At 34.8% G+C, this 72089-nt stretch overlaps 2 protein-coding genes across 4 annotated transcripts; one reads left to right on the top strand and one right to left on the bottom strand.

The window, feature by feature from the left end:
* Window positions 1-17251: 17251 nt before the first annotated feature.
* LOC109058061 (F-box only protein 15-like) lies at window positions 17252-54897 on the bottom strand. 3 transcript variants are annotated; one of them, XM_042714239.1, is made up of 11 exons: window positions 54762-54897; window positions 54580-54657; window positions 54197-54301; window positions 53851-54084; window positions 51474-51674; window positions 51265-51388; window positions 50545-50624; window positions 50022-50167; window positions 48440-48564; window positions 48133-48339; window positions 17252-17894 (listed from the first exon to the last, which is right to left on the bottom strand). In XM_042714239.1, the coding sequence occupies exons 1-11, from the start codon at window positions 54836-54838 to the stop codon at window positions 17877-17879; spliced, it is 1395 nt and encodes a 464-aa protein (XP_042570173.1). In that variant the 5' UTR covers window positions 54839-54897; the 3' UTR covers window positions 17252-17876. The 3 variants fall into 3 exon arrangements, with proteins under 3 accessions (XP_042570173.1, XP_018930827.2, XP_042570174.1); XM_019075282.2 differs by lacking the exon at window positions 17252-17894 and having other exon boundaries at window positions 47684-48339; XM_042714240.1 differs by lacking the exons at window positions 17252-17894; window positions 54762-54897 and having other exon boundaries at window positions 47684-48339; window positions 54567-54596.
* A 2883-nt stretch (window positions 54898-57780) lies between these two features.
* LOC109058093 (cerebellin-2-like) lies at window positions 57781-60964 on the top strand. The gene is made up of 4 exons (XM_042714238.1): window positions 57781-57929; window positions 58328-58808; window positions 59805-59924; window positions 60062-60964. The coding sequence occupies exons 2-4, from the start codon at window positions 58521-58523 to the stop codon at window positions 60257-60259; spliced, it is 606 nt and encodes a 201-aa protein (XP_042570172.1). The 5' UTR covers window positions 57781-57929; window positions 58328-58520; the 3' UTR covers window positions 60260-60964.
* The last annotated feature ends 11125 nt before the right edge of the window (window positions 60965-72089 follow it).

The following is a 72089-nucleotide window of genomic DNA, read 5'->3' as shown; positions in this document are numbered from 1 at the left end:
GCTGTCAAAGCATGGGTGACCACCAAATGTAATTGGTGGTTAAAACAGTGGACATAGGAAATATCTCGGTGCAATTTTTGTTAGAGACGTTTTTGCACCCCTCCATGTTTACCTGACATCAGGGAAGGCACCGTCATACACCTGACTGACGATTTTCCCAGAACTCAGTCCTGCTTTTGTTAATTCTTTAATGATCATGTCAGTCAGTGTTTCTGCATCTCCCTGGTCAGCGGTGGCAATTGTCAGAAGACATTCAGTTGGCTCATTCAGTTCATTCACAAAACGCTCAACTATCGAAAAATTCTCTCTTCCTGTCGGGTCTTGAGCTCCATCCACTTTTATTGTACAAAATGACTCGGCAACCTCTTTCACTATGTGCTCCATGACCAAAGTACTCATAATCTCTATCAAACTGTTTTGAATGTCATGGCTAGTATACCTAGCATTGTGTGGGACAGTCTGCGCTATATTGGCCAACACAGCATCTTTCCTCAAAGTATATTCAAATAAGGACAAAAATAATCCGCATCCATCTTCAGCCATACAATCAAAAGCATCATGGTCACCTCTAAAAGGTAGCTGAGTTGTGATTTCTTTACCGGTCTGAATCCGTCTCTCCTTGTCCCTCCACATAGCTTCACAAGTCTGGTGTTCTTTTGATGCTGAATGTTTATTAAGTCCTTTCCCAGTTTCCACTTCATGCTTCCAGTCACTAATTCCAATAACCGTAAATGTGGTGTCTGTGGTAGAGGAGGGCGCTTGAAACGTTCTGCATGGGTAGCAGAATGCAACATCTGCATGAATAGAGTATTCCAGCCAGTCTCTGCTTCTATACCAGGAACTGTTGAATGATCTTTTTTGCAGGAAAGTGTTTTAAGATTACTTGGTTGGGTTTCTCAACTCCGAAACCCCCTTGACAACCCACCTGTGACGATTCTTGCTTGAGGCCTTGGCAACTGGAACGGCTGGCCTCTGCACCTTCGGGAGTTTAATCAACATCTTGCGAACTGTGACACCCAGGGCTTTCGCATAATGTTACATCGCTGCTTCACTATCCTGCCAACTTTGGTGGTTTTTGATTAAAGAAATTTGATTATATCCATAGCTCTGCCACATGAGATCGCTCAGAATTTTTTTTTTTTTAATTACAACTAACATTAAGTGGTAGCGCTATGCTTAGCAAACAACCAAACATTTATGCTCTCACTATTGACAAACCAATCAAATACGTTTGAAATTATTTTTTTAAAAATCAGACCAAAAACATTTTTATTTTTATACAGTTTTTTTTATTCAATTATATATATACAAAACAATAACTTTTGATTGATCAGTGGCCTTTTGATAAATATATATATATATATATATATATATATATATATATATATATATATATATATATATATATATATATATATATATATATTGTGCAAACAAGCAAGGGCTGGTGGTTGGTGGGACGTTGAGCTGGTGAACAGGTGAAGGGAGACAGCAGGCTCATCCAGGATGGGCACTAGTGACTCACAGGGCAGGCCAGGCCCCCCAATGCCCGCTCATGGCGCCGGGACTGGCTGCACCACTGATCTCATATTCAGATATGATTTATTTATTGGAAACATCACTTTACATGTTTTACAAGCCCTTTTGCAGTTTCACTAAATTAAAGCATTAGAAGAGGAAAAGTGTTGGCTGTGCTGTGTGAATATGCTGTATTAGGCTACATTAAGCTGCTCCATTCAAAGCTCCAATCCACTTTAATTGTGCTTTGAAGAAAATAATACGATCCCCATAAAAGTATTCACTCCTAGTGTGCTTTTTCTCATTTTAACTAATCAACACAAAGCACTCTACGTTTCTTAAGTACTTATAATGGTAACAAATCCAGACATTTTTTTTTTTTTTTTTTTTTTTTTTTTAAAGCATTGCTCTGAGAAGCTTGTCACAAATCCAGTCTGAATGTTTCCTGGTCTATGCTGGAGCTGTGTTTCCATGGAGATTCACTAAGCAGTGGTATTTCAAGATTCAGAAATGTATGTTTTAATTATTACATGAATTATATGTGACAGCTGGTTACTTATTAAGTAATTTAAATGGGCAAAGCAATGGCAGGAATACTAATTCATTATTTTTTGTTAATTAACTTACAGCTAAATGTTTAAATGTATTTTACTCATGACAATAATCAGTACTGTTGTAATGACGAGTGGCAAAAGCTTTCATAAAGTGTAGTTCTATTGTGTAAATTAAGATTTTGTGGTGAACAGAACATTTCAGAGCCCATTTTATGGCGGGGCCCCTATCTGACCACAACAGTTGACTAAGGTTTGCAACATTTTGATTGGATCTTGGTGGGCTAACATACTGTAAGTCAACTGTCCAATGCCATCAGACAGAGATGCTAGGACAATGGCCAGACACCTATTAGAGGGCAAGAAGAAGACCTCTGGTACCTAGCCCGGGAAGGACAGGAGTTCTCATTGGTCCACATGCAGTTTCTGCCATTCATTCACCTAGACACTGATTCCTAAGGTTCTGGCCTGTGACTGCCATCAAAATTCCTTAGGACCTCTGGACAGCAGCAGTGGATGAAACAAAGAGAGATCACAAAGATCCGTCCAAATCCATTCATAACTACAGTATTTTTTCAAACTTTAAACTGATGCAAACTACACAGCTCATTACTTAATCAGAGAAATAAGTATTCTCAACAACAGCTATTTGTAGTACAACATCTTGCATGAACTCAGCTGTTAATGGACAAATGAATGCCTGCATAACAGTTCAATCCTTTTCCATCATGTTTGGACTTAATGCCTTCGGAATATTGCCAAAGGTATTGTGGTTGTGGTTTGGTTAGTGAATAATGCTTTGGTAAAACATTAGTGACACTTCTCTAACTGTGTGTTTGGACTATGCAAATACGTTCCACAGGAGGAAAGAAGGGTGGGTCACGCTGTGTCCCCTCGCTCTGATGGAAACAGCCAATCACAGCACTGGAACAGAGAAGCATCAAATTGCAATCTCCTCCTCATCGGAAAAGGATAAAGGTACCCTTTCAATAGACACTCTTTATTCTGAGTCCAGAGAAACAGCAACAGATACATTCAAGTTCTGAGTCTCAGTCCTATAAAGGACTTTTTTGTTTGTTTGTTAATAAAAATAATTGTTTTACACTTGTGTCTTCCTTGTAAGAGGTTCTACAAATTAGATATCCCACCAATCTTTCTTACCTGATGTACTCATAACCGCACCTTGATCCAAAAATCCTTAAAAAAAAAAAAAAAAAAAAAAATCATTGAATCCAAAAAAAAAAAGCTTTCATGAAACGCAATGACATTCCAGCAAACGTCTTCCTCCCTCTACTTTTCCTCAATGTCCCTATGATGTGAAAAATAACAAAGTCAGTCTGGAAGTCTGTCAGTCAATTTAATTTTATCCCTTTGATTTTTGATTTTATGGAGTGACTCACTCGCAGACTGAGAAAAGATTCATTCAGGCACACAAAACAGGGTCAGCTCCTAGAGCAGTTTTATTATAATTTTTTCACTGTTGTTGTTTCACTGAATCACAAAGTAATAAGCTGTCCCTTCTTTTGTGTTTGTTTATCCACTACTCTGCCATTTTCAGGTGGAGATGAAAAATAACAGGCAAAATGGGTTGGGGGCGGTGTTGAATAAATCACTGTTATGGAATTTCCTTCAAGGAATAAGAAATAAAGAAAGCCTTTTACACATCTCCTCAGTGTTCTTTCTAACTCATCCACTGGCATTTCAAATGTCAAGACGTCTGGATCTCCACCAATCACACACAGTAGGGTGCCAGACTAGGCTGTCTTTAAAACACTGAATAATAATCAATAAAAATAAGGGCCATCTAGGGTTATGCTCTGTGCCCTTCTAGAGACTGAAGGCTTGATGAGCCTGCATAGGACTGAATGTTAGATAGCAATACAGTGACTTTATGATGCTGTCATCCTATGGATGACACCATTAATCTTTCATAAGCACATTCTAATGGTAATTCTCACCCGAAATACTAAGAGAGATGTGGTCAGTAAATGAAAGAGAGGCATATAATGGCTCAAAGTCACTTAAAGATGGTTTTATGTGTAAAATATTGCTTGATGTCCATAGCACAATGAAAAATATAATTATTTCTTCCTTTCAGTACACGTCACCTTCAGCCAGAAAGCCATCTGCTGAGATTTTTTAAATAATTTCTCTTTTTTTTTCTAGGTGATGCACCACAGACACTACACCTATCAAATTATACTATACTTTTATCATAAATGATCTCTAGGTTCTTTCTTTTCATGCTAATTATCTGCTTTTCATATTTCCGCTACTTATGTTTCACATGACACTGCTTCATTTTAACAAAGCTTGTTAAGTTTTACACAGAATAACTAAATATGTGAAGACAAACCTCAACTTATGTCAGTTGAGTTTGGTCTCTAAGCAACAAGATATGTAACAGCATAAAGACTTACAGTAAAGGTCATCTTTATTTGAACTGAAAAGAGCCCTATCATCAAATAAGACGTCCCTCGAAAAGCATTAAATTTGTTTGTTCATTCATTTGAGGATTTGATATTATACAGTGCCAAATGATGTAACAATTTTCTATTACATTATTGAACTCACCCGTGCAAATGTGGTGGAAACATTTCTGAAGGTAGTACAATGGTACAAGGGCGATCACACAGAAAGATGAGACCACAGTGAATTGGACATTATACATGCTACATTAAATACATTCTTCTTTGAATTTACTGATGGTGTCCACTTAAAATGATTTACTGCCTCATTATGAGGACAGGTAATACTACAGTTTCACACTTCACCAAGACCTATTTCACTGTGTGTAGTTTAATATATTGTATATTATGCATAACCGATTTTTTAATTGTGCATGATAAGCAATGCCACCTCATACAGTGTTATAAACCACAAATCACATTTTTTCTTTTTTTTTTTAATTAAATGGTTTTGGCTCACATATAAATATATTGATTTATTTTTACATTTTTTATATGCAATAAATTTTTCTTTAATACTTTCTTGAAAATATATTTAGTGAAAGAAGACATAAAACGTGTGCAATTCTTAACACTGGCCCAAACAAAAAAAATGACCTTATAAGAGCAAGGAAACACAACAGAAAGCAGCCAACAAAAGGAGAAAGAGCTGAAAAGACAGAGAGAACTCTTTAAGTTATCTGCATCTCCTGCGCTGTATCCAACCACCTGCTGAGAAGCAAAGGCCAAAACAGACTGTTTGCTCCCATGAATTGTATAACTAATGTAATGCTTCAATAAATGAGTAAAAGTGGTTATGTTACTTGCATAACCATTTTTCTCTAAAGTGCTTGTGCTTTTGTGTCCAGCTGCATGCTGGGACCAGTTGCATAAACATAGCCACTATGTGAAGATTGTGTCTTAAAGGGATATTTCATCAAAAAATGAAAATTTTCTGTTTATTTACTCACCCTCAGGCCATCCAAGAAGTAGGTGACTTTTTTCTTGAGTATAACAGTAAAGAAGATTTTTAGCTGAAACTGTCATCCTTTGTGATTCATAAAAAGCAAATCCTTCTCCTGGTTCTTTCGAACAGTTGGTTCAAATAACCAGTTCACCAGTTTGTTTATGTAATCATGCAATGACGCTGTGTATACTCAATTATATTATTAAGGCACCCAATAATGATGTGAAACATGGTTGTTTTACATAAAGAATATACGTGAAAAAGTCTTAATCAACTCTCCTTTTTACATAGACCATGAGAAACCATAAAAACATTAATTTCGCGTTCCCCTACATTCAAGTGCTTGGTTCACACATGCTCGTATCAGCAGCTCATCAGTTCTTCAGTTCAAGTTGGAACTGTATCTTTAGTTCAGTGACTGGTGCTGAACAAGTTAGCATAAACCAGCATCATAGGATCATATTCCAGGGAAATTGATTCATTTCAAGTCGGAGTGACTGTCAGGTGCACGTTCAAAAGTGAGTTCGATTGAGTAACTTGTAGATCTGTGCTGCTAGAGCTGCGAACTGTTTCAGACAGTTCAGTCTGAATTTATTTGCAAACCGGACATCACTCTGGACTGCTTGCCTGGGGCTATAGATTACAGGTACAGTAATAATAATGCTGTAAATAATGTTTGCAGACTTTGCACAGACTGATCGTTTTACTTCATAAGACCTTGATATATCATCAGGAGCCATTCATTTCAGGAGGTATTAATTTTTTGTCTTAACTGTAAATACTTTGTTTGACTCTCAAGTGACTGTAGCAGCTGTCCAAGGATCACAATTTCAGCTTAAAATCTTTACTGTTCTACCGAAAAAGAAAATCACCTACAGTGGGTATAGAAAAAAATCATCCCTCTATGAAATAATCACATTTTGTTGCTTTGCAGCCTGAAATGAAGAGTTTTTGCTTTATCCAGCTATATTTACTCACTGCAGCTTATAACATCCAAGTGAAAGATATAACACCAACATATCAGAGAAAAAAAAAAAAAAACCTTAATCAAAGAGTTGAAGAACGGATCACCTGATCCAAACTAGATGAAAGAGCAAAGAGGCGTAATGCGTAGGCTACCAAGAGGCCTACAGCAACTCTGAAGTAGTTGAAGGAATTTATGACAAAGAGTGGTCATTGTTAGCATGAAGGAAGGAAAAATGGATGGGGCAAAATACCATCAAATTCTTGAGGAAAATCTGCTGCTCTCTGCTAGAAAGTTGTCAATGGGAAGAAGGTTTACCTTTCAACATGACAATGACCCAAAGCACACAGCAAAACTGACCACACAGTGGTTGAAAGAGAAAAAGTTGAATACTCTTGCATGGCCTAGTCAGAGCCCAGACTTAAACCCCATTGAAAATCTTTGGAATGATTTGAAGACCGCAGTCCACAAACGATAACCATCAAATTTAACTGAACTTGAGCAGTTCTGCAAAGAAGAGTGGGCAAATATTGCAAAGTTTAGAAATTAAAAGCAAATACAGACAAACCAAAACATACAAAAAACTCAAAATAACGCAAAACAAAATACCAACAAAATACTAAAAAAATTTTAAAAACCCTATAACAACTCTTTAACAACTTTTTTTTGTTTGTTTTTTACTTTTTAAACTGTGTCTGTGTTCATTTCAGGTTGCGAAGCAACAAAATGTTATTATTTTAAAGGGGACTGATTCTTGAACTTCTTGGATGGCCTGAGAGTGAGTAAATTGATGGGACGGGACGGGACGGGACGGGACGGGAAGGGACGGGAAGGGACGGGAAGGGAAGGGACGGGAAGGGAAGGGAAGGGAAGGGGGAAGGGAAGGGAAGGGAAGGGAAGGGAAGGGAAGGGAAGGGAGTAAATTGACAAGACGGGACTGCACGGGAAGGGAAGGGAAGGGAAGGGATATCCAAAAATTCTTAAATCAAGATTAAATTCTAAGATTAATTCTAAAATTAATTCTTTAACCACATATCTAAGCTGTCAAATGACAGAAATCACAACAAAAGAACACACATTGACTTGTACCGTCCTCTGTCTCCCATCTTTTTCTTATTTACGACCATCAAATGCATCACCTAGATTAAGAGCCAGTGAAACAGCTCATTTAGAGTCATTTTCAGCAGAATGCAACTGAGTTCTGCCATGTAAAAATGGCTTTTTGTCATAATTCTTCCACAATGGCTCAGTTATTGTAGTCATAAATGTTCTATGCATTAAAAAGAGAGAAATATGAAGATCTGAAGATTTGTAAAGTACTCTACACTTTTTCAATCAGAAAAGGTACACCTTCAAATTGCACCTTTGAGTACTAAATCTGAAATTAAATGAACTGTAAAAATACTCTACAGACATTGCCAGGAAATCATGTCCCTACACTACCTTATTCTCAAGAGATCTCACTCAAATCACACTAGATTTACAAATACATGCAAAACATATGTGACCTAAAAAAAACTGTCTTTCTCTAAACAGGTCGGCATCATGAATCATGGTATATTTCTAAAAACAGAAGATGCAGTGAGACTAGTGAGAGGACTTCAGTGCACACCAGCCATTTTTCCATTATGCTTACACTGTAGATATGCTGCTGTCCTTAACTGACATTGAATGGACTAAATATAGTCATCACCGGCATCCAAATTATAGTGGGCCATGAGAGTGGAGGTTTGTGATAGATACAACACGTCAGGAAGGGTGTCAGTATCTTTTGTAATAAGTCATAAGGGTGGCTGAGCAGGGGGAATAGATGACAGAAACTCCTTATCACACATCTACCTCTCTCTCCTTGTCTCAGTCCCCACAAACCGAGGTGCTCCGAGGTTATCTGTGTGACACTCGGGGAAAATTAATCCACTTTCAAAACTAAAAAGACGACAAACTTTTCCATCCCAAACAAACCAAAGAGAAGTTTATATAAGGAAAGTACACTATACATAGTGATTCAGCCAGAGCTGGATTTTGAACCTGATGCCCCAGGTGTTCACTGTCAGGGGCCCCTGAGGTCAGGCTTGAGAGTGCTATAAAACACGAGGGCCCTCAGCACATGCAGAGTCATGAATGGTTAATACAAATCACAAAAACTATACATTTAATAGAGATTTCATGAATGGTTTATGCATTTCATGAAATGTTTTTTTGTACTCTATCATTCAAAAGTTTTTTTTTTTTTTTTTTTAAGAAATGACAACTTTTCATTAGCAAGCAGACATTAAACTGATTAAAGTGACAGTAAATGTTTATATTTTAACAATATTACTATTTTTTACTGCATTTTATCAAATAAATGCAGCCTTGGTGAGCATAAGATACTTGTGTGTGTGTGTTGTGTGTGTGTGTGTGTGTGTGTGTGTGTGTGTTTGTGTGTGTGTGTGTGTGTGTGTGTGTGTGTGTATTTTCTATTTTGTATTTGTGTGTGTGTGTGTGTGTGTGTGTGTGTGTGTTCAAAAACAATAATACTGACCCCAAACTTCAATGCAGTGTATATTTTGTAGTTCGGCATGTCACAAAATGTACAAAATGCTTTTGCAAAAAGCCTTTAAGTTTATTGGCTGTAGCCTGTCTGCCTTGAAGCCAGAAAGACAGACAGAAAAAAAAAAAAACAACAAAACCAAATCAATTCCAAAAACATCACACAAGTCTGGCAGTGTATATACGGATGAGAAAAGGAATCAGTAATATCTTGGCACTTCATATGAGGATGAGATGATTAAGGCTTATTACTTAGCAAATTCTTGATAGTAGATTGCACACAACACGTCGTCTCAACAAATCACATATTTTGTCCACCAGCACACCATTGTGAATCACAAAACAGCTTCTAAAAAGTTTCAAATTCAACTCACCACTTAACACCAAATTCGATTCTGTCCCAACCACTTTATGAAACAGCTCACAGCAGGCACGTACCTCCAATTTCCGGGCAGGTGTTTTCATTTCGGTTGTGTGTTTCATATTGAGTGCCACTAGAATTTGTTATTTTGAATGTTCGAGTCATCAGAGGTGGAAAGTGACAATGCAATCTGCTCTCATGCACAGACTATCTCTCAATCTGTTGCTTTCTGCCATTTCAGTGGAATCACAAAACAAAATGCAAATTAATGTGACATACAGCAGCATTATTGTTTGTTTATTAAAAATGTTTAAGTTAAAAATTATTTATAAGTTATTCCAGTTATTTATAAGTTATTACAGGGTCTGATCAAGCATTCGCAAAGCGAAAACATAAGCCTATCACTAGACCAACAAATCATAACTGAGGCTTTATACTGATCCGAACATTCAGCCACTGACTACAAAAAAACATCCCGGGACCAAGAGTACCAGACGTAGGAACTGAAGTTATCCCGACACAAGTTAATTTGCACATTTTAGTACTTTTAAACAAAATGTAGCAGATGATTTCTGTTGTTTCCCAAAACAAATCCATCTCCTGAACCGCTTTACATAGAAAATTGCCAGCACTCAGCGACAACAGCTGGTGCGTGACTGAGATTGATTGGAGTGCGGTCATATATGTCAACGTCAGCATGTTTTCATTCTCTAGCATCTAGACCTTTTTTTTTTTTCTTTTCAATCACATTGTGATTTTACGTTTGCATACCAAGGACGTTCTGGAAATAGACCATCAGTGTCTGCGCTGACCCATTTGTGGAAAACCACAGTATTACACATTACACTTTCAAAGCAGAGGGACCTTTCAGGTTTTCTGCAGTTAAATATTTCAAAAGCTCATCTGGTTGTGCGGACATGGGTTAGGTGGACAGATAATTTCTTATCCTCTTTGTGACACTCCATATCGCTGCTCCTAACAAAAGGATGAAAGCGATGTGGTCCCCTGCAAATTAGATTAGACAAGACACATGGGAGCACCACAATATATATTGAGCTAATTTTCAGGTTACTTCCAGATGTATAATAATATAATATAATATAATATAATATAATATAATATAATATAAAATTTTCTTTATCTGAAAAATTTTATATTAATCACTTTATTTATTTCATAGGATTAATGAGGCAAAATGTTACATTACTGTATTGCCTGGTCAGTTACTGCAATAAAATGCAAAAGCAGACAGTTTTAGCCCTGTAATGCATTTATTATAAAGATAAACTTATTTGTGGCAGTTTTTGAACACTATCAGTTGACTTCAGGGACATTATGAGTCAGTTGATTTATTATGAGTCAGTTTTGCTAATGAGCACTTGCTCTTGCAGCATGAAATGAATTCTTATGGGTCAATGTAGGAATAGCAAACATGGGGGACCCTTTTCAGTCTGATCTAGGTATCCCCAGACCACGATTTCTACCAAGGGAGAGGGACCGCAATTTCTACCGAGGAGGACAACATACCCCACCCACCCCAATATCTCAAATGAAAGAGGAAAAAAAGATAAGAAAAAAAATGAAATAAAATAATTAGATAATAAAATACATAAAGAATGGACAAACAAACTGCCAATCATTTCACTTCTGAAATCAAAGATAAAAATAAAATGAAATAAATAATGGGATTCACTAGATATTTGATCTTTTTGGACCAGTAACTGTATATAATTGACTGTGTGTAGCTGTAGTCTGTATATATAGCTATAGTCTGTTTCGACTTCTGTAAAAATGGAGAGAAAACACAATCACAGATTTTAACCGGCTAACTGCTGAGGTAATCAAACATTTTTATGGGGGGCTGAGATGAAAGACTAGACCTGAAACCACCTGATAAAAGGGTGTGCAAGTTAAGAGAGGGAATGAGGGGACGAGTGAGAGGAAAAATACAAAGCAAAAGGCCTGAAAGAGTGAGCGGCCAAATGTCTCTGTGGCTAGCACAACTGACAGCGCTCAGGCAGTTGAGCAGCACAGATAAGCTCTGCAGCATATGCTGGCGTTCCTTTCAGCTGAGTCACCAATATGATTGACAGCTCAGGAAACTGATGTAAGAATGGGCCTTGTGTTGGGCTGAATTTTACATAATTGAGCACAGACCCTTTCCCTAACCTTTTACCATAGGAGATGAGGTATATACCTATATCAATCATGTGTGGACCCTCAGCATCCTCAGGGGAGAAATGAAGGTGATGAATGTGTTGTCTAAGGGTGACTTACATTATGTGCGGCTCTCCAAAACAACCAGAGAGTGGAGATTGAATACTCTGAAACAGGATGGTGTCACGACCTATGTGTGAAATGGCATTTCAGAGTGCAGAATGCTCATCATAGTGCATGATCTTGCATTGAGGTTTGCAATTGCTGGCTGAATGATCACCAGATTCAGAGAGTTTTCATTCTAAGGTCTGTTTTACATCTTATGTGAAAATGGCACATGTATTTCAGCACTCAAATTAACAGGTACTGTTCTGTAATAGCAATGTTTTGCAATATAGGCTTTTAACAAAATAAAGAGTGAACTAAAGTTCTTCTATTCAGCAAATCTGACTGAATTCAAATGATTATGTAGTTTTGAATTATACTTTAGAGTTTGGGTTGTATTTCATTGTAGATTAATTACCATTTTTATGTAAATGTGATCTACCTGCTTATGTAAATTACATTTTGATGGTGATCAAGTTCTCTGTTGTTGAGATTGATCAGTCATAAATCTTTATGAATCTTTGGAATTTTTTTTTTTTTTTTTACCTGGTTAAATAAAGGTTTGCTCATTCAAATTAAACATGAAATGAACTTTCTTAATTAAAATATTATACTATACTCCACACTGAGGTCCACTTATGACATTCACATGGTTTTTTTCATTCAAAAACCTCAAAATCAATAAATAATAGGCTATTTTCAACCCTGGTTTTGAGGCAGGCTGGAGTAATGCTCAGTTTTTTAGAAATCTGGTTTTTGCTGGGCCTGGTGTCTATAAAAGCTTTTTTTTTTCAGTAAAAGGAAACGTTTTCAGTTTTGAAACTTAATAATCTTTCTTTTCTTTTTTTTTTTTTCAACAGGATAATATTTTAGTATGATGATCTCTTACAAATCAAAAGCTCAAGTAAAAGTTGATTTCTCAATTAATGACCCCTTTAAGTAAATTTACAACTAGAAAAACTAATTAAGGAGAGGAGTGTATTACTAAAATTATACATACAAGACCAAAGAGCTGTCAAAGGATGTCAGAGTCAAGACTGTAGATCTGCACAAGGCTTGAATGGGCTACAAGACCATCAGCAAGAAGCTTGGTGTTTAGGTCACAACTGTTGGTGCGATTATTCGGAAATGGAAGAAATACAAAACAACCATCAATTGGCCTCAGTCTGGAGCTCCGTGCAAGATCTTGTCTGATGGGGTAAGGATGATCATGAGAAAGGTGAGGGATCAGCCCAGAACTACACGGGAGGAGCTTGCTGATGATCTTAAGGCCGTTGGGACCACAGTCACCAAGCAAAACATTGGTAACACACTACACCGCAGTGAACTGAAATCCTGCAGCACCTGCAAGGTCCCCCTGCTCAAGAAGGCTCATGTACAGACCCGTTTAAAGTTTGCCAAAGAACATCTAAATGATTCAGAGAAGGCTTGGGAGAAAGTGCTGTGGTCAGATGAGACCAAAATTGAGCTCTTTTGCATTAACTCGACTTGCCGTGTTTGGAGGGAGAGAAATGCTGACTATGACCCCAAGAAGACCATCCCTACAGTCAAGCACAGAGGTGGAAACATTATGCTTTGGGGCTGTTTTTCTGCTAAGGGTACAGGACGACTTCACCGCATTGAGGGACAAATGGACAGGGCCATGTACTGTAAAATCTTGGATGAGAACCTCAGCCAGAAAAGTGAAGATGGATGGGTCTTCCAGCATTACAATGAACTGAAACATACTGCCATGGCAACAAAGGAGTGGCTCAAGAAGAAGAACATAAAGGTCATGGATTGACCTCAATCACAGTGACCAGACCTCAATCCTATAGAAAATCTGTGGAGGGAGCTGAAACTTCAAGTTGCCAAACGACAGCCAAGAAACCTTAAGGATTTAGAGAGGATCTAGAGAGAAGAGAAGTGGATCAAAATCCCTCCTGAGATGTGTGCAAACCTGGTGACCAACTACAAAAAAAGTCTTACCTCTGTGCATTTTACCTCTTGCCAACAAGGGTTTCTGCGCCAAGTACTAAGTCATGTTTTGCTTGGGGATCAAATGCTTATTTTACATTTACTCAAATGCAAATAAATATCTAGCCTTTATATAATGTTTTTTTTTTTGGTTGATATTCTGTCTCTGTCTGATAAAAGAAACATACCATAAAAATGACAGACCCTTCATTTCATTGTAAGTGTAAGTTCAAAGACATTTAAAAGACTCCAAACTTTTGACCAATTGTCTACATACTGTATTTTTTTCAGTAATATATTTTCTAGAGCAATTTTTTTTCTAGCTAACTAAAGTAGTATGCTCTGTCATTCTAGCAGTCTGAAAACAACATTTATTGTTTGAATTTTGCAATAAAAACTGATAAAAGGTGATACTGTGTTAAACAGGCTTTAGGATTCCTGATGATTTTATACGAAATTAATTATTGACTATTATTGAGTGAACTGAATAACTAAATGCACAATCCATAGATTGATTCATCAATCACAATCAATGCATTTCACAGTCATATAGGCAGTAGAACTGAGACTTCAATATTAGTGTCTAAAATTGGTCTGTAAACTCTAAAACAAATAAAAGCGAAACAACCAAGAAAACTAGATAAGACTTCTGTAATATATCACTCTCAGGCTTAGATGCGACTTGTTTCCACCAAACAAAATCCAATATTTCAGTCATGTTTTTTTCTACTATCAGATAGATTTGTGATTTCATCATGGATGCAATTTTTCTTCACCACTATCAAATGATGACACTTCCAGTCATGCTTCAGTGCATGTACTAGTTTATTCTGCAGTCTTGAGGAGGCGGTTACCCAGGGTGATGCTTTCCATTAAACTGCCATGTGAAGGGTTGGGGCAATCTTCAGAGAAGCCATGCAGCATGGAAGACAAATTCAGCTTTAACATCACCTTTTCATGTTCCTTTGAAGAGCTGCCCTTTGCTTGCATGTGAATCTCTTCAATACAATATTACATTTTGCATGCAGTAGGGAAAAAGTATTGAGAGAAAAAGAGAAAAAAAAAATGGAAAAAAAGAAAAGAAAGTGTTACACATGGTTTAATATGGTGGAATGCCGCATAAAAATCATTTGAAAGAGGTGATATAATTTCTGAGCAGATTTCACAGCTACAACAAAGCAATTATAAGAAGGGATCTCACCATCAGGAAGAACCTCAGGGGGTGAGCCTGCCTTATTAACAATGTGAAAATGGAAACACAGACTCACAGTTTTTACCGCCTGTTTACCAAACAAAACTGCATCTGAATCTGTCCGCTGTTATATTTAAATAACCTTGGTTATTGATTTTTTAATTTCATTTTATGTTTTATAATCCATGCTGACCACAAAACAAAAATTTTGATCAATTAATGGTATTTTTTTCCAATATTAAAGTACTTTTTCTTATCCCAGCTTAATGTACAGAGACAACAAATGCACTGCATGGCCAAAAAACAAAACAACAAAGAAACATCCATAAATAAATGCTTTACTGAGTCTGGTGAAGAAGAGCTTGACTGACCTGCACAAAGTCCAGACCTGAATCCCATTGAACACCTTTGGAATGAACAGGGATAGATAGGGAAACCTGTTTGAAATCAGCCATTACTTAATTCTGTTTGATAACACTACTGTAGCTACATAACAATGACAAAGTTCACCTTTAAGATCTAGTTTGCAGGTCGCTTTTGTAAATAATAGCCTACTGCTCGACATGCCAATAAAGTTTTGATTATGCTGACTGGAATTTTTGATGGAATGCAGTTTAAATGTAACATATTTCATTTTATTTGGCTAATTAATAGACCGTAATTATAAATACTAAACCGTTTCATTGAGGAATTAATCATTCACGTAGTTTAATTTGTAAATGAAACCACAACACATCATTTATAATCACACATGGGTATAAATACGATCAAGTCAAAACGTTATTTCTATAACTGTCAGGCATTTATTTGCAAAATATATGGTATTGTTAATGACTAAAGGAATGAATGAATGAATAGGCAGCGGTAAAATATTCACTATAATATAAGGATATATTTGTTTTATTTCTTGTTGAATGAATGTATGAATTAATGAATGAATGGGCAGCAGTAAATTACCCACTATAATATATTTGTTTTATTTCATGTTGAATGAATGGGAAGTGATAAAATATTCAATATAATATAATTAAATATTTGTGTTTTACATCTTGCTTGCGTAAATAAAAACCATGCTGCTTTTACTTTAATCCATAAAAATGGCAGAAGAATGGTGTAGTAATAGCTTCTACTAACATCTACCAACCTTGACACTCATATGTGCCCATGTGCTCCTTTTTTTTTTTTTTTTTTTTGCATTAGCGAGGAAAATTTCATAGCCTCTGAGTATTTTCACTGGTCAAAGATCTCAGCAAAAGCAACAGGTATAAAGATGTCATGTAAACACGTCATAGGAGAAGAGGGAAATTGAATAGAATGTAACGGATGACAGTAGGCAAAGAGATTGAACACATTGACAGGAAATGAATAAATGATCCCTGAGGACTATGTAATGTGAGGAGGAAAAGTTTTACTGATTTCAACAGTGATAGTGAGGGTTTAGATGAATTTATCTATGGTTGTAGTTCCATTAGAGGTCACTTTAAAATCAAATTAGCAGTGTATGATATGGACAGAACAATAAAATAACAATAGAATTAATAATGGCTTAGTTAGCATTCAAAAAGCCACAGCTCACAAACCAACATCTCAACAACTACAAGATAAGAGCAGATACAGGCGGGGTGGTGGGGCAATGATCAGTTTCACTACTGCTGATGAGGCAAATGCAAACAAGAGGATGAATGTGGTGTGAAAGAGGTTATTGATTTTGCCCATCTTAAGAGACCTTTCTTCACAGAAATATTGACCAGTTCTGCCAGACTCAGAGAGGGGAGAAGGAGGTCTTTAAAGAGCAAGAGCCACTTTTTTGAAAAATCCACTTTGATTCTGATAAAGTCTCAAGAAAATGACTTAATGGTAAGTTTTCCCCTATTCTGAAGCAGGAAGTTGGAACAGCCTCTTCCAGTTTAGAATAGTTCACCCAAAATGATTCTGTCATCATTCACTCAAGTTTTAAGATATTTTGAGAAATGTCTCAGTGTTTTATTTTTAATACAATGGAAGTCAATGGTAACCAAAATGTCTTTTGTGTTCAGCAGAAGAACAAAAGTCATACAGATTTAGAAGAACACGAGGGTGTAGGGATCTTATGTCCGCAATGGAATAACATGTTTTTTTTTTGACGTTTTTTCCCACAGTTCTGACTTTTTATCTTTAATCTTTTTTAATCTCACACTAAGCCTTTTCTTTTATATCTTGCAATTCTGAGTTTATATCTCACAGTTCTGACTTTTCGGGAATTGAGTTTAAACCTCACAATTATGAGTTTTTTTCTTTTTTCTCACAAAAAAAATATGAATTAAAAAATATTGAATAACAAAAAATAACAAAATACAAACAAAAAATAAAAACAAAAAAAAAATAAAAAAAAAAAGAAAAAAAATTGTTAAAAAAAAAGTCACAATTCTAAGAAGAAAATTGTAAGATTATTTTTCGCAGTTAGGACTTCTCAGAACTGCACATTTATATCACAATTCTGAGTTTATGTCTTGCAATTCTGAGATTATATTCATGCAATTCTGAGTTTATACCTATTCTCAGAATTGCAAAAAAAAGTTGGAGTTTGTCTGTAGGGAAGGAAATCTGTGTCCTGAGGGATTTAAATGATTGTGGGTTGGTGAGTTGTCGACTGGACTGACAGAGTGTTGTAATTTATATCCCTTAACAGCCATGCAGAAAGAAGCATTAGAGTTCATTTCTATTCAACAGGTCTTATCTCGGAGTCTGATTAAAAGCTGAAATAAGGGAAGGGAGGGTAAGAGAGAGGAACAGGGCTGTATTACCATGAACAGATGAATAATGCAGAGCGGCCCTGTCAGCAGCACTGAACATGACAATACGTTTGTTTCCTCCACACTAAAAGGATCTGACAAGTAAATAAGAGCTGTCATTAGGAGGTATGGCCAGGTTAATAGAATATATCTGACCTCAGAAGCTTCATATCCTCCTGTTTAAGTGCTCTCAGAGACTCGGACTGTAATTCACATTACAAAAGTTGCCCGGACACGCCACTCCTTCTGCCATTCTGGAACACGCACTGATGAGCCGCCCATGGATGGATTGATGTTTTTAGCACAGGCTGACTGAGGACTGGCTCATGTATTTTCCTGGTTCTGTTTTGCCTTTTTATCCATTATTTCTTGTCTGTGAAAAAAATTAAATTAAATATCTAATGAAAATGTTACAATCAATATATTTTGCTAGAATATAGTATGCTCATATGCTATATCATGTTTTTGCCATTTATGCTAAAGTTAAAAAACTGTATTTATTTCAATAGAAAAGAGCATTAAATCTGTATAGGCTATATTAGACTGATTCTCTTTATATTTTTCTCTTTAGTCCTTGATTAATAAATTTACCCAATTTACTGAAGTGGGTTTGAAGTAGTGTTTTCTACTGTCCCCATGAAAAAATAGTCACAGAAAAGCCTTACATGAGGAAAGCAGAACATCTGCATCAGCTGTCGTAAATGGGAGCTAATTAGCTCCCTCAACCTTTCATTTCCGAATAGCAGAAGCCCCATCATTAAGTCTATTTAACCAAGTCACAGAACCATAAAATGAGAAGGAAAATGAACATCAGAATGATTCAAATGCTTTTCTGCCTGTAAAAGAAAATGACTACCTTTATTTCACCTACGTGTATGTGTTTGAGTAACTCTTAACACAAAACAATACGCACACAAATTTACAGTAACATTCTGCCTTAGTGTGCATCAGACCGGAAATCATGTATAAGAAACACTGGAGATGAAACACAGGAGTGTTGCTGAATATCCATTACAGACACCAGCCCCACCATAAAAACAAAATAAATGTGTAAATTACTAAATCCTTCCTCTGCTGCCCTATTACTTATAAAAAAAGACATGAGTCAAAATATAAAACTTCCATATTTAAAACTAAAGGGATGAATCAGCCAACCCTGAAGTGACTTCTTCATTATCCCTCCACGTCTTAATTGAATCATTGTGGCAAACAGAATGAAAAGCTCAGACACCTCATTTAATTTACACTGCTCTGAGAATAGGCCAAATTATCAGAGAGGTCTAACGCTTCACTGGACCATCTTTGTTTGTTTCTATTTTTAGGTGGCCTAATAAAAGAACTTTAATGGTTTGAATATTAAAATGAATGGCACAATTCTGTGTGGCAGCTTAGAGTGTTGGATAAAGGGGCCACCAAAAAAATGAATCCAAATGTGCCTCTATAAAAGCTGCTCTCTATAAAACACATCGGCCAAAGAAACTAATAAAACCTCCAAATGTAAACAAAACAATCATTTTGAGCAGATGACATCTGGGCAGGTTGGCTGAATGGATGGTGTTTTATTATATGTGGTAATAAAAGATCAAATTACAGTGGACACAGTTTGTGTATGTTCCACACAAAGTAGTTTCAGTGAAGTCTTGTGTGGCTGGATGCTGCAGGCCTCTGACAGGGACAAACAAATGAAGTGGCTAATGATGTGTCAGAGAGAAAAATGCTGAGTCATTTAACGCCTGGCACAATGAGATCCCAGAGAGATTACAGTGATTAAGAAACTCAGCCGGACTAAAAGGCTCATTACCGGAAGTATGGCAAGTTTATCTGGCCATGGCATAATACTGAATTTACTTATCAAGTGCTTGGTAAAAATTGTTTCTTAATAGGAACTAAACAACGTCATTCCTCTCATGAATCTTATGTCATAGACAAGTTAACATATAAATAATACATAATAATACATATATTTTTATATAATATTTTATTTATTGTATTTTAAATTTTAAAATATTGTAATAAGTTTATTTATATAGTTGTCTCTGACTGTGCAAGCACATCTTGTATAAGGATCTGCTATTGTTTTTTGTTTGTTTGTTTTTTATTAGCTGTGCAATAAAATAAAGATTTGGGAAGCTGTATCCAAACAGAAAAGCTCTATGATAATAATAATAATAATAATAATAATAATAATAATAATAATAATATATTTAAAAATTATTATTATTATTATTATTATTATTATTATTATTATTATATAACTGCTAACACACACTACTACTATTGTTTTTTTGTTTTTTTTTGGTTGTGCAACATAATTGCTAAAGACACACACACACACACACACACACACACACACACACACACACATATATATTTGTGCATTCTCCTTCAGTTTAAATGTGCTTGATGTTTTCACAAATTGACATATCTCTACAGTATGGTTATTGATTTATCAACCAAGGAATAAACAGAAATTATCTTCATAATATAGAATATTGTACTGAGTCTCAGTTTTTTATATGTTCAGTGTTTTATCTTTAATAAGGCAAACATATAAGGAAAATAACCAAAGTTTTGCAGTTTATTGAGGTAAAGATATAAGGAAAATAACCATTGTTTTGTTGTGTGATCTATCATCCCCCAAATTTTAATTCTCATTTAAAAAAAAAAAATGAATTTTCTGAAATGCTTTCTGAATTAATTTGAAGTTATGTTAAGATGATTATTGTTGGAGATTTTAATATTCATGCTGACAGGGTGAATGACTATGCAGCTGAAGAATTTTTAAATATATTCAGTTTAGTACAACTTGTGTCAAGTTCTACGCATAGTCATGGTCATACATAGGATTTGGTTTTTAGTCTTGGATTGGCACCTAATAATTTTATAATAGAGGATAGTGCAATATCAGCATTGTTTTAATGTTCAACTTGCTGTAGAAAGAAAAAAAATGCTTCTTATTTATCTTGTGTTATTAACACTGAAGTTTTTGATAAATTTTCAGAAAATGTTAGTGTTTTAACGGATGACTGGGCATATGATGCAACTACAGTTGATCAGTTGAATGATTTTTATTATCTTTGTTCTTCAATATTAGACTCAGTGGCCCTAGTGAAAATATAAACAAGGTCATTAGCAAATCATATACCATTGATAAATGAGGATATTCATATGTTAAAGAGAAATAATCTGAAAGCAGAACGAATTTGGAAATCTACTAGACTTTTGAGCGTTGTAAGGGTTTATTGGTGTCTTTTAATAAGACAGGTAAAGCTGTGAGATCTGCTTATTTTTCTAATTTAATTGAAACCAACCATTACAATTCTAGGTTTTTATTTAATGTAATTAACGATTTGCCTAGTATTGTGTTGAGCCCTATAGGTTGTAGATATTTTATGTAATGTTTTTGTGGACAAGGTCGTAAATATAAGGGCTTCAATTTCCCCTACTTTTATGCAATGTGAGGATAATCCAAGGGCCGGATTCACAAAAATCTTCTTAAGAAATAAATTAAGAAATTTCTTAACATAAATTCCACAAAGTTTGTAAGAATATTCTTAAGTGCAATTCTTGAAAAATTCTTAAGTTCTCAAATATATTCTTAAGAACATCTTAATTTTTTTCTTAAAAAGAAAACAACAGCCGTTATCTGAATAAATACATGACGCACTGATAAAATCACACTATAGTCTTTTTGCTCTTCCTGCAGATTACCCACAGACTTTATAAAAACATTACCCTAATAATCATAATAAGCACGCACACTATTTTCGTGGCGAGTTTGACTGACGCTCAGGTTCACGTTTTTAATGCGGGGTGTTTTTGAACAGTTACTTGCTTGTCTCATAAAATAGCTTGTCTCAAACTGCAGCGATATGTTTCATTAATTTTTGTGTTGAGTTCTGAGTGAACGCCACCGGTATGTGTGTCTGCACTTCTACAGCAAATGGGTCCTGCGCATTCATATGCGCTGAATACCCCCAAAGATTATGCCGTATTTACAGTATAAACTAAAATTAAAAGCGTTCAATTAAAGCTCCCTATAATCTGACTCGTTTTAGAGTTGGTACTGAGTTTTGAAGTCAGCAAAAAGCAGCGTCACACATAATCATCGCTAATCATCATGACCGATTGTGTTTACATTAACGGTCATCAATCCTATGTATTATATGTAGCTGCTGTAGTAGTGCTAATATGTATTTTTATAAAAAATCCCTAATCCTGTAGCTGTTGTTTGTAATGCTTAAATAATAACAATTCATTTGAAATAACCCAATAAATTAATTAAATAATTCTTACTGTTTGGGATAATTTAAGACAAGTCTGGGGCTGCTCTAAATTTAAGAAGTATTTACGATGATTTTTAAGAAGATTCTTTTCAAGAATTTGAATTATTCATAGGTTTTGTCTAAGAACAATCTTACGAAAAAAGATAAGAATATTTGTAAAATGCGATTTTTTGGGAATACAAAATTTGCTTAACTTTTTCTAAAGTTAAAAAAATAAGAAAGAAACGAAACAGTTAAGAAGAAAATTTCTTTAAGAATGTTTTGGTGCAACAGTCCAGTTTGTAGGGAGGTATTGTTGGATTCCTTTTCACCTGTATCAGAGCAGGATATTTGTGAGATGGTGCAACAGTTGAAACCTTCTAGTTGTTTTAATGATGTGGTTCCGGTAAGACTGTTCAGAGAAGTGGTTGGATCTGTAGAGTTCTTGTTTCTGGATGTGTTCCAGAGGAGCTAAAGATTGCAACGGTCCAACAGCTCCTGAAGAAGCCTTCATTAGATCCTGCAGTTGAAAATAATTATAGACCTATCTCTAAACTACCTTTTATTTAAAAAATGATAGAAAAGACAGTAGTGAAGCAATTGCTGAAGGCGGCCGTAAATAGAATAATATTTTTAGAGACATTTTGATCTACTAATAATTAATAAAAATAAACTTCTATTATATAACTAATCAAATAAGAAATTATTATTGATGGCAGAGGATGGCTGCGTGAATGTTTCAGTTTTAGTTTTGTTGGGATTGGACTGCAGCTTTTGATACAGTTGACCATTCTATTTTGATTATAATATGTTGAAACACATGGGTTGGGGTTTCGGGGACGCCGTTGGATGGTTTGTATCTTATTTGTCAAATAGGACATTTATAGTGTCAGTTGCAGATGAAGTATCCAAACACTCTGAAGTTGTATGTGGATTTCGGCAGGGATCCTTTTAGGACCAATTTTATTTCCAATTACATGCTTCCATTAGGTGCTCTAATCCGAAAAAACCATCATATAAATGTTTCACTGTTATGCAGATGACTTACAGTTATACTTATCATTGAGTTCCAATGATCTGAATAGTCTTGCCCCCAGTTTCACAGACAAGGCTTAGTCCCAGACTAAAATGCAGGTTTGAGCTGCCTCAACTGAAAATATCTTGCTCTGACACATCTTAAAGTATGTCAGTGCCATTGATCTTTGTCAAGATTCACACCTGTAACGTTTTCGTTTCTTCCAAGACATTTTTGTAAAAGCTGCCTTAAATATCTTAATTTAACTAGGCCTAGTCCTGGCTTATAAATTAAAATTGGAATTTTTAAATTAAAAAAAATTGGGATTTAGACTTAAAAAATGGCTTTTAAACTTTCTACAGTTAAATACTGAAAAAAACAAAAAAAAAACAAAGTGATAATGGTCAGAGCTTGAGTAAAAAAATAGATTGAGCTTGCTCTAAAATAGTTTTTTTTTCCTGAATATTAAGCAGGTAGTAAGAAATTTGGGTGCTTATTTTGACACTAATTTAAACTTTGAATTTCATGTCAAGAAGTTGGTTCAGTCTTGTTTTTATCAGTTAAGAAATATTTCTAAGGTGAGACAGTTTTTGAATTTTTATGATAAAGAGAAGCTTATTCATGTTTTTATTTCTTCCCGTCTTGACTATTCCAATGCCTTGTTCTCTTCTTTGAATCATCATATTTTATCGTGCTTACAATTAGTGCAGTATGCTGCAGCCAGATTATTGACACAAACAAAATTATTTCATTATATTACACTGGTTCTATACACTTTACACCTGCTAACATTATAATATAATTAAAGATTTTAAGATTTACAATTAAAACTTAAAACTTTAAACCACCTTTGTATTTAGCTAAACAGCTGAACTTCTGAGACTGTACGAAACAAGGAGATGTCTTAGATCTTCTTTTAATGAATTGCTGGCAGTTCCAAGAACTAGATATAAAACAAAAGGAGATAAGGCATTTGCAGTGAGGGCTCCAAAACTTTGGAATAGTTTTGCCAGTGGATATTAGATAATCTGAATGTGTTTCTCTTTTTAAATGTTGCTTGAAAACATACCTGTACAGATGTTTTTTTTTTTTAAATATTTTGTGATGTTTTTGTGTATTTTTGGGTTTGATATTTTTTGCTATATCATATATTGTTTAGAGCTCTTCATAAATGTATATCACATTATTTTTTTTAGCTTTAAAAGTATTATATAAATAAAATTTTACTTACTAATTTCTCTAATGAAAAGCTGAAACAATGAAGGAGATTTAGTCTTGGACGGTTGTGATAAAACAAGCTTAAAACTATTCTTGGACGGTTGTGATAAAACAAGCTTAAAACTATTAATAACAAAATTAATAATAATAATAATAATAATCCATTCATCACACACTAACAAATAATAACAACTATTTATATAAATAATTATAATGATTTCTACAAATAATAACAAATAACATATTACTAGCATACTGTCTGTTTATTAGTACTTATAAAGCACATATTAATGCCTTATTCTGCATAATAATAATTATAGTAACTAATAAGCAGCAAATTAGAAGTTTATTGTGGCAAACTTTGTAGTTAGTTTATTAATAGTGAGAACTGTTTCCCAAACTAAAAAATGCACAAACAAAAAAAAATACACAATAAAGAAACTAAAAAAAACATAAACACCAACAAAAATAAGATACAGAAAGATATAGAAAGTAAATAAAATAAACATGTAACGTACACAATTCTGTTTTTTATATAAAAAGGTAATACTAACAACATATAAATAATTTATTATCACAAGGACAATCACACCATTTACATACAATACATTCAGACCAAAACCTGTTTTATGTCAGTGCAATAAAAAGGGCAAGGCTTTCACCATATGAATAATTTATTACATCCTAAATTCTCAAAGGCTTTACAATATAAACATAACCATCATTTGCCCTTGGTTTGACAGCAAAATGTCATCCATGTCCATTTTAGACTGATTAATATTTTGTGTGTATGAATATTCAGCTTATATATTCATATCACCTACAATATATACGTCACAGGCAAATAGCATGCAACTGTATGTATTTGAAGTCATAAGGAATTTAACCTCAATTGGATTGCAAGTTTCGCATTTTTAAACTTCCTTTAAGACTTGATCAAAAGAAGGTGATTTTGGAAATAACTTAATTAGATTTTTTTTTACCTTCAGCGTCAACTAGCAGGTGGTCTTTTGAACTCATAACCTGAGGATGAATGTGCTGCTGACATACACTCTCCAGTCAAGGTTACTGTGTTTGTCTATCTAGCAGAAACAATTATAGTCATTTTGGATGCTACAGTATATGCCACCTGACTGAAGCAATTTTCTGGTGTGGGATTCTGATGGAAATGAGACTGTTTAACTGTTATTCCCTAACACATAAAACACTGGACGCTCTGCAGGATTCATTGATAATATTAGCTGCACTTCGCCATCAGTTCACACAAAGGCAATAAACAATATGATGTTATCCTTCTACCAAACCAAGAAACAAAAACCTCATGAGGGGCTTTGATGACACCACATGTTTATGTCCCATGTTCCAAAGTAAAAACAGAAAGATACCTTTTCCATTCTAGCATCTTATTTAGAACCTTTACATAAAGCTGTTTATTTAGACTAATGATTCTCATTGCAAAATATATACCAAAAATAAATAGATAAAATAACAAAAAATTAAAAAATTAAAAAATAAAATACTGAGCTCACCCTAAAAAACACAGATACCATATTAACTAAATGAGAAGATCTCTGCCCAGGATCAGTTCTGCCCTCAGACCTGCTTTAAGATAAATGGAATCTAATGGTTCAGATATTGCATAACGCACCTAATTAATAATAATACATTCAGAAACATATTTAAGCTAGTAAGGATATTTCTCACTCGCAAGGGCACTGCGCAGGGCAAATGCATTATAACAAACATAAAACAAGATCGCAATAATTTCATACTTGTGTATTCGTGTCCATAGTTGTAGTAAAATATTAATATCCTATAAACTCTATACACAAATAATATTTGCACCACAGATTGCTATGCTGAACTACAGCTATATTTCTCAGAGAATATTCACTGCTGGGTTTAGCCGGGGAAATTCAGGCTTCAAGGTATGTTAGATTCAGCTGATTCGAAAGTTGTGACCTCTAAGGTTGTGATGAATCCTTGATAAGCAAAACATAATCAAGCATGCAGTCATTATCATAGATCAAATGCACTGCCGCATTATTTACACATGGCTGCAAGGGGCAACATCCTTGTGATTCAGGATCTGATGGATATGCCTTTGAATACTCAACTCACAATGAGCGAACACATCTTTCTTCTTGACTGCACAACAGATATGTTTGTTTACCTGTCTGCAGTTTTGACCAATTGTGTAAACAGCCAGAATCATTAATCTTGTGTGTACTAACGTGTGGCCAGCATTCTGAAACTGGACCAACACGAAAGTCGAAAGAATTTTCTCTGAATCAAATATTTAAACGAGACGAACAAAACTATTTGATAAAATTGATTTTAAGTGGAACAGAAATATCAACATCATAATTTTCTGTTGATATTTCTGAGATATCAATATGTTTTTCCTATTTAAATGAAGTCATACATTTTATGCAATATTGTGTATTTGTTTAAAAAAAAAAAAATTTGAAGTATTATATTATATTATATTATATTATATTATATTATATTATATTATATTATATTAAATAAGCAGATCTATGCATTATATTATATTATATTATATTATATTAAATAAGCAGATCTATGCATTTAAGTGGAACTAAATTCGCAATCCTCAATCTATAAAGCACAAGCTTATTTTTTTTCTATCATATTATATATTATATGTATTATATATAGATAATATGCCTAAACTTTTAATAATTACTTTAATTTATTAATTTATATATTATATTATATTATATATATTATATTATTATATTATATTATATTATATTATATTATTTATATTATATTATATATAGATTGTTTTTTTCTTCTTCTATTTAGCACATTTTATTATTTTTAAGTAATAATTTCTATTTGTGTTTAGTAAAATAAAAAACATAAAAAATCCAATCAAAAAATCAATACAAAAAAAATATACTATACAACAAATATATTTTATAAGTAGGTCTGTACATTTAAATGGAACTAAAATGATAATCATGAATCTAAGTGCAAGCTTAGAGAAAACAGCCGACAATGGCAACACTTGAAACTTCCTTTCAAACTACAGTATACACATTCACCTTGGCTTAGCATAACACTGACATGGTTCATGATGCATGCAACCAAACAGCGGTGAAAATTCATATAGGAGAGTGTTGTCAGCACGACGGACTCCAAACTAGCAGGAAATTGAATCCAAACAAGCCCTGAGATGTTTATGGTAATTCACAGCCATCTGCTGAAGCATTTCAGCTTAAAGACCAAAGAAACAAATGACCCAAAGACAGCAAATGTTCATTATCATAAAGCCAGTGGCATATCATATGCAAGCTAATGCCATAAGGCCCTCATCAGCATGAAAGAGACTATACATGCATCACAATGTCAGCTAAAATGGCCAGTGACTTAGGGACTATGAGCATATAACATGACAGCACAGCAAATACGAATGGTAACAGGTATTATGATGGAGAAGGCAAAAGCACTGGAAATGTGCATGATAAATGGGACTTGATTGCAGACACAGAGAGATTTGAAAATGGTTTGGGAGCAGTCAGAACTGACTATGGGAAGGAGGAAACCATTTATAAGCCTCTAAATGAAGACAATCCATGTGTGCAACAGCTCTGATTTTATTAAACAACATGAAAGACTGATAGAGAGAATGCTGCTCTGCCTCTGAGGTGCAGGCCAGATATTCCTTCCTGAATTCAGAAACAAAAAGAAAAAAAAATCCAATATTCTCTTATGCAGTTCTACTTCAAGTAAATTTATCTAGTTCTAATGGACCATGTATTTTATAGGATGTAATATATATATATATATATATAATATATATATATATATATATATATATATATATATTATCTATATATATATATATATATGTATATATATAAAATAAATATAAAATAGCAATAATATAAATATATATTATTGCTATTTATTATTATTATTTATTATTATTATATATTATTGCTATTTATTATTGCTATTTATCTGTTTATTTATATATTTTTATTTATTTTGCAATGTAGAAGCAAGTGTCTTTAGTTTTCTTGTATTTCAGAATAAACTGTTAGCATTTATTTAGTTATTAATCTTAGTTCATGTTAATTTCAACATTTACTAATGCATAATTAAAATAAAAAGTTGTGCTTGTTAACATTAATCAATGCACTGTGAATGAAGATGAACTACAGTAACATTGAACAACTGTATTTTCATGAACTAACATTAACAAAGATTAATAAATAGTGTAATAAATGTATCGTTCATCGTTTGTTCATGTTAGTCAATACATTAACTAAAATTAACTAATGGAAACCTATTGTAAAGTGTTACTGAATTAATACATATAAAAAATGTAGAGGTAATATCCTGCAAGTGATACTTTATATCTCATAATAATTTACAAAATAAAAATACAAAATATAATTTACTATTAACAACTACTTCTTTTTTTAAACAAGTTTTTTATAGCCAATTATTATTATTATTATTATTATTTTAAATGAAGGTGAAAATATAATGGGTGAGCTGCTTTCATTGCGGTAGCAAAATAAGACAGATTCAGCTGAACAACTATAATTGCATTGGGGTTACAGGACATACTAAAGCCCTATACCCTTGAATAAAGAATAAAACAGATCAACAATAGCAGAGACTTTGAGAGTTTGCATTTGCATGTACAAGCTATTATGTTTTTATTCAATCTTAACAAATGTGTTCACACACACAGCAAACATTAATTCCTTAATAAATCCGCTTTTCCTTAAACCCCGCCCCCGTGGAGTAACAGCTGGTGAAATTAATTACACATTGAAAGATTTGACTTTACTTATTCTAACAGCGGTTTGAGCTGCCACTTACATGCTGCTCTGCCCTGGTCACTGAATGTTGCTGACTGTGAAATTTAAACTATGAATAATGCTCTCTGTCTTCATTAGGAGCTGTCAGTTTTGATTTGGCAGCAAAGTGGCCTTTGTTCGTTTTTATAGGACTGGTATGCTCAGCCACTAGGTCATGGAAATAAACTTTTCAGAAGCATTTAATTCTTGATCACTGGTAATTTAACAACATTGTTTTTAGGGCGTGGGTGTTTTACTTTCAAGTATTAGATGTTCTATCTTTTATTCACCCAGTTTTCATACATCACTGAGGCAGTCTTACGTAAGAAAAGTAATCATAATAAAATTGACTTTTATTCTTCATGATGTGTGAAATACTGTTGTTTCTTACTTTGCAATCTAATGGTTCCTTTCTAAAATGAGTCTGCTTCAATAACATATATAACTGACAAATGTGACCTCCGGAGGACTCAGCCTCCAAAATGAGACACAGCTTGTGTCTTAAGAACTGGTCTGACCAACTAGCAGTTAGTCAAGGGGTAATCATTCGTATTTTTCAGATTAAATTTAGACCAATGCATGTTTTTTTGTAACTTGACTTAAAAATTGGTAGTGGTGGTGACTGGTAAATTGGTAGTTGTTCCAACCATAAGGTCAAGGTTTAGCTGATCCAGCTACCCAGATGCGTCATTCCAGGGGGAAAGCATCTTTTCACATTGACAGTACATCAAATTAAAATTACTTGCAAGCAACATAAAAAACAAACAAACAAACAAACAAACAAACAAACAAACAGCATTATGTTACCGCAGATGTTTTATCAATGCTTGGTTTTTTGGAGTAGTGCCATTAGCCAGTTAGCATATCAGGACACCATTTGTGTAACCAGCATTGATGGGTAATAGCCTTTACAAAAAAACAAAAAACAAATAAGAACACCTTCTTTCTTAAACTACCAGTCATTTTTCTTAAACTGCCTTTGAAATAAATGGAAATGCTAATGAACTGTTAAAACAGAAATACAGCTGATGAGTGGCAATATCATTTGTACTTTTTTGAAAGTTATATAATTGTCAGAAAACAAAACAGGGTTTACAACCTGACCAGATGTATTCACCTTTGTCCATTTATGGACGTAATGAAAAGTATATACTATCTTTAAAATCTTTTGTACATTTGTATCACTATAAATCAGAGTCAGATCAAACCCAATACTTACATTTAAAACAGGGTATACCCCCCATCCCCCCTCACAAAAAAATTAAAATAAATAAAAATAAAGAATCCTATCATCACCAGCGTGCAATGAATCTTGGGAAAGGCTTATTTTGAGGCCGCATAAGAAGGAACCTTCACAAAAAAAAAAACAAACAAATCCATCAATAAAGAATCAACCACCAACAAATAAAAAAAAAAATATTAACATGTAAGGACGCGATTTTCTTGCATCAGCTGGTGTTTATGGGAAACATCTTTCACAACAAAAAACAAAGCTAAAAAAAAATCCACTGAACAATGATGATGTAAGAAATAAAGTGTTCTTCCACCAGCCAAGCAACTTTCTTTGAAATGAATGGAAATGCTAATGAACTGTTAACACAGAAACACTAAGTTCAAAACACACAATAAATCTCTTTATTAAGAATATTTACTTAAATTGACCACAGAATATATTACAAACAATAATAACAATAAAATAAAATGATTCACATGAAACATTTTACAACTGCTTTCGTATTTTTAACTCATCTGCTCCCTCCATTAAATATTGTATCCTGGTTTGAGTTTTGGAAGAGTTTAACAGCTAATTTGCACTACAGCCACTAACTTCTCTGATGATGCCACTAAAATCACCTCATCTCATAAAAGCCCAGCATGCTTTATGGCTAGATAAACTCTGGAAGTAGGAGTGGGACAAACCACATGTCACATTTAGGCTAATTAAGCAGAAAAGCATCTTTGTCTAGTTGGGTCTTTCCCTTCATTACCGGCAAAAGCGTTGACTTGGCATGTCAAACGGTCCAACCAGCAGCCCTCCTGTTCGGCCTTGGACAGGTATGTGAACTTTCATTTCAAAGCAATGCATATCAAGCTGATGCGACAGACTGACGCCATCGATTTCCGTTAGCCATCTGAGGTAATTATACAGGAATAAGCTGAATGGGCTCCTGTGGGGCCTTTTTGCAAACACTTTCCGAAGTAGCAGCTGTATGATCCCAATTCCCTAATGAGCTGGAGCGCTCACTGCCTCTGCGTGTGGCGCAGAACTGCATGGACTCGTCCAATACAAACATACGCAGTACTAACATAATGCAAAGCAGGAGAATCAACCTGCATTGTTATTTTCCTTTTAAAGTCACATTTCCCTGTCAAGAAAACGAAAGGCAGTGTAAAAACAAGTCCAATGCTTTGATCTCATGAAAAGATACCACATGAATCTGACGCAGAGACGATCTTTGTCAAAACCAAACCATACAGACATGCTGCCTGCACGCTACGCAGCCCCAGAGACATACGAATGTTGTCAAACCATGGCAACATAAAAGCAGAGGCTGACAAGATTGTCTCCCCCTGTTCAGATTTAAAAGGACTGAATCATTAAATGAATCACAATGACTTTCATTGATTTTGGCATTGAACACACCTCCAAAACACTAGTAAATGTGTTTACATGAAGAATTAATCTGGGGAATGACCAAAAGAATCATGAATGATGTCATTGCTCTAAAGCAATGCAAGCCTCAATAGATGCTTCAATGAAAGCTGCTGGGATATCTCGACACACTCTGAAGCCTCGGCACAGAACGTAACATCATTACTCTTTTGTCTCATCCTGGATTGTACCTGTCTGCTGTTGTTTGACCCTGCCTGTTTTGACCACTCTGAGTAAAGCCTGCACTTGGATCCACCACTGTGTTGTCACACGTCCCAACGTTACACAATGATATTGTAAGAATCCCAAAAACAAAACAACAGCGATTTACAGGGAAAGTATTAGCTGTGGTTAGAATTTGCCTAGTGTGGTGTGACTTTGTGAAATATGAGAGAACATTTGAGAAGTACGAAACGCAGACAAGGTCTAGTATTGCCCATGTGAATTTAAGAACAGCTTGCTTGGGAGACTGTATTGAAGTATTGTTGGTGAGTAAGCTGACAGCACACTGGGAGCGTTTGAGAAGCAGGTTTCACAGTGTGAGCTGTGGTGACACCACTGCTGATTGTTTCACTACAGTGCTCTTGTCACAGAGCGCTGGTGACGCCTATCTCCCTGACACATCCATAAGCTGACTTTGGTTTACCCTCAATGTTGTTGCCACAAAACACTTCAAAAAGAAACATCTGGCAGTGATGTTTATGAAGGGAGCCTGAAAATACAAACTGTGTATTTTCCCCCTCATCATCAACTGAAGTAGAATTAGCATGCATGTGTGAAAGTCCATGTCATGTTTTAAATGTTCATGTGTTATAGCTTTTGTGTGCCAATTATATAAGTGCATGTAATACTTTTTTGGTCATACAATGAAATACTGACCATTGTCCAAAAAATAAAATAAAATAAAATAAACATACTATGCTTGTGGTAAAACACTTTTAAAAATTGCACTTTAAAGTACATAAATCATATTTTAATAATATGTTTGTCATCTTACAACACTTGATGTGTTGACTAACATAGCACAAGTACTTGATCATTTTAACTGTATTGTGTTATTCAGTACTATATTTGAAGTTACTATATATTATCAGTCAAAAGTTTAGCAGGATTCAGATTTTTTAATGTTTTTGAATTGGTTTTAACAGTATGCTCACCAAGGTAAAAACTACAAAATTACAGTAAAAACACAGTACTATATATATATATATATATATAATATATATATATATATAGATATATATATATATATATATATAATATATATAATCTAGCTATATAATTGTAATAGTATTTCATTATATTATTGTTTTTACTGTATTTTTGATCACGCAAACAGCTTTTTTTAAAAAAAAAAAAAAAAAAAACGTAAAAAAAAAACTTAATTATTCTAAACTTTTCATGTGATAAATGTACTAAACTGTACTAAACGTCCTTTAAAGTGTCTCACTTTACCTGTATTCACCCTACAATGAAAACAATTTTGTGTAAACAATTTTCACTCAGAAATTGCTCATTTGAAAAGACACAGTTAGCTGCACAATGAATTACATAACATTTTGAAGTAGAAAAACTGAAATTGTAGTTTATTGTAAAACATACTGTACTACAATATCTTTGTTTTATTTTCAACTTTGAAACATATATATTTTTTTACAGTGCTCCATGTGAGCTTTCATAAATATGACATTTTTCATGTTGGCAAATGGAAAAGGGTGATTTATTTTGAAATGAAGAGCCTCCCTTCTGTGAGCCAGAACATTATGTTTAGTACATTTAAATTGTGCTTGAACCAGGATCACTATGTCTGTAGTGTAATTTGTTCCTCACTGCTCTCCTCCAGCACCTTTCATGTGCTTCTAAAGGCCTGGCCATGAAACTGTTTTGAACTCATTTGCATTGGCTGGGAGGCTGTTTTGAATATTTTAGTCATACTCATGTTCTCTCTCTTTATCATGCACACAACACATTTTTGTCTTTTATCCATGCCTTCAATGTGAAGATTTCACACCTTCACAGTTTGCACTGCTGTCAAGGAAATTTAATGATTTGCTATAACCCTTAATTAATTCCGGAAACAAAACATCATCTAGTTGCAGGTTGTTGAATTCGGGACCTAAACTCTTCCACAGCAATATATCTAAATATGTCTGTACGGTAAGATATTGTTTTTTTTTTTACACACTCTGTGTTATCTGCGGCTTAAAGAAACATCTGTCCTGTTATCCTCAGGAGTTTTATTAGAAGGTTGTTGTTTGTAGCTGCTTCTCAGAGGACAGCTGTAATGTTCTCTATAGGGCACCTGTGTTTTCTCATTACAAGCACTCAAACAAGTGATACTAATTAAATAAGCCCCCAACTGGACAACAATTCACAAAAAAATGGATCTATATCTCATTTTAATGCTACATTCATTCATGCCATCTCAAATCACCTTGCTCATTAAAAATGAATGACAAATGGGAGTGATTTTAATGGCGGAAATGCCTTAGTCTATTAAAGGGTTCACCCATAAATGAAAATTCTGTCATCATTTACACACCTTTCACTTGGTCAAAACATGTATGAGTTTCTTCTGTTAAACATGGAAGAAGATATTTGGAAGAATGTGGATAACCGAACTGCCATTGTTTACCATAGTATAATAAAATTTTCATTTTTTTGGGTGAACTAACATGATGATGAGCGGATGATTATTTACAATGCATGTTGTAATGTTAATATACGACTATTATTGTTATATTGTGTAATGGTAAACAGAGCTATAGATTGTGAAATTAAATATTTCTCATTCTATAATTATTAATCTAGCTAATATAACTCCTAATTATTATTAATTATTATGTTAACATTGATCAAATGGTAAGTACATGCAAATAATAAAATGTGAAACAACATATAGGCTACACCACCATTCAATTTTTTTATATATATATATATATATATATATATATATATATATATATATATATATATATATATATATATATATATATATAGATATTAAATTGCTTACAAATTACATTGTCACAAAAAGTTATATTTCAAATTATAATGTTCTTTTGAATGATCTATTCATCAAAGAATCCTGTCAAAAAAGAAAAGAAAAAAAATATTAAGCAGCATAACTGTCTTCAACATTTTTTTTATAACAATAATAAAAGTTTTTTTTTTTTTTTAAAGCAGTTATGGCAGCTTTGCATCACACACACACCCAAAAAGAAAAAACAAAAAAATAGTGCAATGACTGCTGAAAATTCAGCTTTGCCATCACAGAAATACATTACATTTCAAAATTCAAATAAAAAAACCAGTTATTTAAAATTGTTATAATATTTCACAATATAACTGTTTTTATTGTATTTTTAATCAACTAAATGCAGCCTCAATAAGCAAGAGATTAAAAAAAAAAAAAAAAAAAAAAAAACATTCCTACCAACCCCAAACCTTTGAACAGTAGTGTAAATCTAACCCTAAAAAGATCAGCTGTTGTTTAACATGAGGATGCAGTGTTAACACACCATAGAGAACTGGTAGCATATACCTTATACAATTACAAACAGCTATCCCTGGTTTATGCAGAGCCATTTGACCAACGAATTCAACTGTTCATGACACTAGTGTAGGTGAGATGGTTTACAGTAACTTCTGAAATGCAGAGTTCACAGAAAGGATCGTGGCATTGATGAATGTTGTCCTGCATGTCTCCGGTAACATTGGCTAATGAGATACGGTGGCTTACGGTGGCTTACACACAAGGTGGCTTACAAAACTGATGACGTGTCCTGGAGACTCACAGTCAAGGCCACTGCGGATTCGTTCCCAAGGCTACAGATATGCTGGTTCATTGTTTCTATATTCTAGGTACCTATAGCTCAGTGTCACCTAATACCCTGTAAAGGTGGGATCAGATATATAACATTACATGATTAAAGTTTTAATTACAATTGTAGATGTCACCAAAAGCTAAAAATGGCCTGAGATTGCCAATGAAAACTGACCATTAAGCCCTGGCCCTTCTTGACATAAAGTACGAGCTGAGCCCATGACTACATTTTAGCAGCATAACGTAAGCCTACCAAAATGCATTTCCTAAATTGTGCATTTTTTTTTTTTCTGAAGATTTCACACAAACAATTTTCTAACTGTATTTTGTTGTGACCTTCGTTCCTTATTAAAATGTTACCCACATTGCTAGTGACAGATGTTAAATCATGGTATATGGTGGCTGTTATCTGTTCAGCACAACTCTTGAGCGAGGTTAAAAGAACATTACCTCTCAAGGTGCATAACTGCAAGTCATTCATCATACTAATATAAAAGTTCACTGATCATCCAGTGTGGAGACAGGGCTGAGGGTCTCTGAGGGTGATAGAATCAATCACCATCATAGCTGAGATGTCTTCTCGTTATACACGGGGTGTTCCAACACCACAGAGCATTATAAAAAATAATAGCTCACAAGTACCACACAACATTCCCATATTCTGCGCTAAAATTTATCTTGTATATTTATCTAGGACCAGACTCCCTTACCAGAGGCCCAATCATATCTATTGTTGGAGAGAACAGCAAAATGTTCTCAGTAAATGGATAACTTCCTCCATCTCCCAACCTAATCGAGGCATATCAGCCAATTTTGCATTTTCATGCTTTTCATGGGGAAAAATAACATAAATCAAAATGTGTTCACGATTATTACAATCTGTAATGGTAGGAAAACCATTAGCGAGAGATGAGCGCCGCTCTGCAGGAGCTGTGAATGATAAATTAGGTTTGTTTGGATGAAATGTGACAGCACACGCAAAACATGCTTTATTTATTTTAATTATTTATTTATTTTTGCTGCAGTAAATTGTGGAATATTGTAAAATATATAAATATCAGATGGAAATTAAATGTACTATAATAATAATAATTAAATATAAAAGATTAATTATTATTAGTAGTAATAAGTGTAGTAGTTATAATGATCTATAAGAATTATTAAAATGTATATATTCTTATTAATTATTAATTACTAGTAAAAAAAATATTTTTTTCTAAATTTTTCCTAAATATTAATAATACATTATTATTATTAATATTATATTAAGCAAGATGAAAATTTAAAGAGATAATTTGTGTCAGAGCACAGTGGTTAGTGCATGTGCTTGCAACCCTGCTCAGAGGATTAAGGTTCGAATCTGGAACATCATCATTGTTTTTGCTAGGAATTCTTAATGTAATTACAGCATGTTTAAATAGATCATTATTATAAATGTATTTATTCTTATTATTAATAATAAATATTAGAGATTCTTAATACTACTACTACTCTGCTGCTGAATCTTTGAGTATTAACTCCAGTTTCTATGTATTCTTCTCTGCTTCTTTCAGAATTGTTGAAGAGTATTCTCTACTTTCAATGATCTACCCACATGATGAGGTATCAAGGACCATCATCATGACAACAGCCATCACTTGTCGTTTGGTCACAGTTCTGTTAGGTTTCTACATACTGTACTATAAGAACAGGGCAAATAAATAGACAAATAGGAGGGCAAAAGTATACAAGTGCTGTAACAAGTCTCAGTCTAGCACAGCACGCATACCAGTTTTTATTATTATTATTATTATTATTATTATTATTTATGTTTTCAGAAAAAGAGCCAAATAGAATATATATAAAAAAAGTTTTAGTTAGTCAAGTGCTGACAAAAAGAGCATTTGAGATCTCGAATTGAGATCTTGGAACAGTCCAGGTACAGGTCTTGTGAGAGTGATTTTGTGCCTCTTTGGGATGATACCACGAGGTGTCGTTCACTTGCAGAACGCAAGCTTCTGGAGGGCACATAAGTCTGAACTATTGAGTTTAGGAACTTTGTTGCAGAGCCAGTGGTTGTCTTGTAGGCAAGCATTGTTGCCTTGAATTTGACGCAAGAGGCTATCAGCAGCCAGTGAAAACTAATGAAGAGAGGTGTGACGTGAAATCTCTTCAGCTCATTGAAGACCACTCTTGCCACAGCATTCTGGATCAAAGGAACCGGCATGCTTGATAGTACATGCCGGAAGGCCTGCTAAGAGAGCATTACAATAGTCTGGTCTGGAGAGAACAAGAGCTTGGGCAAGGAGTTGTGTGGCCTGCTCTGATAGTAAGGGTCTAATCTTCCTAATTAAATAAAAACCGCAGGACCGGGTCGTTGTAGTAATATTAAAATTGAATCTTAACCTAACATCAACAACAACCACAACTCCAATGTTCCTCCCAGTACTAATTATTTATGATTAAAAAACTTAGCTGTATAGAGAAGCTGTGATGAAGTGCTGGGATGGTTGAAATCACAAGCAGTTCTGTCTACGTAAGGTTGAGTTGAAAATGGTGGTCCTTCATCCAACCAGAGATGTCTGTCAGGCAGGCTACAATGTGAACAGCTACCGTTGGATCCTCTGGTTGGAATGAGAAGTAGAGTGGAGTTTCATCAGCATAGCAGTAATAGGAAAAGCCATGTTTCTGGATGACAGATCCTAATGATGACATGTAGAGGGAAAAGAGAAGTGGTCCAAGCACTGAGCCCTGAGGAACCCCAGTAGCAAGAAGTTATGATTTAGAAACCTCCCCTTCCAAGACACCCTGAAGGACCTACCTGAGAGGCAGGATTTGAACCACTGGAGTGCAGTTCCTGAGATGCCCATCTTCATGAGGGTTGACAGGAGGATCTGGTGGTTGACTGTGTCAAAAGCAGCAGACAGATCCAGCAAGATGAGTACTGTGGATTTTGAAGCTGCTCTTGCCAGTCTCAGTGCTTTAGTAACTGAGAGCAGGGCAGTCTCAGTTGAGTGGCCATTCAGCATAATGTCCATCCTTATAATGACCATCACACTCAGAATAAACAGAGCGGACATACTGAGCAGACCATTCGCATATGCTTCCCCCGTAAATACTGCTTATTTGAGCATCAAATCTCTCTGCATCAGCTGTACTAAAAGAGGAAGTATTATACAAACACAATGTGTATTCAGTGTGTGATGCTGATGTTTCTCAAAAAATCTGACCCATAAAACAGTAGCGTAATTCACTAGCTCAGCTAATGCACACAAATCAGCTCTGAGCCATAAACCTCACTCATAGCATTAGTAAACACCCCAATGTGAGCAGAGGGAATAGTGTGTTCATAGTAGGACACCAAACCACAAAGCTAGCCATCAACACACGGCACTGAATAATGAACAACTCCTAACATGAGTCTGAGGTGAATAAAGACAGAAGCATTTCCAGCTGACCACAGCACAAATAAATCTGACGTGCCCACCAACACTTCCATTACATTCCTCATTGGAGGGTAAACGATCTACAGCAACACAAGCTCACAAATAACATGGCCACAATCTCCACAGAGCTGGAATCCAGGATCTGCTGTGTGTATCTGCACTCACTCAGACCAGTGAGCACTCACCGTAGGAGCAAACCACTGCACCAAAAAGCAGGAAAAAGAAACAACGAAACAATTGTTCTGTAAACTCTTATGGCAAGTTGCTCTCAGGCAAAGTCTTCTTCAAAACAGAAATGAAAAACTAAAGAGCAAAATCTACAAAGCAAATCATATTCTAATATCTAAGGTGGCCATTTACACAGGCATTCTTGTATTTTGTTTGGGCAATTTGTTGCATGTTTTAATTTGTATTTATTTATTTGGTAATTTTATGCCATGGCAATAATTAAATCAGCAATACAGTATATGTGTGTGTGTGTGTGTGTGTGTGTGTGTGTGTGTGTGTGTGTGTGTGTGTGTGTGTTACAGAATGTACATAAATAATATTCAGATATACCATAGGAACGGCTACAAATTAATAAAATAAAATAAAACATTTAATAGTAGATATGATAGATAAATAATTAATAAATAAATAAATAAATAACCATTTACATATAGAAAGTACATAGACAAAATCTATATCAGATTTTATTTAGGTGCACCTTATTTAGGTTTTCCTCTTGACACTTAACTAAATACTCTTTTAGAGAATTTTCTTTATATATATATATATATTTAAAAAAAGATTAAGTGTATTAACATATTAATCTGTCATCTCATTCATTTGCACTCCATCTTGCCATTTAATGTAGGAACGCATCCTGCATGATTTTTCTTTACAGAGTTGCCTCTGGCTTGGGATATGAAGGCTTTATTTTCCATGCAACTGCTTTGGAATAATATGTATTGTGAAAAGCTAAAATCCAGGATAAATAATAAATAAAACTGACTCGACTTTTACAATCCATATAATACACATTACACCGGCTACATATCTGCATCTCCAGGCCCGAGCGGAGCATTATGCGTGAAGTCTTTTCAGGGGTTATACTTACAAACTCAGAGACAGAGTTTTCTGATTTTCACAATTTGCTCAGAGCAAAGAAACCCTCTGCGCATTTATGAGGACTCCTGGGACCAACAACGGGAGGCTGAGTGAATTTAAGAAACAAACATAAAATAAATCCTTAAATATGATTGTAAACTGGATTAGTCAGAAATGGGAGTTCACATTAAATGCTTTTTTAAATCCTTCTGAAACCAAGTCAGCACAGTGATGCTTTTCTGAATGGGGTTATTAATACAACTTACCTTTATCGCAGATTGCAAAAGTACCCTCAAGGTCTGTTAACAGTGCAGAGCAAAATAAATGTTTTTGTCAGCTATATACAAATAAAAGAACTGCTGGAAGGTTGTATTAATATTAATCAGGCTTGAGCCATCATTAGGCTTAATTAAAGCCCATTGTGTCTTACTGACAAAATGTTTGGGGTAATAATGCTTTTTGAAAGAAATGAATACTTTTATTCAGCAAGAATTAATTAAAAAAAACAAAAATATCAAATAAAAGATGTATAAATCAAAAAAAAGATTTCTATTTCTGTTCTTTTGAACTTTCATCAAAGACTCCTGAGGAAAAAAAAAAAAAATACATTTGTACAGGTTTCTTCAAAAAAAATTAAGTAGAACAACCGTTTTCAACAACATCGATAATAAAATATTTTTTTCTTGAGCACCAAATCAGCATTTTGGAATGACTGACAATGACTGGTGTAAAGGTTGATGAAAATTCAGCTTTGACATCTCAGGAATAAATTCAATTTTAAAATATATTAATTTAGTATATAGTCAAATCAGAGATGCACCGATTGACGGGACAGTGATCAGAATCGGCCGATTTTTCGCATGATCGGCCGGTCATTCTCACGTCTTGCTAGTGATGTTACCTTCGTGAACGAACCATTCTTTTTGAACAAATCTTTTAGGTGAATGAATCGGTCTCGGTCATGTAATCCAATGACTTTTTCTTGTTCAATGAAATTCCTCCCTCCACAGCAGCGCGACACTATTAGCAGTGCATGCGCAGCTCAGTGAACTGGGTAGCTCTGTGGAATTTTATCCTGTCAAAGAATGACTAAACCTCGAGCCAATAGCTTTAGAGTATGAGATGTGACGGAGCATGTGATTTGTTCAATGTAGTGAATGAATACGCCCTTCACTGAATGAGTTTCTTTTGAGTCTGAACAAAATGACCAAACTGGTACATGTCATTCATGAACGAGCTGAATGAACTGGTACATCTGGTTCGTGAATGAAATGACTGAACTGGTACATCTCGTTCATGAATGAAATAAATGAGAGTGTACCGGGACAGTCGGCCATTTAGCATGTGAGTCAATCTTGATCAGCAATCAGCAGAAAGCAATGCAAAGCACAGTTATAGGTACTGTGCACATACGCTTGCTTGAATATTCATATTTAGCATACAGAACATAACTCCACTTTTAAACCCCGATTTATGAACGTGTAAATGTCTAACCAAACAATTAAAATGTTAATTATGCAAGAAAACCTTGTGCTTTGGTCATCTGAACAACTTATTTAGACTTTATTTATTTAATGAGAAGATTATCCACACATTATAATAAATCAGTTTTTTTTTTTTTTTTGTAACAAATAAATACAAAACACTCTTTTTCGCCACATGCTGGCATATTTTTGTAATATGAAGAAATGGTCACGGAATGAAAAAGTAAACAAATCTGAACAAATCATTTTGGTGAACAAACTGAAAATGAAAGAATCTCTTGAAAGAATAAATGTCAGAATAAATTCCACTACTACGTTTTGCCGTTTCTGAGCCGATCGTTTTATTGCCAGCACCACTGGCAATGACGTCACAGCCATGCGCACACTCACAGTCACGTGTAAGCATGTCGTTATTCAGATGTGTGGAGCACATTTTGCGGAGGATGAGGACTGTTTTCTGGAAGAGTAGCCTACTATGCCGGTGTCTGTTTCTATAAAGTGGGGCAGTTCCAACTTTGCAAGGACAGTCTGGCACTTCTGACTCACAGTCTGTAAGTACGTTTTCATATGTAAAGGATTTGCCACTATGCAAGTTTTGAGCAGTATAGTGAAGTCCTTGTCATTTCTCCGATCACAAATGCAGACATGGTTTTATGTTTACGTGGCGTGATACACAACGCGTAAAAAGACAGTATAAGTCATTATAATCAGTAATTATATCCCCACTGGATGCAACAAATGGCTCGTTTGTAATGGGTTTTATTGGTTTTGTTTCGTTGAGCCAGGACACACGGCATCACAGTATAGTAAGGGCGTAACATTTCCGTCACACGCTTGAGGCATTCGGCCAGTCACAACGCACTGGATAGCTGGCCAATCAGCGTACACCTCACTTTTCAGAACGATGAGTTTGTAAAAAATTGACGCGTTTCAGAAAGGCAGGGCATAGAGGAGAAACAATAATGTACAGTATGTGGAAAATAATGTGTTTTTTTAATGAGTGAGTCATTTATTCATTCATTCAACCGATTCATTCAAACGGCTGATTCATTCAGAAATGAATCATTGACTCACTCGATCACAACACACCGCATAAACACATTGCATTACACCAAATACACAAAAGTGGCTCATTCATAAGGACAGTCACTTCCCTCATTTCTGAATGAATCAGCCGTTTGAATGAATGAATAAATGACTCACTCATTAAAACAGACATTTGCCGCAACCTACTGGTGATTTAGTCATATTTAAAAGTATCATTGCATTTTTTTCAACTTTTATTTGCATGTTTAAAAAACATGTAAAAACATTAATGTTATAAAATTATTTATGCATTGGAAATTTTGCAGTGTAGATGCATTTATAGCACTTCAGATGCACCTTCTGTTTCCTCAGTAGTGGAAAGATTTGTTAATACTTATTTCTTTTGAATGTTAACAACTCTACAGTTTCTTATTATTCTAACTGATTTAATTGAAAGAAAGTAAGAATTTGATGTGAAAGATGACACATTTAATAAGGTTGGGGGGGGGGATTACCATTTATAAACATAGTGGGAAATGACATCTGTTTTGTTAAATACAGCAACTCATTTTAAGTTAACTATTTCTTCCTCGTTCCAGTCACAAAGCACTTTATTTCGAGAGTTATTTAAGTGAAAATCTGTAACAGTCCAGATTGGGGGAATTGTAATGTTTAATAATTTATTTTATTATGTAAATAATTTTTGCATTGAAAATTGCAGATTTTTGTGTGCATATGCTGTCAATTATAGTTCTTAGAAAGAAAATCGGAATAGGCAAAAATTGGTATTGGCAGGTCACACTTGCAAAAAAACGGAAATCGGAATCGGTCAAAAAATTTCAATCAGTGCATCTCTAAGTAAAATAGTAATATATATCAAATTAATATTACAATCAAATTGTACTAATATTTCACAATATTACTTTTTTTTTTTTACTGTATTGTTGATCAAATGAATGCAGCCTTGATGAACATTAAAGACTTCTTGCGAAAAACAGCTATATAAATAAACATGGCCATTAAATCTTACATATGATGTAACATAATAAGCCAAGTTTGAAAGGTCCAGAGGGGCTTGCGTGTATACAATAACTAAACTATTGAGTTATTTTAGATTTATTTCAGTATTAATGTGTTAACAGAGTTACTACATGAGCAGTGTAAGGATGTGCCTTCGTTTAAATGGCAGCACAGAGCGGTGTCACAGTGAAGGCTGCGGCCTCGTTAGCACGTGACCTCAGTTTGGGATGACAGAGAATTAATTGTAGCAACAAGGTCCTGCCAGATCGGAGTTAAATGTTAATCAGGGGGACGAGAACACCGCCAAGTTGCTGCAAAATGCCACTGGGAGTTTTCAGCTGCATGTTAATAAAATGATGTGATTAAATTCACACTGTGTGGGCTAAAAAGTTACAATGATTCATTCAAGCATAGCTATTTAATTTTAGTTTATTTTTTTATTTTTTTTTTGGGGGGGGGGGGGGGGGGGGTGGGGGGGGGGGGGGGTAAAAAAGATGGTAAAAATGGCAGAGGTTTCCAAAGCAAATATCACAGAACGTTCAGTTAGTATCTTTGTATGTTCCCAGAAGTCTCTTAGTGCAAAAATATAATTAGAAATACTGCATTAGTCTTCTGTTCTCTGCTGATTAATATCAAAAAAAAAAAATAAAAAAAATAATATAGATATGGTTCAACGTCTATGTAATGACAACAGAAATTCATTTCACTAGGCTGCCATCTGCTGGAAGGTTGTAATGTTATCTTTTGGGAAAAAATAGGCTAGTTGGAATTAAATACTAGCTTACAATAATAAGCATTACCATTGTTTAATGCATCTTTAATTCAGCTAGTGAATCCTGTTATAATCTTGGTAATGAAAGTGGTTTTGTGCAAAAATGTTTAAACATTTGGCTGATCAAATAGTGATGTATGCTGCATATTTAGTGGGCCAACCAGCTATTTTATTCAGAAAATTTGAATGCTGTGCACAGTATTCTTGGTTCACCCTAAAATGAAACTGCTGAAAATGTACTCAACTTCAGGCTATCCACGATTTAAACAAGTTTGTTTCTTCATCAAAACAGTTTTTGAGAAATTTTGCTCACCAATGGATCCTTTGCAGTGAATGGGTGCCGTCAGAATGAGAGTTCAAAGTGCTGATAAAAACATCACAATAATTCAAAAGTATTCCAATTCTAATCCATTCATTCCTTCAGTCCATTCACTATCATCCTCTAACATTAAAATCCAACAAAATACTTGTTTAGAACCTTTAACAATTGAACATTAAAAATAGAATACATCTACTAAAAAAAACCAGATTACCACTTCACTTAATAAAAAAATGCAACTTTTCACTTCATCATACTCGAAGCAAACTGTTAATAAAAAAAAAAAAAACAAAAAGTATAAAAACAATTAAAAATTAATTAATTGCAAACAAACAACTTCAAACCACACAACATTTTAACTCACAAAATGTTAACTGATTGAAAAGAGTTGTGTGGAAAACGTGGATTATTGTGATGTTTTTGTCAGCTGTTTGGACTCTCAATTTGACGGCACCCATTCGACAGATCTATTGGTAAGCAAGTAATGTAATCCTAAATTTCTCCAAACTTGTTTAGATGAAAAAACAAACTAATCAACATATTGGATGGCCTGAGGCTGAGTGAATTTTAAGCATTTTTTTTTTCTTTTTTTTGGATGAACTATTCCCAAAATAAACAATTCAACAATCCCCAAGAACAAACTGGGAACTGGGCCATGGAAGAGATGCTACCAGGTCACAAGAACATTCTGGGAAAAAAAAAAAAAAATTTGATAAAAATTTCATAAAACATAATTTCCTCACTTGCAACAGGTTCAGGTAATTTTTATTTTTTAACATGAGTGTTAAACATCCCTCCTCACTGGTTGAGGAGGTAAGAAAAGACCGAGCGCTGGTGATAACGGAGAGACAGCTACTGACAAGAAAAAGGAAGAAAGAAAGCAATATGTTGACTCGTATGTAAAATAGAGTTTTCTTGAGCTGTTCACATGCTCCAAGCCCCTTGTGTGTAATATGTGGAAACATATTGTCTAATGGGTCAATGAAGCCTTCAAAATTGCTTCGGTATCTTGAAACCAATAACACAGTGTCTACACGAGATGCAAGCGGCTGAAGACAAAACTTATTATACACAGTGATTCTGTCTACACTGAATGAGCGGCACGAAGAACAGTAGTCGCGACTGGTGTAGACACTGTGTTAGTTATGGAGCAGACTGGACATTTGCAACATCCAACCCTCCTCATTGGGACTTAAAACTGGTCCATGATGTAAAATAAAAATTTAAAGACCCCTGCTTTAATGCATAAATCACTGCACACATTTTAGAAACCATTACATTAATTCACTCAATATTACCAATACTGGTCTCCCTAAATCAAAAACACTCCATTACTACTTTAAGCCCTTTCTACAGTACAGCATCGACTTGCTTTTGCTAACTCATTACTATTTGTGCCTCTTTTATGGATTACCAGATCTAGCAGGTGTTTTATGACTTGTAAAGACTATATTACCAGATGAATAAAGTGTTTTTACTACACTAAAATGCGCCTTGGGTCGTCCTTAAAATAGCTGCATTGCACTGTTGTTCATCTGCTGCAGTACAATAAACCACTGAAATATTGGGGCAACATAAGGGGTATTAACCTTAAGGCAAACCTTTAATATAGCCTTAGACATGACAAGAAGCCAATTCATTTGAGCCTACAGAAAGAAAGGATTTGGATCAGAGTCACGACACAGAATATTTTGAAAAAAGCAGTTTTCAAGGTTAGCTTGACCTCTAAGGAAAAAGAGAGAGTGCTATGCAATCTTATTATCCATCCACTATCCATTTTTTTATGTCTGTCTCTTCTGCCAACCATATAAGTTCGGCACCTTTGATTACTGACCTAAGCGAAACGTTTTTCTGACTCTGGAATTGTGTCAAAATGCCTGCAGTAAAGAGACATGTCATGATTATATACTTCTTCTCAATGCAGTTGTCTTATGCTAGGAATGCTGAGGCTGCGCAATAACAACATTGCAATGTGTACAATCATTATCAGAGACTATTGCTGCCAAATGAACATTGCTAAGCTATATAAGTCATGGCATGTTTTCATTTTATGATGTGAAAATATTGTTCACAGAGTCACACACTGAAATCCCATTACATACTCTTAATGTCCTCGGTGTTATGGCGTGATACATCTAAGTCAAGCACTTCAACCGAAAATTTTATGGACTATTACATTTACATAAACCAATGCAGCAGAGATTTAAAGTGTAACTTGACGCTATGACAAAAGAACATAATCTACCTCTAGGGCAGAGAAATGTCTATTGCCTATGAATAATATAGAGAAATCAACCGCAGGGCATACAAGAATTATGTCAAGTTCCACAGTAAGAAACATTCTGCCCGTAGAGTAACACATCACCATCCAAAACTATCCATTATGCAAATCATTTCATTTAGAAATAAGTGTAATGGGGATTGAAAGGAAAATCAAGTTAAGTGGATTCAATGCCTTTGGTTTTGACTGGATCATGAATCCATAAGTTCAAAACAATGAATAACTGATCGACAACACTGCAATAAACTTAACTTACCATATAACTTACAATATCTTTAAAATGTATTTATTTTCTTTTAGTTTTAGTTATTTAAGATGTTTAAATGTTTCCTTGGAAACTAGCTGAAATTAAATAAAAGAAGTTAGTATATTATTTCAGTTAACTTTCTAATTTCAAGTAACATTTATTTAATGGTTTTAATTAACTACAATAACCATTTATCATTATTGGCTTCAGTAAGCAGTTATTAGCACAATTAGCACAATAATATTGAGATGCTTGGTGTCATTTTTAACAAGGAGATTAGTTTCATCATTAAGGATCTTTCAGCTCAGATCTGCTGCTAAATTGAATGACTTATTTATTTATTTTAAGGACTTTTAAGGACAGCTTGATTACTGTAACTATATGCAGGCCCGTCTCAATCTCATCTCCAGATGGTTCAGTACACACCAGTGAGACTTTTAGTGAAAATCAAAAATAAGAGATCACATTTTTCTTATTAGAATCAAATTAACTATTACCAATAATTACCAATTTGCTTATAGTTATAAAAGCGGCCCAGCGTGGTATTTCTCCACAGTATATTTGTAAACTTCTTTATGCATACTCTGCCCCAAGGTCATGCAATCAACTTCCTTCTGTCCCGTCCACGCCGTAAGGGAGATTTCTCAGTTCTGGAACCGTTTCCCTGCTCATATTAGATCCTCCTCCTCCACTGGCAATTTTAAATCCGCTTAGAGGTCCATTTTTATTCCTTAGCTCTTGATTCTATGGAAGTATTTTTATGGGTTTCCTCTTATTCTGTTATTTAAATTTTATCAACTCGACATGAATATCCCTCTTTTTGTGACAGGATGACTTTTATAGCCTGTGATTACAATATAAAGATCTGTGAAAATGTGAACATATGTGTTTGGTGATATTAAAATGTATAGAAACATTCAACCAAAACATTAACCTGAAAAGAAAAAGCTACAATAATCTTGACAGGAGTTAAATCTTGCTACACTCCTGAGTTACTGCAGCGTCCCTGCTTGTTCTATATAGTCAAAAGGTCATCATACAAACTGAAATGGCATATGAAGGCTTCAGTAATCTCTCCCAAAGTGCTTATTCACTTTGGCGACAGCAATGTAAATCACTAGATTTACCACAAAATACTGTTCTTTATACTCCATCTGCTTCAGCCTCATCTCCACCCTCCCCTCTGAGTCTTGGTATAGAATGGAGAAACTCCTGCCATCAAAATCATATGATACTGTGTCCTGACTTGCTTTGGTCATCACAACAGGAGCGCTGACCCACCAAAAAGGCTGCTTGGCTTCATCCCATACAGTGAGGCTGATCATGCAACAGTCCTGAAGACAGCAATTAGACCATGAAATGCATCCTTACATAAGTATTAAAACACTGTGAATAAAAAGTGAGGATGACTGGACCAGTGTGGTGATTCTGTACCTTGACAGTTCCATGTAAAGCTTCAGTCCTCCAAGGCAAGCTGACATCTCCAACCAGATGAATATTTGGAGATATGTTATTCTCACTGATCACTTCCAGTGGAAGATAACCATTAGAAATCTGATCTGGAGAGTAAAAAAAGAGGTATGCTATGGTACTTTGCGGTTGTCTACCAAAGATGAGATATACAGAATTCAAGTTACACTTAATTCTTAATTTAGAAACTGAAAATTCTAGATACTTGTATCAAAGTCCTTGTATTACTGGCTTAGTAAAAACATCTTAATTTTGCTTAGAGCAGGACAACACTGATATATTTTTGGGAATATAGCGCCATCTACTGTTGAGAATCTAGTACAATCAACTGTTGAGGAATAGTGTAAACCTGTAGCAATAGCCAAATGCTCATTCATTTACTTATAAGGTTATTTATTATTTTTTGTACCATCAGTTGGATGTCAGTTTTCAGACTGTAAACTATTAGTTTAACAGGGAATGATTTTAAAATCATTATAAAAGGCACATCAAGCCTTTTATATTATATTAGGCACATTATATTATATTAGGCACATCAAACATAACTCCTTCAAAAACAGCCAGAAACCTTCGAGTTATGATTGATGATCAGCTAACTTTCTCAGACCACATTGCTAAAACTGTCCGGTCCAGCAGATTTGCTTTATTCAACATTAAGAAGATCAGGCCCTTTCTTTCCGAACATGCTGCACAACTCCTTGTTCAAGCTCTTGTTCTGTCCAGGATAGACTATTGCAATGCTCTCTTGGCAGGTCTTCCAGCCAGTTCTATCAAACCTTTACAATTAATCCAGAATGCGGCAGCAAGATTAATTTTTAATGAGCCGAAAAGAATACACGTCACACCTCTGTTTATCAATTTGCACTGTCTACCAATAGCTGCTCGCATAAAATTCAAGGCATTGACGTTTGCATACAAAACCACCACTGGCTCTGCACCCCTTTACCTAAATTCATTACTTCAGACTTATGTGCCCTCTAGAAGCTTGCGTTCTGCAAGTGGACGTTGCTTGATTGTGAAGCACAAAGTCACTTTTACGGACTTAAATTAAATGTTCCCTCCTGGTGGAATGACCTCCCCAACTCAATCCAAGCAGCTTAGTCCTTAGCCATCTTCAAGAATCGGCTAAAAACACATCTCTTCCATCTTTATTTGACCCTCTACCTTTAGCACTCACTATTCTAATTCTTAAAAAAAAAAAAAAAAAAAAAATTAACTACCTTTCTAATCTTTTTGTATTCTATCTATTTTCTTTTCATTTATTACACAATTATAAAAAAAAAGACCTCTAACACTAGCTTGCTCTATTCTTTTTCTTTTTCTTTTCTATTATATTATTTAAAAGCCCTTGCACGTGTACTGCGTTTTAGCTAACTGAGACTAGTTATAGCACTTGTATATCATTGCTCTTTTGTTGTTTTTGATTGCTTCCATTGTCCTCATTTGTAAGTCGCTTTGGATAAAAGCGTCTGCTAAATGAATAAATGTAAAATAAATGATTCAAGTGTTACTTTGAACTCTTATTCTTATTCTAGTCTGTTTTTACCTCTCCTGCAAAACAGCTGGGAAAAGCGGCCAGACATGATGACTCTCACTGTATTGTGCAGTTCAATGTAAGCAGTGTATCCATGGAGACCATACTCCGGGTCCACATCATCAAACAAAGCACAGACTCCATCTGCTGTACATGGACTAGCGGTGTGAAAGAAGGATAAAGAAGGGAACAAAAGAGATTAACTACAAAGTGGGTGTCAATTTACTTTTTCACACTGAAGACTGTAGAGACAGTATGGCGGTAAAACAGGTGGTTTATCAACTGATGAGTCAGAGTACTACAGTTTCCAACTTCACCAGAAGATGGAGTTATTACACCACCAAACTATACTGACGGTGATGCATAACTGACATTTAGGTTCTGACAATAATATAATGGGGGGTGGCACACACACACACACACACACACACACACACACATTTATATATTATTTATATATAATATAATGGGGGGTGGGGGGGGCTGGATACAAGTTTGATAAAAGACAAAATGATAAGACAAAATACAGCAATACCTAATTGATGCATGAAGACTTCTGTCCACAAGTCTGTGATTGTGCAAGTTCACCATGACAAAAGCAATTTCCCACTGGTCCTGTATAGAAGCACCGGATTAACATATTTTGTATTATTGAAATCAAATATTAATATTATGCAAACCACTACTATCAATAATAATAATTATTATAATGATAATGAGTTACACAGTACTATAAAAAAAATTATAATTTTTTTATGTTTTTGAAAATGTACACTCATTAAGGCTGCATTTATTTATACAAAATACCTGATTTATATTCTACATCTATCAGTGTCACATGATCCTTCAGAAATCATTATAATATGCCAATTTGCAGAACAAGAAACATTATCATTATTAAAATATATATATATTATTATAAATTTTTTTTTGATGAACAGAAAGCTCAGAAGAACTGCATTTATTTGAAATAGAAATATCCTGTAAAACGGAAAAGTATTTTAATTTACTCTTAAGTTTTTAGTCTTTTATTCCATTCATGCATGATTGCTGATTAAAATTATTTTGAAAAAAAACTTCATAAATTAAAAACAACAGAAGCAAAAAACAAAAAAAAAAATGACTAAATAAACAAAATACAGAAACAAAACAACAAGAGCAAAACAAAACAGCAATATGAATAAAAGAAGTGTCACAAAATTTATGATTTCTCCACAATGTAGCCTACAAGCTCAACTCTAGAATTGAAAATAACCTTCCAGAATCCCAAAGTTATGCCCTGTCCAACATACAGCATCTTCACAATCTTGTCTGAAACACACAACTCGCTGTGTTCTCTTTGAAGCTTTACTTTGGACATAACTGATTTCCAGCCCGGCCTGAAAGGCACAAGATGGAAACAACAACATCACTCATTTAGGTTGGAGTAAAGGTGTACCTTTATATTTTTGGCACCTACCATACCTGTAAGGTGCAGGACAATTGAGTGGCACCCGCAACACTCCACGAAGCTCAAGCGAGGTGAGCTGGTTGAAAGGAGGCCAACTGACAGTGCCCCAGAACACAAAAACAGCCGTACTACTGAAGGAGGCATGAGACTGCTCAAAGGTGCTCTGCCGTCCTCTCCCATCAGTCACTGTGATCTCCCATGTAATGCACAGACTCCTGCCAAACACACATGACACAAACCACATCTGACACCTCTGCTCTCAGATCATTTAAGGCCAATGCCTTTTTTGTTGTTCTTTGAAGGAAATGCAACACAAAGAAAAAAATGAAATGTATTGTAAAAGAAAACGTTAAGTGGATGAAAATAATGTTTAATCTGAATATTTATCTTGTGTTCCTGTAGCATCCCTTAAACAAGATACACTTCTTTATACATGCAAAAAAAAGAAAAAAAGAAAAAAATATAACATAAAAAAAAATAAAAATAATAAAATTTTTTTCAAATACTATATTTTTAAGTAAGTGCATTATCAATTTCATTTTTAAGCATGTATAAAGCCAAAATCTAATGAAGTTAAAAATTTAGATTTAGACATAATAAATAATAAAATAATAATTATTTCATGGAAAAATTTCATATTTCAAAAGTGTTCTGAAATATGAAAACAGAGAAATTTAAATTTTTTGACACTATATTCTTAAGTTAATTATTAATCAATTTGTTTAGCGTGCTTAAAACAAAAATCTAATTAAGTTAGAAATTGAGGTTTAGGCTTAAAATAATAATACAAAAGTTGTCAACAGGGGAAATTAATTAATTAATTAATTAAAATTTAAATAAATATTAATTATAATTAATAAATTAGCATCTCTAAAACAAGATAAACTGCATTACTGGCAAAAAGTTATAATTCTGAATTAAGAAAACCGAAATATAATGTTGTTTTAAAGACTATATTTTGAATTAAGTTCATTATTAATTTTACATAAATATAAAATGTATAAAGCAAAACTCTTATAAAGTTTAGTCAGGTTTATACCTAAAATAATCATACAAATTTTGCCAATGGGTAAAAAAAAAAAAGAACATTCCTAAAACAAGATAAACGTCTTTACTCACAAAAATGCTACTATTCTGAAATATGAAAAATGAAAGATAATGTTGTTTTCAGAGACATTTGTATTAAGTTAATAAAATGAATGAATGAATGAATGCCTGAATGAATGAAACAAACAATTTTAAATGCATAAATACAAAACTATTTTTAAAGGTGGAGAATCCAAGGTAAAGAGCCAAAGTATCATAAAAAGAATGCTGCTAAAAACAAAACAATAATCTGTATTTATTTATTCATTCATTTTTTTTTTTTTTTGAGAATCAATGTTCATGTGAAAAGATGAAAACTGACAGCTTAACTGGGAAACAAAACAAAAATACTATTGATTGATTGATTGACTGACTGATGTGCAGTGCTGTTATTAACCTAATTCAGTTGATTAAGAGCAGGGAAGTGTCTATTTTAGCAAGATACTAACAATGAATGACATTAATTCTGAAAAAAGCAGGGCATTAGTTTTTGGGAAATACCTAATATAATGCATCATGTGCCTGGCATTGGCACCATGTGATATCAATTAATGCTGTAAGACAAGATACAAGCAGAGTCCCGGAGAGATTAATAGCTGTTGTTTGTGTCTGCAAGTCAGTGGAGATGATTATTACCGAAGTAAATCTGATCCTTCGGTGTCTTTGTAACTGAGGAACCAACGGGGATTTGTCTGGGCAAGAGGTAGGGGCCAAGCAATTTATTTCTACAATTCACCCAGCCTTCTGAGGGGACCACAATTATTTTCATTCCCCCTGTATGCCACACGCTCTTTGAGTCGAAAAATTGAGTGGCCCGGCAGCTCTAATCAGAGGTTAAGACAACAGCACGCCGCGGCCTGCAGATCATCAAGCGTGTTTCCTTTCCCATCGCCCAGGAGCACAGAGCAAATCTAAGACGCTGACTCTCACACTCACCTTTAATAAGCCCAGACACTGCAGGAGGGAAAAACACACCCTGACATATATCTGATGGGGGATATGCCATCTTCAACAGATTACACAGGTCACAACAAAGACGATATTTTGACTACAAAGTCCTGTTGTGTATTACTAAATGTAGGGATGTACAGAAAGAGAGATAATCAAAACAACTAAACATAGATAATAAAGAAACATACAGATTACGTGTCATCATGTCAAACCAATGCTCTCATCATCTTAAATCTACGATATAATAATCATAAAATATAAAAGGGATTTCAAGAGACATCGATTTTAAGATTTACACATCACATTTGTGAAACCTCAAATAAACTGAAACCAAAAAAAGCCACAATCTCTAACCTTATGACTTCCTCTGTATGACGCGGCATTCCTGAAAAAGGGTCAATGCGTCGTAGTTTCGTTCTCCACTTGTTCAAGTTCAGGCCAGCAATTTCTTTGAAGAACGTGTTTCTCCAGTATCCCCTTGGCCTCTCCTGCACACCCACCATACCTAGGGCATGTATCATCTGGTCTTGTTGGCCGGCTTTCTTCTTTTTGGTACGTTCACGGATGTAAAACTGATACCACATGGCACTGCAAGGACATCAAGGTAAGGAAGAAATTATTTTGATTTATTTTGATTTTTTTTAAGCTTTGAGAGAAACATAAAAAAAAAAATGGTCTGGAGAAAACCAAACTCACGCACTTGCTGTTGGACAGTTCATGGAAGTACTTGTTGACAAAGCTAATGCAGAAAAGAGACCCAGTATCCAAGTATGAGAGAATCCTGAGAATGATCTCCAGTGGCATCCTAGTTTAAGTTAGATTAAACAAATAAATAAATAGATATAAAAGGATAGATATAGATAGATACATGATAAGCCTAGATGAACAGACGAACGAACAGACAGAGATGTGGCATCTTATTTAATGAACGACCAAACAATAAATATTTTTTTTTTTCATGCACTTAACTACTTAAATAGCTACTTTAAATACACGAAAAAAAAGTAATTTAATTAATTTCCAGTAATCCGAGCATGAGAGTCACCGTGAGGCTAAGAGTGTTACCATACTCGCAAAACATGCCTTTCTAAAGAGTTTTCTCTGCGTTTGGATGTCATTCTGTGAACTGATGGATGTTGTAGAGCCGCTTTTCTTGGTTTTCTGAGGAAATTAAACACAAACACACTGAAACGATCTAGCAAAGCTCTGCAATGCAGAAGCATTAAAGCCAGAATGATACGAAATAACATAGAAGCAACAACAACCTGGACATGGATTTTGATTTAATAATTGAAGGCTGCCCAGCATCTTGCCTCTGGGTCTTCACGGATTGCGAAGACATAATTTGTATCTCTTGTGAAGCGTGTTTATGTGCTCTTCCGGCATCTCGCTGTCAAGGTAACCAGGCCAGCGCTGCTGCGCAGGTGCGAAACACATTAATCGCACTACACAGGGCGCTTTGTCATCTCACAGAGTCTGGTTTATTTTAATGGGTACAGTCTTGCACACTAGGTAGGACATTAAACTGTTCAGCGAAGAGTTATAACGTTATTCCGATGAAAAACTTCGAAAAAGCAATGTTGCCACGGTCTTCTACTAACAGGTGATGTGACTATCTGGGGAAATACTGCCCCAGGAGGCCAGGAGGATCCATGAACACCTGAGAACCGCACAAGTACTGTACAGTAGGTATAACGCTACGTGAACAATTTGAAAAAGTAGGCGTATTTATTTAATTATTTATTGTATATATGATGTTCAATTCTTTCATTCCTTTCATTCCAGTTTTTGTTTGTTTGGTTTCAAATTTTGCTGCTTCAAAAATGGATCATCTGCAGTGAATGGGTGCCATCAGAATAAGAGTTCAAACAGCTGATAAAAACACCACAATAATACACAAGTAATCCACACCACTCCAGTGCATAATGTCTTGTGAAGCGAAAAGCTGCATATTTGTAAGAAATATATCCATCATTTAGACATTAACTTAAACCATCACTTCTGTAATCCACAATCCACAAAAATCCACTATCTATTGCCCTCTCACATCAGAATCCATGACTATTTTTTGTTTTGGACTCTTTTAGACTGTTTTCACTTTTAAACAATGCTTGATTTGTGCATACTGTAGTTCTCTCCTGATTCAGATGAGAAACAACTTTTTCACTGGAGAAAGCAATATTATGAAAGACTCATATTTTAGCTGGATTTCATCCATATATTGGATGGCTTGAGGGTGAGTACATTTTTAGCATATTTACATTTTTGTGTGAACTATTCTTTGTGAAACATATTGGATGAGTTTTTAATAAAGCAAAAAAAAAAAAAAAAAAAGTTTTTTGGGAATGTTTTTTTTTTTTTTATGGTGGTCTGTGTGATTTCAAGAGTGATGGTGGTCTGCTGCCTGTCAGAAGAAATAGTCATAACATTCACAGTAATGCACGGTTTCTCATGGTTGGGGAGAGTTCTTCTCTGTGGGCATAAACGGCTCTGGGCCCCGTGATACACAGGCCCAGTGCCCACCAAGCTTGACATTTGATGTTTTCTTTCTTTTTCTCGCCCTTCTGCAAGCCCTTGGTCAGTCGCTGATCTCAGATACTCAACGTCAACCTCCACAGAGCCTGTCACTCTCCACAGGGCTATTCTTGTCAAAAAAAAAAGGTGCATGGAGAACCTGTGAGGACATATGATGTTGACTATGACTGGAATATGTATGATCTTTCAGTAGTTCACCTAACTTAACCTAAGTGTTGCAGGTGACATTTACTTGGAATCTTTTTAAAGCCATTTTTCTGGCTATTTTTATTAACAAATTTGTTAATAAAATATGATTAGGATAGTATTTGCTGTTTTGAACTGACAGGCAAAGTCTTTCAAGTATGTATTGTAAGTAAGTATTGTAAGAATACAATATTGTGAAGTACATATTATATTTCAGATATAATACTGGCACTTAGTCATTCTATTATGAATTAAAGCAGTATCCCCATTTCACTCTTTAGAAGGTGCCAGTCGCGCTCATCTTACATAATATTTCCAATTAGCAACTTTGGGAAGAGTGAGGGAAACTATTAATTAGGGAGGTTAAGAATGGGTTCAGTGGACATAACACATACCGAGTAGACCTGTCAAACCCAGCATCACACTTTATACACTTTACAACAACTCCAGAGCTCCTCTGAAAACCTTTTTAAAAGATAGAAAGCATAAAACTGATTGCCTATTACGTTTTATTTAGAGAATGACGATTCTCAGGTGTATGAAGCCACAAAAAAACAACTCACAATTTCATAACATCTCTTTATAAAAAGAAAAAAAATCTACTTCTCCACTAATTCTTAAAAACAAATTATACAATAAGGCACACAACTGTGCTCTTTATTGGCATATGGTTTAATGAAGAACTTTAAACATCCATGGAACCTTTCTGTTTCACAAAAGGTACTTTATAACAGAAAATGGTTACTTAGATTTTTAAAATGTTCAACACACTAAGAAGAAATGGTCCTTTAGAGTCCTTAAGAACTTGGTAACACCTTTTATGAAAGATCCATTAACAATATTCAATATATTTTTTTCATAACATGAACTAACAAAGAAAAATTATTTTAAATCACTTAACAATGTTAATTTCAACATTTACTAATACTCCAAAATACAAAAAGTTGTATTAACCAACCAACTTCAACAAAGATTCATAAATACTGTAACAAATTTATTGCTTATTGTTAGTTTACCTTATTGTAAAGTTATCACTGAAAGGTTCTTTTGGAACTAAAAATGGTTCTTTTAGGAATCGCTTAAAACAACCCACAATTTAGAGATTTTATGACCAGCCATTGTTCAATAAGCCCTTGTAGACCAACCATGTTTCAAAGTGTTTATTTAAAAATATTAACTTCATAAACATACGTTTGAGATCTTGTAAGGGAATAGGGTGGATGACAGACAGAGGATCATAGCACTTCTTCTCCACAGGGTGGAGCACAAGACTTTTGACTGACTTTGAAGGTATTCCACCTGGATACTGATATTACTAAATTGCATGTCTATTTTTCTGGTATTAAGTTATATAATATCAGCTTAAAATGTATAGCTGGTCTACTTACTGTATAATATATGCAAAAGTATAAGTTTGCTATTGCTATGTAAAAAAGAATACTGATGTCACCAAAAAATGGTTGATAAATTAGCCGTTATTGTGCAGACAAACTCTTAAGTCAAAGATTCTGGCCGCCCCTGACTTTTATGTCCAGAAACGTCCGCTCCAGAATGATTACTGTACTTGAAAAGAAGGGATGGGCGTGAATCGCCCTCTAAAAAGAATGAAGGAGCAATTGGTTTTCTCCACTCTTATAGGTGCGCGCTTCACTCCTTCTCAAGACAGCTGAAGGAGCAGGCACACATGATTGCACCAACTATGGATTTAACAGGTAACATAATGGGCATTTCAATTAGAAATGAGTCAAAAGATAACATAGAAAGAAAGATTTAATTATGATGTTGTCAATATTTGTTGATTTTATTATTTAATTGGAAATGTATGTGATTGTTATAGAAGTGATACTAATTATGGAAAATATAACGCGGAACTGTAAAACTTTATTTTTGTTTACGTGTTACGTGAGTTAAACGCAGCTGACCTTGTATTTTTTGTCGAGTTTAGTTGTTGCGCATCGTTGCGCAATTTATTATCTTCAAGCATCATACTGAGATATTATCTAGCTATATTCACTGATAAACTATTATTCGTGCACTATTATTGTTTGTAAAATATTTATGTATTTTGTTCTGATTTCTCGTTTTTTTTATTTTATTTTTTATCATTCAGGGACCATTGTGCAAATATTCTGAGCACCTTAAACTGATGCGCATAGACGAGAAGAAAAGGAGTGTGTGACGGTGAGTTACAGAGAGAGAGAAAGTGAGAGAGAGAGGTTAGTTTGGACCAGGTGATAGAGCCACATCAAACCTCCAAGGGGCTGGTGGTTAAGATCAGTTTACAGAGGATTCTCGTTCCGATCATGGTGCCAGCAGCCTGTCCCGGACCCTTGGCCATGCTGGCTCTCGCCTTTCTCCTGGGATGTGGCATAGGGCTCTGTCTGGGCCAGAATGACACGGAACCGATTGTTCTGGAGGGAAAGTGTCTGGTGGTGTGCGACTCCAACCCCTCTTCTGACGGAGGAGTCACCTCTTCGCTTGGGATATCTGTGCGCTCCGGCAGCGCCAAAGTGGCTTTTTCGGCTGTCAGAGGGACAAACCACGAACCTTCGGAGATGAGCAACACATCCATGACCATCTATTTTGACCAGGTCAGGTGTCCCGTTGGTGACTTTTAATCAAAGGAACTGCATATGTATTGCTATGCTCGGGAATTTCAGCCAGAAACTTCAAGAAGTGAAAAGCTTCTATTCTATTGGACGATGTACGTTTTTAACCAATTCAGCCGCATATCTTGTTTTTTTTAGGGTAATTAACATTATTTCATTAAACGTAGGCTATTTAGTGTTGGTCAGATGAAATGTGTGAAGTTCCTAATAGTCTCTATAATATCTTTCAACAAACTGCTTAGTTTCGAAAAAAAAATGTCGCCCGTACTATTAAAAATGTGAAATTTAACCCGTGTTTAGATTAACAACAAGTGATGCGTTTTTAGATTAACAAAAACCGACCCGCTGTCATTAAAATCGACCTGTAGTAGCTAATTAAAACTGACCCGACGTGTTGACAGGTTTGGTAAGCGCTTATGGCAAGCCTTTTTAACATGTAAATAATTGCGATAAGAAAGTTTTTTTTTTTTTTTGTAACCAGCAGGATAGATACTGTGTTTTAAATAGGTTCTAGTGTCAAATAAATAAGTACTAGCCTACAACTGGAACTGATACTAGTAGCTAACTATTCAAACACTAACAAATAACTAAAGAAGAAGTAATAGTGTCCAAATGAATAGTACTTGTAAAACTGAAATATCGACTAGCAATAATTGAAATACATACTTTTGAAAATAAATTGATATCTGGACCACAGATTCCATAGAATTCAATGGAAAACAAAAAAGTTAAAGAACAGTTAGTCTTCTAGTAAACTGAAAAATCTTATACTCTCTTGTACTAATAAAACATCTGAAAACAAAAATATTTACTGGTTGGTTGTGAGGAATACATATTAAATCAGCTTGCCACACTGCGCTCAAAGATCCGCATGTGTCAGTGTAAAGTTTAAAAGACTTGAAAGTAAATGTGATAGGGAGATTCACACATTTTCGTTTGCAAGTGGATTTGTAACGCGTCATGTTGCTTTTGTTTCAGGTCTTAGTAAACATTGGCAATCATTTCGACCTAAAAGCGAGTCTGTTTACTGCACCACGGAGAGGAATATACAGTTTCAGCTTTCATGTGGTCAAGGTCTACAACAGACAAACCATACAGGTGAGCAGAGCAGCTTGTGTTTTTACACAAAATACTATTGCTGTCAACCTCTCATTCTGTGCATTATTCACGAACCCTCGTGGAAAGCCGATTCTCTGCTTTCAAAGGACTAAAGTGCGCTGTGTCCTGTTATTCAGGTTAACCTGATGCAGAATGAGTACCCGGTCATATCTGCCTTTGCTGGGGACCAGGATGTCACGCGGGAGGCGGCGAGTAACGGAGTTCTACTGATGGTGGAGCGCGAGGATCGAGTCTATCTCAAGTTAGAACGAGGGACTCTAATGGGCGGATGGAAATACTCCACATTCTCTGGATTTTTAGTCTTTCCTCTATAACTGACTCGCAGACGTGTAACTGTGAGTAATATTTTCCAAGAGACCGAGGACGAACAAGTTTCAGTTCTTTGAACAAAACTGAAATCTAGCAAAACTGCATATGGACGCGTCCACCGGGAGTTCCCGCCTTTTTTGACCGCAGCGATTTTCAGTCGCGATTGTTTGGATTTTATCGATGGGAAACAATTCGCAACTGACAGTTACCTGGACCGCTATATAAAAGAGAAGATATTTAAGACGAAGAAGAACTTCAAATCCCGAACTAGGTGTATTTATCAGTGCTTTATTTTGTGTTTGTATAGCCTTAATGATTCGGCTTCCGTCCAGTGAGGTGTGTGCTGTGGAGCTGCGGAAGTGCTTTATGGCCCCAAAGCATTTTTGCACGAATGGAAGATTCCTGTTTTGTGCTGTCGATGTGTCGTTTGGATGCTGAACATACTGAAAATATGCCAAATGTAGGCCACCTGCTAACAGTGATTATAATGAGAAAAAAATATCATATATCAGCCAATGGAGATGTCTTAAAGACTTTTTTTGCTAGACATCTAATTCATAAAATACATATTTACATTATGGTGTGTTCTACATTCAGGATAATAAGTAGCTTTGATTGATTTAGTGTTCAGTGACAATGCTCACAGATGTAAGTTGTGGAAAAAGAAAAGTCCCTATATAATGTCCCGCCTAATAAAATATTGTATTGTACACATATTAACTCAATCTTTTTTTATTACTATTATTAACCTTGATTATTTTTATATTGAATGATAAAATCATATTAATGAATTGCGCATGTGCAAAAAGCATTTTTCTTTGCTTGACTACAATGAAAATAGACTGACAAAATAACGGCACTGTCCATGGTGCTGAATCAACACTCGGATTTAAAAATATTTTCTGATGTCTCAAGACTGGATGATAAACAATTATGTGTGCTGCTCTAAATATATTTTATTACAGTAGATTATAAATATTACAGTATTATTATAAAATATATGTTTTTATTTCATTTTTTGCAACCTTGAATCATTGTCTGTTCAGCTTTTTTTTTTTTTTTTTTTTTTTTTTTTTTTAGCATAAAACTCAAAATCTTTCCCAAAGCCTCCCAATTATTTATGATAATGATACATACCTGAATGGATAGACTGAAGCAAGGTGATAGTAATGTTAAATTAGCTTTGGTTTTGCTGGTCCATTGAAACACAAACATGCACACATGAATACACACACTCTCTGTCTGATTGTTTTGTCTTTCTAAATTTGTCTTGCACTCTCTTATACACACATGTATTTCCACATGCATGCATATGCACGTCTGCACACACACACATACATACACACACACACACACACACACACACACACACACACACACACACACACACACACACAATGCTTGCCTACTCTCTTTGATGGACACATATACATATGCATAAACATATACATAAAAACAAACAAACAAACAAAAAAAAAAAACAGCGAGATACAGAAGTCATAAAGATCAACACAGAACTATTAATAGACAAACATTAAGATTTATCACTTTAGTTGGACTTGCTTTAGAGATACAGAATTTTAACAGTTCTGGCTTTTTTAATAGAGCAAATAAACTACTGTCAGCCATATACAATTTTGTGCACCAGTCTTAATTCCCTCATTTGTAATATATATATATATAATTTTGATGTTCTCCTCCCTACGAACATTTAACATTCTCCCAATGAAGGGTTAAAATTCTTGCATGCAAATTAAGGTCTTCGGCTTTGTTCTTAACAGACTAAAGATACAATATGTCTATGGTATTGGTTAGATCATAGATCTTACAACATAAGCATAAGAAGTTGCAAGGCACGGCTCGTATGCTTTAAAGCAAGCCACTTAATTTTGAGAGTGCTGGGGCCAGTGGCATAAACTACACCTTTATGTTAAGAAAATGTCTTAAGTAGGAGTTTGACCAACTAGCAGTTAGCCAATAAGTAATCAGTCTTATTTTTGGAATTAACTTAAACTAATCTATGCTTTTATGTAACGGAATTAAAAATAAATAAATAAATAAATTAATTAAAATATGACTAGTCTTAAAGAAAAAATTTGATGACTTATTAAGACCAGTCTAAACCTTTTATGCAACTGGCCCCTGAACTCTATGTGCGCATGTGTACTGGACTGTGTCGTGAAGGATAATTTGAGGTGTCAGTGTTGTAATGAGGCCTGTCATAAGTGAACTGATTCTTTTTCAGATCCACTTAGTTTTAAACCTGGCAGAGAGAGTGTATAGGTAAATATAATTAAAAATTTAGAAATGGATAATTAATTAACGTTTACCTTTGTCAAGCATTGGCAGCAAGAAAAGAAGATCAGGTAAAGTTCAATGAATTTTTAAAATGCACAAAAAAAAAAAAAAAATAGAAGTTTACTGTTTTATCTCTATCTCTCTCTCTCTCTCTCTCTCTCTCTCTCTCTATCTCTCATAAATATTCACATGGAAAGGGCAACTAATTTTAATTTCTATTTATTATTTTTTTGTCAAAGTGTCATTGTGTTTATCAGTTCAATGTGACATCCATTTTCTTTCAGAGTTGAGAGTAGAGCATAGAATAATTTACAGAAATTAGCTGCTTCTTAAAAATGACAGCCTTTTGTGTGTGTGTCTGAGTGTATGAAATCTATTTAAATTAAATAAGGCACTCTTATATACACATCTGTAAACTTTGACAATCAAAAGTTTCCATCAGTGCAATTTAATTATTTTTAGGGAAAGTCGTGGCCTAGTGGTTAGAGAGTTTAAGTATGTGGGTTCAAGTCTCGGGCCGGCAATACCAGGTGATATGAGGTGCCCATGAGCAAGGTCCTCGAGCAAGGCACCGAACCCCCAACTGCTCCCCGGGCGCCACAGCATAAATAGCTGCCCACTGCTCCAGGTGTGTGTTCACGGTGTGTGTGTGTCCACTGCTGTATGTGTGCACTTTGGATGGGTTAAATGCAGAGCATGAATTCTGAGTATGGGTCACCATACTTGGCTGTATGTCACGTCACTTTTTTTTATTTATTTATTTTTTTTTTTTTTATGACAGCAATAAAAGGTACTAACCCCACTAATCATGAAAGACAGCCGATGACCTCATAGTTCAGATCTCTGCACTGCTATTGGTCCTTAGATGGTGCATGTCACCAGATAATATCGGTAGGTCTCATTATGTTGTATTGATTTCAAATGTAAAGAAAAATTAGGCCACTGGAGATACTCCTCTTCTGTTAAAATTCATTGTGGGGTGAGCAGCCTGTCGTTTGACAGACTTATACACAACCCATTAAAGAAGTCAGATCATAAAACCCCTGACGCAGTAAATTAGTGTACTGACAGACATTTTTATGCATGCACAGATGGCCAAACACTGTGTATTATTAATTACAAGGGGGGCAAAAAACAGCAGCACCTTAAAATACTTTCTAAATTTATGTGGTTTACAATTTACAGACCCAAAACAGAGTTTTTCTCAAAAAAGACAATGCTAACTAACTTCCATTGTGGGCTGATTTCAGAGCTCAAGTTTCGTACAGACCCAGCAGGATCATCCACCTTCCAGTTAACTCTCAGCAAGACACACACTTGAGTCATTAAGATCTGGAATTTCATACTAGTTGTAAAGGATATAATCAGCGTTTTTTATGGTTTTATAGTTACAGCTATGTAATTTTTTTATAGACATTGTAACCATTTAGTTAAAACTGAATTTTTAAAAATGTAGTTAGGAAGTAAAGCTATAAATATTATGTTAATAATGATGAATTATAGTTTTTAGTTAGTTATGTTTATTATTAATTTCTTAGTTCTTACTTTTAGGAATATGAAACTATCTGTTCACACATACTGATTTATTACGTCAAAACAACAAGCATGGCAGGTGAGTTGCATTATGAATGGCTTTCTGTTTCAATCCCACTCATCCTCTTCACAGCATGCACGAATAATTAATAAGGTTGCACTGTTTGACCATTTTCCAGTTTTAGTTACACTGTTGTTCTTGATTTTGCTGTCACGTTTAGTAAGTTGTTGTTGTGTGATGTCAGAATGCATTTATTCCTCTACGGAAATGATCAGAAATTCGATTTTACCCTTCTTGTGTTTCATACACCGAGGTCTGTATGTGGCATTTAAGTGTATTTGTCTCATGAGTGTTCAAATGATTAATCAATAGATTAATAAAACAAGCTTTGCTCTTTTTGACATGTACATTTCAAAAACATAAAAATAAAAACAATATTAATAAAAGAAAGAAAGAAAGAAAGAAAGAAAGAAAAAAAAAATATATATATATGCTGTTTTATACTATTGTAAAAAAAAAAAAAAAAAAAAAAAAAAAAAAAAAATACACAAATAAAAAAAAATATTTATATAATTATAATAAAAAATATTAATATAAATATATATATATGCTGTTTTTTACTATTGTAATGCCCAATGTAAAAATAATAATATAATAATAATGTGAAAAAATACTTTTACTTTCATACCAAAACGACTTTACATTCCTCTGTTCCTTCTGTGGTTGTGATTAACCATTAGCAGGCTCCCAATTTAGAGGCTCATAACGGCATCTCAAGAGCCCAGAGGAAGGTAATCTAGCTCAGGAAATGGCTCACACCAATATGCTCCCTCTGAGATTGGCCTGGACAATCAAAATGGTGAACAGCATTGTGCACACCTTTTAAACTCTGATAAGAGACCTTCATCTTGATGAAATGTCCACCTTGACTTTCCAGACAAAGATCAGTTTGTCTCCTTGTGACATGGAGGAAACAAAACAAACATACTGTAAGTGCCGTTAATGTTCTTGATGTAACGATGAATAATAATGCATTATACATGAGAAATCGTTGGATTAAAAAGCATAAATGACTGTGTGGCTTTATGTGTTCAAAATATTGCTGTTTAATGGCATCTGTTAAACAAACCCCTTTATATCACTTCATTCAGACCAATTACCAGGATACCAAGACAGATATATTGAACGCTTGCATTTTATAGCCATTCCTAATGGATTTTTTCTATGTATTTAATGCAGGTTTCCTTGTTAAATGGCTGTCCTTAATTTTCACAGTCCACTTTAATTGTCTCTTGTCTTTGCATAAGGGATAGGAGGATATTAACACTGGTGCCGTACTTTTCATATAGATTAAAGCTTTGCTCCAGGGAAAAGGCACCTCGGTGAAGATGTTTCATCCTCGGGCTCGACATTTATATTCGTGTGTGTGCTCATTTTAACAGTCTTTGTCTGAGGATGATTTTTGGCATTCTGCTTCTTGAATGTGCACCAGCAATGCTGCATGGCATGTGAGAGAAGATTTCGTAATTAAAAATGACTGGGAAGACCAGTCAAGGAAAGCAAATTAAAAAAGAATAACAATAAAAAGCCAGTGCATCATGCAGCAGCTACTTTGCAAACAAAGAGTCCAAAACAAACAGAAAATACTGGAGAAATGCCTGTCTGGAGATTCTGCATACAGATGATTCATTCAAAGGAGTTTATTTATTTATTTTTGTACCATTTTGGAGAAAAACATAATCTTGATTCTGCATCTGCAGTTGCTCAATAAGTAAACCTACATTACAGTTCAATTTCCACGCATTTGAATGTCACATATGCAGCGCTGCAATGTAAGTGTGCTAAATTTCACATAAACTGTGATGTTCATATGTAGGCTACATTTCATTTTGAATAGAAATTAGAAAGCAGGACTGGACTGGAAAATCAGAAATCGCAATGTTTGTAATCAATTTGCTGGGTATAAAGGGAATTCCCTGTGATGTACAAAGAATATACTCTCAAACCCAAACTGACTGTGAAGTCAGCAGTTTTCCAAATCTCATATGAACTAGATGAATATAAATAGAATGAGTACATGCAAACATTATGTTTCAGATCACTCTCTGAAAACATTCATTTAGATTTTAAAAAACAATTATTTGTTAGATGTTAAGATATGTTATATAGCAAATTACTTATCCAGGTGCTTTATTAGACGGCTTGCTGGAATATTTGATTCTGGTTCATCAATATCATCATCTAGCAGTCGGATATTACCTAATATTTGCTGTCGTCAATGGCAACACTGTATATGAGAGCACTTATCTGGGTAACTTCAGGTTTAGGTCTTTGTTAAATATGGAGCTGTTTTACTCAAGATGCCATCCAAGGAGATACTAAAGATGAGCATAACCGATGTCCATTCTGATATTACAATTGAACAGTACAGAAAAATATAAACAACTAGCTAGGTTAGCTGATTACCTTAAAAGCCCATAGATATCACTGGCAGTTCATACTGCAGTTAACACTTTCTCCAACAAGTGGATGAGATCAGACCAGTAGTCCGTTTTGGTCAGATGACGTTCAGCATACACCCCACTGAAACTTGCACTACTGTCTTGTCTCTCATATCACACCAAAGTCTTGCTTCATTTAAATGCTACAAGTGCCATATCTCAGTTATCGCTGTAGTGAAAATTACTTCACATGATTTCATTATTAATAGAGTGTGACAGTGCCTGCCCACTTTAAAGCAAAGTGTTTGGAAATTGGACTGTATAACTTACAAACTGTAAAAAAGGTAACTTGAAAAATGCTTTATGCGGTAACTGTGGTAAATGTTACTGTGGAGTAACATTTGAAATAAATGCTTTATTTAAATCAAAAGCATCATTGAAAATGAATGATCAGACAAGACCTAACCTAACAAAACTAAAATAAAAAGGTTAGATGAGGTAATAGATCTTTAAAAAAATAGCTGCATGTTGCCCTTTCTGTACAAAACGGTGTTCATGAGGGAACTGCAGGGGGTTTGTGAGTTGATGAAAAGCGAATACTTATTTAAATCAAATGTAACATTAAAATAAACAAATAGGGCTACACAATTCATCAAAATAAAACTAAACTAGCAATATATCATATTAAATCACAGTTATGGACTTAAAGAAGTATACAGTCTGTTGCACTGCATGTGTAAACACCCTTAAAAGTAACTATTTCCTTTAGCAGCAGTCTTTGTTCTTGGCTTGTCTGGTTGTCTTAAATTATTTTACAGTTCAAATAGCAAAATATGATGCAATAATCACAATATAATGCTAAGTCATACAGCCCTAATCATCATCAGAGAACTGAGAATATGTGACTTGAACATCCCAGGGGGACTTTTACACCGAAGGGGTTCGGCTGACAAAAAAAGTTTGGGAATCCCTGTCTTGCAGTTGGTACTGCTGAAAGAATTGAAGTTGAGATGGAATGAAGATTGTGAAAACTATCTGATTTGATGGACATGTGAGATGCTGTCCCTAATTAGCTCAGTGATGCGCTGACTAGATGAGGAGTTTTTATGTGCGCTGAGAATATAAATGCTAAAGAGATCAACCTCAGATACCTCCAACAGCAACAAACCATCACCTTCACATAAAACCCAATTAAAGATTGTGTGATGCATCTCTTGGTTCCACGCCTAAGAGAAATGTTGAAAGGGACAGACGTTGTCACAAAACTGGATGGCCAGTGTGGGATCACAGTGGTCACTCTTGATGAATAGGGACTTGCAGATCACATCATAGACCTGCAGATAAAAGGTAGAGTGGAAATATTAAATCAGGCAGCAAGCCACTGAAGTCATTCTCGCCTGCAGCGAAATGAAGGACCGTAAGGAGGGCTTCAGGCAATTTTAAAGGCAAAAGAACAAAATAAAAATCTTCAGGGGAGAATTAAAGTTCAAATGCAATCAATTCAGCACAGCGCACTGGCAATTCACCAGCAGCTTCAGCACACGCGTCTCAGTTGTACCACGTCACCCTGAAGGACAACACAATAACTCTCATTTGAGTAATCAAGTATGTTTTGCAATCACAGAAATGTGCATATATTCACATTATTTAGGAATACATTAGGTCTACTGGATTTTATGTGCTAACAAATCAGCGACTGAATGCGAATAAGCATGGACCAGGTGTAGCCAGAGGCGATGTAATAATAGTAAGCCTATGCTGAGTCTGACTGCTCTTCGGGGCCTAAATGAACACTAATGAAACACTACTTCATACAGTAACTAACACAAGCCCTGCTGAAACAAGATACTGAAGTGCTCAACATTTACAAGTTTTGATGTTTGTTAGTCATATGAGCCCAGTCTCCATAAAGGAGCAGTCCAGGTTCAATACAAGTTAAGCACAAGTTTCTCTCTCTCTCTCTATATATATAAATATAAATATATATGGAAATCTACATGCATAAATAGACACACAGGCTACACACACACACATTCTACATTATACATTTATAACTTTTTATACACATAAAACAAAACATAAAAATTTTTTTTTTAAAAATAAAAAATAAATTTTAAAACATACTTATTTTATCTTAAAACTCGTTTATTATACAAATAATTTAAACTTTTTTTCTTTTAATTCTTGTTTATTATATGCATTATATGCGCATCATAATTGTTCTGGTCATTTCACGGTTTTAGGCGTTACGTTGTCATGGCAATAATGTAAAACTGGATATAACTTGACAGAAAAAGGTTAGTGTTTTATTGTTTCACACTAAAATAATGATAAAAGGACAGGACTTGTATTATTGTTGACATTTTATGGCTATACTATTGCAATTGTTTGTATTTAAATGTTTACAGATTGATTGATTAATTCATTCCAGTGTTTAAAGATTGACAACAAACAAATAATATACAACAACACACCACAACAAAACATTTTTTTTTTTTTTTTTTTTTTTTTCCTTTTGCCTTTAACTCATAATTCATCTAATCCTAATCAACATTATGCCACAAATGCTTAACTTAAATATTATTTTAAATCCTTTATTTTTACAGCCTATAAAATGGCGACTGGAATTCATTAGCCTTATTAAAATTTGTTGATCCACGTCTCAACCTTTTAATGAAGGTGCTGTGTCGTCTGCATTTAGTTTGTTGGTATGGAAAGCAAGCAAGAAAAAAAAAGTTGCTTGAGTTGCCTGTCATGTATTAAAAATGAGATCTTTGCCTTCTAGCCATTTTTTCCACTGTAGCGTAACATTAGATCTCTTTGCGCCAGCATGTTGACTGTGAAACCAAAGGCCAATTATACAGTAGCTGTTTGTGTAAGTTTCACCCAATCCACTTTAAGATCACCCACTTTCCTCAATAACTCGACCTGAGGAGGCAAACGCAGTTTGACACAGTCACCACTGACAAAGCTTAATTTGCACTTCAGCCCACCGTATTAGTTTTTAATTGCTATTGTGTTACATGTCAGGGGGGATACCTGGTGTGATCTGAAGCCATTTTAGGTGTGGTTTAATGATAATCTTCGATTACAGAGAGTAATGAGCTAACTGTCTTTCGTCAGCTCTGTTCACTATTTGTGAAGCCTACCATGTTTGCCTATTCAAAGTCTGCACCCCACACATCCTGGCCCAGTTCTTGGGAGCTTCCCATCTGGTTTGACAATCTGTTTTGATGGAATTCAGTTGTTTTTGTTCCGCTCTCATCTTAGCAGCACGCCACTGCTTGATGTTTCAGAGTTTCCTACTTTAAAGCACGGTAAAAACTTAGATGGGATCACAGTCCTGAATATCAATAGATCTGTAGCATGTCTGAGAGAATGTGTTCAATGAAGATTTACAACAAAATGGGGACATTTAAATCAGTTCTTTAACTATTTAATATAAGTTATTGAAACCATGAAATATTCGACTTAAAAACAAATTTGCCCCTATTTAATTTCTTAATTCATATTTACTTGTCTTATTGTGCATGAAAGTGCAATCATGTAATTCCAAAAGAAGAAGCCTCTTTTACTATTGGGAATTTTCATGCATATTCGCTATTGCAAAACTTAAATTGCCACAAGCTAGCTAACTGTTTCCTGTCTTTTTGTTATTTAGTTGTGATATGTCAGTAATCTGTAGTAATTATAAAAGACGGGACTTGTGTTTTGTTGATGTACTGTCCGATGCTGATCATAAAGTAAAACGCTTGAGCAATATACTGTTTCTATGGTTACCGCTTCGGGTGAACAGAACTTCTGTGAGTGTCTATTTAGTGTACTGAGATATAGTGCACTCAGATCTGTAGACTTTTATTCAACTTTTGTTGGTACTGATGGTACACTGGGTAATAATAAAGCAAACAGCTTCTATTTCTTTCTCCAAACGTCTGTTCTGATAATATGTAAGTTTGATGAGCTGGTACTAAATTCTGCAAAAAGGGCAGATTGCATTACGGCAGCAACAAATGCACATGTACAGCTATCCATTCTAATTAGGACAGTGGTATATTTACAACAGTGCATTCAATTAACTGTATTCAATTAACAATGCATTCAATTAACTGTACTGTCATTCAATTAACTGTAGGGGGCTCCAAAGTCGCAAAAATTCACAAAATGACATACAGTTGCTTTAAACTAACCGTTTTCTATTTTAATACATTTTATAATGTTATTTATTCCTGTGATGGCAAAGCTGAAATTTAAACAGCCATTACTCCTCCAGTCTTCAGTGTCACATGATTCTTCATACATCATTCTAATATGTTGATTTGTTTGCTCAATAAACATTTCTCTTATTACCAATGTAATTAGAAAAAAATAATAATAATAATAATAATAAAAAACCTTGTGCTGTTCAATATTTTTGTTACTTTGTAAAATAGATTGGCATTTATTCGAAATAGAAATCGTTTTTAACATTACAAGTTAATCTCTGCAATCACCTTTTACTAAATTAATGTATCCTTTCTGTAATAAAACATTTGCTTCTTAAAAAACAAACAAATTGTAGTGTACTTTTAAAGTACTGTATAAAAATCTTTAGACCACCTAACACTGTCTTCTATTTAAAATGTAATTAATGAAGAATCAACCTGATACTATCAAAAGAAAGTGAATATGATAATTCAATGTCATATTCTGCTCCAAAAAGCAATGTTTAGTTTATCCATTCAATGCATTTGAAAGTCAAACCATGCAAAGCCTGCTCAAGCCAATGACACGATCATCCTATGAGGACACATTTCTACCAAGGTCAGATGGGTAGAAACCCTGGGACCGGTTATCCGTTTTGTGCAGGAAAGCTGGAGCAAATAATTTACCTTGTGTACATGTGGCTCACAGAACAGAGTAATGTAGGAGAAGTTCACCCCAACGCCCTCTGCAGAATAAGAGTGGCTGTCTACATGCGTTCTGTCAGCAACTCCTCACACTTCCTTCAGATGTTCAAGCCTTCCCTCCACCCACCACCACACACTCTCCCCTGATGGAGCGAGCGGGCGAGAAGAGACAGAGGGTTGTTTTGCTCGAGCATTTTTGAATATTCTTTTGTGTTCGCTGTTTGCAACTCCCTCTTTTAAATCACAAAGCCGAAGACTTTTTTTAAACACAAAGCTGGCGTGGTGGAGTATTTCTCCCCACTGAGAGAATGGCAGCATCCAGTCGCTCTTTATGTTTCTGTCTCTCTCAACGATTGTTTTAACTTCCCTTTTTTCCCTCGTTTTTCTCCCTCCACATTTTTTTTTTTTTTTTTTGGAGCACAACTCTTTTTCTTTCTGACTTCACTTCAGAGAAGTTTAGGGAAAGTAGGGAGATTTTTCTCGGTGCTTTCATCTGGCTGCAAAGTGAACAGGAGAGAGCATGTGTTGAAGCAATTTCCAGTTCCTCGGTGTTTCGCTTCACTAGCGTCTATGCAACCTCCCCGAGTCCCTGCCTGTCACTATGTTCACTGCCCTGCATGTACCCCAGCGTCCCCATGTGTTTAACTTCCCACCATTTTTTTAAAGGGAAGATCTC

This window comes from Cyprinus carpio, chromosome A24, assembly GCF_018340385.1.
Source record: "Cyprinus carpio isolate SPL01 chromosome A24, ASM1834038v1, whole genome shotgun sequence".
Lineage (NCBI taxonomy): Eukaryota > Metazoa > Chordata > Actinopteri > Cypriniformes > Cyprinidae > Cyprinus > Cyprinus carpio.
The sequence above is the reverse complement of the archived record's forward strand: the minus strand, read 5'-3'. Positions and strand labels throughout refer to the sequence as shown.

Excerpts from the sequence above, each read along its gene's own strand:
- LOC109058061 (XM_019075282.2), bottom strand. The coding sequence starts at position 54,838 with ATGTCTTCGCAATCCGTGAAGACCCAGAGGCAAGATGCTGGGCAGCCT. Across the intron at positions 54,658-54,761 it reads AAATCAAAATCCATGTCCAG|AAAACCAAGAAAAGCGGCTC; the intron begins GTTGTTGTTGCT and ends TAATTTCCTCAG. Across the intron at positions 50,625-51,264 it reads TAACTTTGGGATTCTGGAAG|GACCAGTGGGAAATTGCTTT; the intron begins GTTATTTTCAAT and ends GCTTCTATACAG.
- LOC109058093 (XM_042714238.1), top strand. The coding sequence starts at position 58,521 with ATGGTGCCAGCAGCCTGTCCCGGACCCTTGGCCATGCTGGCTCTCGCC. Across the intron at positions 58,809-59,804 it reads TGACCATCTATTTTGACCAG|GTCTTAGTAAACATTGGCAA; the intron begins GTCAGGTGTCCC and ends CTTTTGTTTCAG. Across the intron at positions 59,925-60,061 it reads ACAACAGACAAACCATACAG|GTTAACCTGATGCAGAATGA; the intron begins GTGAGCAGAGCA and ends CCTGTTATTCAG.